The sequence below is a fragment of the Camellia sinensis genome, chromosome 9 (genome assembly GCF_055761805.1).
Source record: "Camellia sinensis isolate YWXY chromosome 9, ASM5576180v1, whole genome shotgun sequence".
Lineage (NCBI taxonomy): Eukaryota > Viridiplantae > Streptophyta > Magnoliopsida > Ericales > Theaceae > Camellia > Camellia sinensis.
In genome coordinates, this window is record NC_138969.1 from 62376207 (window position 1) to 62448295 (window position 72089).

The 72089-nt window shown below is 32.3% G+C and overlaps 1 protein-coding gene and 1 long non-coding RNA gene across 6 annotated transcripts; one reads left to right on the top strand and one right to left on the bottom strand.

Moving 5' to 3' along the window:
* Positions 1-39224: 39224 nt before the first annotated feature.
* On the top strand, positions 39225-47656 carry LOC114321359 (homeobox-leucine zipper protein PROTODERMAL FACTOR 2). 5 transcript variants are annotated; one of them, XM_082886880.1, is made up of 14 exons: positions 39227-39632; positions 39813-39955; positions 40122-40337; positions 40880-41138; positions 41253-41370; positions 41747-41935; positions 42751-43185; positions 43294-43395; positions 44326-44526; positions 45040-45214; positions 45364-45635; positions 46079-46174; positions 46288-46671; positions 47371-47656. In XM_082886880.1, exons 4-13 carry the CDS (start codon positions 40921-40923, stop codon positions 46651-46653), a joined length of 2172 nt encoding a protein of 723 aa, XP_082743006.1. In that variant the 5' UTR covers positions 39227-39632; positions 39813-39955; positions 40122-40337; positions 40880-40920; the 3' UTR covers positions 46654-46671; positions 47371-47656. The 5 variants fall into 5 exon arrangements, with proteins under 5 accessions (XP_082743008.1, XP_082743009.1, XP_028124335.1 ...); XM_082886881.1 differs by having other exon boundaries at positions 39813-39931; XM_082886882.1 differs by having other exon boundaries at positions 39225-39632; positions 39813-40337.
* On the bottom strand, positions 46725-51915 carry LOC114321361 (uncharacterized). The gene is made up of 3 exons (XR_014339771.1): positions 51514-51915; positions 47228-48075; positions 46725-46911 (listed from the first exon to the last, which is right to left on the bottom strand). It is a non-coding gene; the product is annotated as an uncharacterized LOC114321361 (long non-coding RNA).
* Positions 51916-72089: the final 20174 nt, after the last annotated feature.

Here is a 72089-nt window from a genome sequence, read left to right on the forward strand (position 1 = left end):
TGCTACAAATTTCAACAAGGATTAACATATACTTAGCTTTTTCCTCAACCTGTAAATTGCTGCAAATTTCAACAAGTGTTTAAACAACATACTTAGCTTTTTCCTCAACCTGTAAATTGCTGCAAATTTCAACAGATGGTCATATGTCGGCTTAACGTTATCTTGTAAATTGCTACAAATTTCAACAAGAGTTAAGTATCTTCTTTGGTTTAACCAACCTGTAGATTGCTACAAGTATTTAGCAATAACCTCGGCTTTGCTTCAACTCGTAAATTGCTATGAATTTAAACAAGCGAAGAGAAACAGTAATCTTGGCTTAACTTGAACTTGAAAATTGCTACAAATTTCAACAAGTGAAGATAAGGAACCATCTCAGCTTAACTTCAACTTGTAAATTGCTACAAATTTCAACAAGTGAAGATAAGGAACCATCTCGGCTTAACTTCAACTTGTAAATTGTTACAAATTTTAACAAGTGAAGATAAGGAATAATCTCAGCTTAACTTCAACTTGTAAATTGCTACAAATTTCAACAAGTGAAGATAATGAACCATCTCAGCTTAACTTCAACTTGTAAATTGCTACAAATTTCAACAAGTGAAGATGAGGAACCATCTCGGCTTAACTTCAACTTGTAAATTGTTACAAATTTCAACAAGTGAAGATAAGGAACCATCTCGGCTTAACTTCAACTTGTAAATTGCTACAAATTTCAACAAGTGAAGATAAAGAACCATCTCAGCTTAACTTCAACTTGTAAATTGCTACAAATTTCAACAAGTGAAGATAAGGAACCATCTCAGCTTAACTTCAACTTGTAAATTGCTACAAATTTCAACAAGCGGTAAACATCATATTGGTTTAACCAACTTGTAAATTGGTACAAATTTCAACAAGTGGTAAACACATGCCCCCAGTGTGAACTTAAAATCCACTTGGGTTCTTATCATACATGAAGCTTCGACCTTGTCGCCGAGGTTGAATTCAAGCTGAGGTTGTCGGCCTTGGTTTCTCTATTGATCTTACTTGGCTCCAACCTGAGTTTGATTTTCGGCCTCGCATCGGCGAGTCGTTTCTCTTTTCTTGTTCCGACGCCTTTGTTCCCGACATATCTTCCTTGGCCTTAGCATACTTCTCAATTTTGGCCAACTTTAGTCTGATCTTGTGTGTTTCCTTTTTATCTTCTGGGATCTGACATCTGCTCATTGTGCTCTTCTCTTCTCGGACTCAAGTGCCGAGATCTTATCTTCTGGAATCTTGGAGCTGTTCACTCAGGTTGAGCGTTTCTTTTCTCGGACCTACTCATCTAGGCCGAGATCATGTCTTCTGGGATCTGGGATCCGAGTTTTGCTTACTCAAGTTGAGCTCTTCTATACTTGAATGTTATCACCTTGGGAGTGCTCATGCCCCCTGTCTTTGCATCCCTTCTGGAAGGGTCTTCGTTCCTCCGCAAGTATCTATCCTTCCATACCTAGAGGTTGTCTTTGTTGCTTCGATCTGTTGTCTTTGGTGCGTCACCTTCCTGGCCGGCTTCTTTCACTCCATGACTCTGGTCACGAGTTTCTGTGTTGTGGTTGTCTCCTTCAACGTCAAGGTCAATTGGTCTGCCACTCCCAGCAGGAGTGTCACCCCCAATGTTTTCGCTCTGTCCGTTACTGGCCATCTATTCTTCTAAGTTCCCACAGATGGCGCCAAATTGTGTGGGTGATTTTTCGACCACACTGCCCGCTTAGTAACCAGCTGGAGAGCACTGACAGAATAGATGGCACCTGACTGACCTGCAATAGAAATATAAGAATCCCGCAGTGGTTTCGACCACCCGGGGGCACTCCGACGATCAAGTCAGTATATCTCTCAAAGATAAATCAAGTACTAAACTCACAAGCTTGAGTATCAAAAGCATACCTTAGACCCATGAGGGTGCCTCTCTTTTATAGCCAACATAAACCTAGTCCCAATAGAAGCCTGACTTCTATGGACTCAGGATTACTGCTAATCTTGGACTCCCAGTGGGATTATGATAACTCTGTAAGAGTCTCATCTTTACCCAAACTGAAGTCTTCTCCCATTCTAGGACTCTTGTCCCTCATCCAGGTTGAGTTTCCTTTTCATTCTAGGACTCTTGTCCCTTATCCACTTATCTCGGATTCCGATATCTTCGGAGATAACCTCAGCCTTGCCGAGATCACCTCGGCGTCACGACCAGGACACGTGGCATCTCGGCTGACACGTCGGCGTCACCTTGCCACGTGTTGGTACTTAGAAAATATATCCCCACACAAATCATTAAAAAGAGATTTACGGTGAGTCTCACATATCAACTTGAGAGAATTTGAGAGGCTTGTTGAACCCTCCACGAGTCTCAAATAACAAAGTACTTGTTTTTTTTTTTTTTGATCGGCAAAGAAAAGCTTTATTGATGAAAGAAACCAGTACACAGTAAAAACAAAAACCATCAACAAAGGAAAGGGAGGTGCAGAAGCATCACTATGAGCCAAATCGTCCCAACTAGGTTGGCGCCAAAAAACTCATTCTATCATTTGCTAGCACCCCCAGAGTTGGTGAGAAATCAACGAGATAACAAACCAAACACCAACAATAAAGACTAGCAGACTACTATCTAACAGCTGAGAAATTTCAAATGCAACCACCAATGCAAACTTGGAACTAGAGTAACTTCTAGACCTCAGAAGCACTTCAACTTGCAACTTGAATAATTTCCACCAATGCAGCAACAAGCAACAAAACATAATAACAGAGAAACAGAACTGAGCAAACACCTAATTTCATCAGAGTAACAGAGCAGACCAAACACCCAATTTCATCACAGCATCACAACACAAACCAGCATCAGTTGAGTAGACCAATTCTGTTATTGGCTGAGCAGTCCAACAGAGCTCAGCAGACCAACCACTTAGTAAGACCAACAGAGCAGACAAAAGCTAAACATATCAGTTCAACAGCATTGAACTCAACAGCACCAAGGAATACTGAGAAGTCAGCAACCCTCAGTCATTACACAGATACTGGTATAGGGGCTAACCACCCTTAGCCATTACATAGATACCAGTGAATACTGCTCCCATATGAAGAATCAGCAAATTCAGTGAACACTGCTCCCATACTGATACAGAGGCAGACCAACCCAAGACAGATACATACCATGCTCAGACTATCCTCAGCCATCTCTGCTGACAGCAAACAGATCATAGCATCAAAGCCCCTCCTCTACAAGGTAGTTACAAGCATCTTCTAGCTTGTTGAATATTGTAAACAAATTCATCCACCGCATAACCTTGCCCAAATGAATGAGATTTCATCCGTAAGGCTACTCTAGTTTTAATTAACTCACAGAGGTCTTCATAGATGGGCTGCAAATCATTGAAGAGGCAGTCATTTCTGCATTTCCAAAGGGACCACAGCCCAACAATTAAAACTGATCTCCATAATTGTTTCTCCATTTTCCTATAAGTCCAACCAAACCACCAGTGCATAAGCATGACCACAGTACTAGGGAAAGCCCATTGCAAACCCCCACCATTTGATTATGGAGGACCAAGCTTTCCAAGCAAAAGGGTAAAGCAAAAGAACATGATTGAGTGATTCAACCTCCGCATGACAAAACACACACTCATTACTAACTTCAACACTTAGGATACCAATTCTATGCAGATAATCTGAGGTCTTTAACCTCCCTTGCCATACTAACCAAATAACAAAGTACTTAAGTGCACCCTAAAGTTACAAATAACAAAGTTATGCCACTTCATGGTAAAAGTTTTACCATTTTTGTGGTGACTTTTTATTGTGAGAAAAATTACGTTATTTTGTAATAAAAGTTACGAATTTTTGTAGTGTTGTTATGAAGTGCAGGTAATTGTTAGATAATTTCGGAGTATCAGTGACATTCTCTATGTGGTGATCCCAACTAATGGCATAGCATAAAATTTTACAAATGAAACAAGGTTGGACCACCTTATTAGGTAGTTGAGAAATAAAGAATGACTTACTTACGCTGTATTTGATTAGGGGATTTGGGAAGACATTTGGAAAAGGAAAGAGAAAAATGTGTGTAAAACTATGTGAAATATAGGTATATTTTATTCACATTTCACTTACATTTTCCATTTTCCTTTCCAAGTGCATTCCCAAATATTTCAACCAAACACAACGTTAGTGTGTTACGATTTTTTATTGACAAAGAATACCACGTATGCAATACCACATGATATTTTGAAGTTATTTAATATTGTTTTATGTGACATATATCATATGCACCTTTTTAAAAGTGTCCCTAAACATGATAATGAGACATTTCCTATCAAATTTCTTAAAATTTTTAAGTTATTTGGGAGAAAAATAATTTTATTAATTATATCTTTGGTTATCTAAGTATGTTGGTTTGTTGTTCTTAAAGTCTATACTAATATGACATACACCTAGCGAATGGAGTCATGCCTTCAATTTTTTTCCTTAATCGATAGAAGAATAATTATAAGTATTAAAATTTACATATTTGGTTTAAGATATTATTAGCAATAGAAAAATTATTCACTTAAAGAAGTACCGATACCTTAAAAAGGTAATATATTGTGTTTGATACTATGTTCGATATTGACATGATACGATACTCATCAAACATTTTTCAATACTCAAACACGCCTAAAACACATTATAACTTCGAATAAAATCATTTAGATTCCAATAATAGAAAAAAAATAATGTAAATTTATACTTTTTTCTCCTTTAAACTATAAAAAAAAAATTCTTAGATATTCATATATATATAACATATAATTGGATATGACAAATGGACAAGTTTGGATGAATTTGGACTGACAAAAATGAGTTATGCATCTAAAATAATTTAATCAAAACCCACCAATTTAATAAATGAGTTTAAGTAGGTTGGATTAAATTAATGCGTGTTGAACAATTCAACCCAACCAACCCATTTACTATATTAAATTTTTTTTTTCTTTTCCAATCAATGGTGGCGGTTTAGTGATGGAGGTTGTGGTGGAGCAGTGAAAGTAGCGACGGTGGAACAGGTGGTACCAAGAAAATGAAGTGTTGCAAATTAAACAAATGAGAAATTTTAGTAAGAGTCAGAAACATGTCCACATATGACCACTAAGATAAGAGTTATTGTGAGGGGTAAATTGAAAGAAACTAGAGGGAATGAGGCAACCTTCGAAGGCCACGTAAATAGTTGATATGATAATACGTGCACATAATTCAAGTTCAAATTTAAAGAGAGAAGCAAGGCCACAAATGTAGATATAAAGAAAATATCTATTTCATTCAACATGAATTACAAAGATACAATACATCACTTTATAAGATTCAAATCTAACTATTAACTAACTATGTTTAACACTAACTATAGTGGTTACGACTCTAACTCTAACCAACTTCAGTTAGTAGCTTAGTCTTTACATTGCAATTATAACTACCTACAGTTACATGAGAGTTACAAGCTAGAGCTGCAACCTGAGTTGCGGCCTGAGTCATAGCCTTGTCTGTCTTTACTTAAGTTGTGTCTTGTCTGATTTGGCTTTGCCTTGAGCCATGACTAAATTATCTTGAGTTAAAGCTATATCTCTATCATGCCGTCTCAAGTTCACGGGAAAGGACTGAACCATGGTCTTGCTTTGAAGGAATTGGAAACGAGACACAGGCAAAGGCTTGATGAATATATCAACCAATTGATTAGAGGAGGCAATATGCTTGACAAAGACTTGTTTGGAAGCAACCCTCTCTCTAATATAGTGATAATCAACCGCAATATGTTTGGATCGAGCATGAAACACAGGGTTTGAATATAAGGAAATAGCAGAAACATTATCACACCACAAGATATGACAAGAAGTCACAACCTTGAGATCTGCTAGAATAATTTGAATCCAACTAAGCTCAGCTGCAGCTTAGGCCAATGCTCGATACTCTGCCTCAATAGATGAATGAGAGATAGTGGGTTATTTTTTAGCTGACTAGGAAATAAGATTTGGGCCAAGAAATATACAAAAACCAGTAGTAGAGTTACGAGTAGTAACAGGTCCCCATACATCATTGTGAATAAGAGTCGAGGGTTAATTAATAGCAGAAGTAGAAAGACTAAATGGAAGTCTATGACTCTTAGCAGCACAATAATGTGGACATAGTTATGAAGACTTATGTGAATGTGTATAAAGATGAAATTTATTACAAAGCATTTTGGCCCCGTTTGATTGTCCAGATTGGATATAAGAGTTTTAGGAGGATATGTAATACATAAGGATAAAGATATGATATAATATGTTGTAAGATATGCGATGAATTATATAATGTGGGATTACTTATACTATTTTTGGTTAAGATAAGATACATGATGGGACAAAAGGAGATTGATTATTTTTAACCTTTGGATGAATTATGAACTATATCTGACGGTAAAAGGTATACAATACCATGGGGGTGGTATTGTATATCACCTCTTTTACATCGTATACTATCCGAACTCTCTATATCTGGAGCAACCAAACACAGGATATAGAGAGACAAAACAATATGTGGGACCCACTTCATATTATATTCGGTCCCACATCTATATCCGGCAAACAAATAGGGCCTTTGAGTTTATAAGGAGAGGGATGGCCCAATCTAGAGTGTCAATCTGCAGATGCAGTAGTAGTGCTAACACATGCTTGATGATGAGGAAGATGAGGAATAACTACTAGAAGTTGATACAAGCCTTGAGAATTAGAGCCTTTATACAAGATAGCTTTGCTAGTCTTGTCTTGAATCACAAAATCATTAACATCAAATGTAATAGTGCAATGATTATCAAAGACAAGTTGATGTACTGAAATAAGATTAGAAAAAAAATTTAGGCACATGGAGAAGATTATGAAGAGTGAAGGTGTGTGATGGAGTTGGGAGGAGACCATTACCTTTATGTTGAATTGGAAAAGAAGAACCATCACCAACTACAACTTGTTCATGACCTTGATACGATTGATAAAGATTAAGATTCTGAAGATCACGAGTTACATGGCTTGTAGTAGCAGAGTCTAAAGCAACAAAGGCTTTGCTCTGGAAGTCAGAATTAGCAGAAAAAGGCTTAGGTTGATAAGCAGAATCCATTTGATGCCAGCAATTGAAAGTGGAGTGATTATTTTTGCTACAGATTTGGCAAATCACAGAGAAAGAGCCAGATCCACCACCTCCTCTGTTACTTTTATTAAAAAAAGATCTACCTCCTTGATGATCACCTCATGCATTCTTATAATTTTCTCTATATCCAGAGAATGATTTGTGAAATTGTGAAGATGATTTGACTTGAGATTGTGCAGTTGGCGCAGCATAAGTAATATGTAGATCATATAAGACTTTTGAAGCATTTTCAATGTGAATTGCCTCAAAACAGTGAAGAGAGAACAAAAACTCTATAGACACTGAATTAGTCTTCACACGAATTGCAGTTTTAAAGGCATTGTACTCAGTAGGTAAGCTATTAAGAGTGAGAAGAACAAGATCCTCATCATCGATTGAAGATCTAGCCAGAGCAAGTTGATCTGCAATTTCCTTGATTTGCAACAAATACTCCTCCATCGAAGATAAAGCTTTAACAATACTATGAAGTTTGTTTTAAGCTGATGAATTTGCGATATGGAGAGAGATGCAAATCTCTTTTTGTGTGTATTCCACACTTCATGAGTATTTTTGCATTGAAACATAGAAGTCAAGATAGTAGGAGAAAGAGTTGTAGTAATGCAACTTAACAGATATGCATCAATAACTTGCCATTGAGTGAATTCTAGATTAAGAACTCTGGCATTGGAAGAATCTTTGATGAACTCTGATGAAGAAACAGTTGATCCATCAACATATTCAATCAAGCGTGTTGCTCGTAGTCTACTGAACCATTGATTTTTCCAAATAATAAAGTCGTTTGCATCAAGTTTGACAGTGACAAAGGAGTTTAGATTCGAAATCAACAATGAAAGATTTGAGGGAAGTTAAAATGAAGAAGACGAAGAAGAGGAAGCCACGGAAGCCATGGCAAGGCCTTCAAGCTCGTTGGAGCAAGGGAGCTCTGATACCATAAAGAAAATATCTATTTCATTCAACTTGAGTTACAAAGATACAATACATCACTTTATAATATTGAAATCTAACTGTTAACTGACTATGGTCAACACTAACTATAGTGCTTACAACTCTAACTCTAACCAATTTCAGTTGGTAGCTTAGTCTTTACATTGCAGTTATAACTACCTATAGTTACACAAGAGTTATAAGTTAGAGTTGCAGCCTGAGATACGACCTGAACCACAGCTTTCTCTATCTTTGCTTGAGCTGCAACCTTGTTTGATCTGGCTTTGCCTTCAGCTATGACTGAATTATCTTGAGCTGAAGCTATATCTCTATCAAATTACAAAAGTGAAAATCATGGAAAGCACTTGAACGATTGACAGGTATCATGTAAAGACTATAAATAGCTGAAGCATTAAGAAAGGAGACTCATGAACAACTCAACAACTTCAACACTCTACTTATTTTACTTTCAATCATGTTTTCCTTTTCAGTAGGAGTTGTCATAGCCTTAAAGTTATTTTCATGTACTTACTTCAAGCATTTTTGGTTTCGAAGTAGCAGAAGCAATATGGTAATGTACTCAACAGTGTAATTTTATTATTCAATTAATTAGTTATATTTTTTTGTCCGTATCTCTCTCTCTAATTCTTTTTAAATCATTCACATTACATTAATAGTCTTACTTGCAAAAAAAAAAACATTAAAAATACTCTTCATTGAGGCAAAAAAATATTTAGAATAAGTGTATGGTTTATTTTAAATTTATAGGAATTATTCAATTTTTGTTAGCACACTTGCAATTAAAATTTTAACATTTTCAAACTGCAAATAAAATAAATATATATATATATATATATATATATATATATATTGTCATAAATGAAAACAGTAGTAGCGTTTCACACTTCTCTTTATATATTGTGTAAAAAGCAAAACACCCTGAAAATAAAAATAAGTGTGACAAACATTTTAGGATATGATATGTTAGAACAATCTTCTATGTAAAAAATAAATTGAAACCAAATCAAATCAAACAAAATAAAATAAATAACTGAATTTATTTTACCAAACCGAATGAAAAATAAAAAGATCAAGTCGAGTGTGAAACACTCTGTCCTTGAGACAGATTCGCCCCGATACGGTGGTTACAGTTAAGTGGCGTTTATCTCCCAAGATACAATGATCTTCACAAATTGTAGTAGCACTCCAAACAATTTGTTCGGCGAACAAAAACCTGTGTTCTTACTCTCTGAATTTTTTTCTAAAATAATATGAAGAATAGATAATGCAAATGAGCACAAAATGAAGGCAAGAAGAATGAATTTTCGAAACCAAAAAATGCTGGAAAAAAACTGGTATATATAGGCAAAAAATAGACCCGAACAGGTCTGATTTTGAACTTGAATAGGTACAAAAAACTGAATAGATTCAGTTTTGAAATTCAAACAGATAACTGCAACAGTTTAATCTGTAGTAACTGCTGGACAGATTTAAATCTGTCTGGGTAGTTCTATAACTGCTGAACAAATCTGTCTGGGCAGATTCAATCTGCCTGGGTGCAACAGATATAAGACCTGTTTGGACTGTCTGATCTGTTCGAACAGTGCACTATGCAGTTTTAATCTGTGTAACTGCAGCAGTTATGAGCAGTTAACCTGTTGGAATTTTTGGACTGAAGGAGATAAAAATGGACAGAAAATTAATTCAATTTTTGGCATAAAATTTGAATTTGATTCTATTAAAAAATTCAAATAAATTTTTGTCCAAAAAATTAATATGAAAACTGACCCGACCCACAACCCACCTCCACGTCCGGTACGGCCGAACGGACGGCCGGCGGCGGTGCGCGTGTGGTGGTTTGGGCTAAGGTTCACTTTGTCTATAACTCCTCCCTTCGACAAACTTGGGGTGCCCCTTAGGGCCCAACCCAAGTTAGTACACCAAGAGCTTATATACCCACAAAAGCTCTCTTAAAGTTTCAATATGGGACAACCCATTTCAAGGAAACTCATATTTACTTCTTTAATTGTCCATTCCACGAACTCAAAAACGACGTCAACTTTCCATTCACTCATAAATGGTTTTGACGAATCGTCTTCACAGTGTGACTTGTCATGCAGTAAGGAACACGTCACCTCTTCGGACCCATCCCAAAAGACGTTTGGGGCCCACTCAATTTTAGGCTTAAAGTTAGCCCAAAATAAGCCTTATAAAACCAAATTTTCCAACAATCCCCCACATGAATGGAATTTGACGGAAAGAAAATGCAACAACATGATCTAATTGCAGAGAGTACAGAAATTGGAAATATTCTGCAAAGGATAGGTAGCTTTTGGCTTTGAACCTTCCCTTGTGAGACATTATTGGATTTACTAGCTAACCAGTGAACATGATATCTTGAACTGTTCAGCTATTTGTGTAAATCAAGACAATAAAACTCACACAATATATCCCCAGACACAGTTTAGTTCTTACTATTGTGTTCATTTTGGCTCTGAACAACCTGGTCTTTCATGAGTGCTCTAAAGAATTGTAGCCATTCACAAATCTCATAGAACCGGCCTAGTTCACACTTACATAGGTGATTCTTATGAAGAGTATCCTGCCATACTCCACTTGGTTTACCTAGATATAAGAATCATTAAAAGTATTTGACTCTCCAGTGATCCTTCTGAGTTATCCACAACTCGGTTGTTCCTTTGAACCTAGATCTTGGGATCTCCAGTCAACTAGATTGGGTTGCCGTTGTGGTAAGTCTTATTTAATAGGCTTAAGTCTCATTCCCCTCGATGAATTTTCAACTAGCTCTCTTGCTAACCCTTTGGTTAGTGGATCCGCTATGTTGTCTTTAGACTTCACATAATCAATGGAAATAATTCCATTAGAGAGTAGTTGTCTCACGGTGTTATGTCGACGACGAATGTGTCGTGACTTACCGTTATACATATGACTCTGTGCTCTACCAATTACTGATTGACTATCGCAATGTATGCATATAGCAGACACCGGTTTTGGCCATATTAGAATATCTGCAAGGAAGTGACGAAGCCATTCTGCTTCTTTCCCAGCTTTATCTAAAGTTATGAATTCTGATTCCATAGTAAACCTAGCTATGCAAGTCTGTTTGGAAGATTTCCAAGATACAGCCGCACCATCAAGAGTAAAGACATACCTATTGGTGGATTTTGAGTCTCTAGTATCTGATATCCAGTTTACATCACAGTATTCTTCAAGTACTACTGGATATTTAGTATAAGTTAGCCCAATGTTATGAATAAATCAGAGATATCTTAGAACTTTTATAATTGTCTTCCAGTGTTCTACTTCTGGATTACTCGTATATCTACTTAATTTACTTACTGCACAAGCTATATCTGGGCGAGTGCAGTTCATCAAGTACAATAAGCTTTCAATAATTTCGGCATACTCTAATTAAGAAATACTTTCCTATACATTCTTAGAAAGAAACAAATTAGCATCCACACGTGTTCTAGCAAGATGATCATCATCTTTGCTGAATTTGTTAAGTATTTTCTCAATGTAATGAGATTGTGACAAAGCATAACCTTTTGATGTTTTGGTAATTTTCATACCAAGAATTACATTAGCAATGCCCATGTCCTTCATGTCAAAATGTTTATTCAACATTTTCTTGGTAGTTTTAATCATGTCATTATTACTACCTATGATGAACATATCATCCACATAAAGACATACTATAACATAATCTTTATCTGTGTTTTTAACATAAACACATTTGTCACACTCATTAATTTTAAATCCATTTGACATCATTGCCTTGTCAAATTTCTCATGCCATTGCTTTGGCGCTTGTTTTAAACCATATAATGATTTAACCAATTTACACACTTTCTTTTCTTTTCCTAGAACAGAAAATCCTTCTGGTTGTTCCATGTAAATTTCTTTATCTAACTCACCATTTAAGAAAGCAGTTTTCACATCCATTTGATGAATTTCTAGATTGTACAAAGATGCAATAGCAATTAGCATCCGAATGGAAGTATGTGTCAAAGTAATCAAAACCTTCTTTTTGTCTATACCCTTTGACCACAAGTCTTGCCTTGTATTTGTCAATTGATCAATCCGCTTTCATTTTCCTTTTGAAAATCCACTTGTGCTCAAGAGGTTTATAACCTGGTGGTAAGTCCACTAATTCTCAAGTGTGATTTTGCAAGATAGATTCAACTTCACTATTGACAACTTCTTTCCATAAAGGAGCCTCAGGATTGGACATAGCTTCTCTAAAAGTTAAAGGCTCATTTTCTAACAAAAAATTTAGAAAATCTGGACCAAAAGATTTGAGGTTCTAGCACGTTTACTACGCCTAGGTTCCTCTTCTTCATTTTGATCTATCTCTATCTCTTGCTCTTGATCTTGTTCTTGATCATTACTAGTAATAACATCAAAAGATCTTTTCTTATTACTAGTCTGTTGTCCAATCTTATTTGGAAACACATGTTCAAAGAAAAATGCATTTTGAGATTCAATAATAGTATTTACATGTATTTCGGAATGTTCAAATTTATAAATCAAAAATCGATATGCACTACTATTCTTGTTATAACCAATGAAAATGCAATCAAAGATTTTAGGACCTATCTTAGTCTTTTTAGGACTAAGAATAGCCACTTTAACCAAGCATCCCCATACTTTTAAGTATTTGTAGGATGGTATTCTCCCATGCCACAATTCATAAGGTGTTTGATTCACTTTCTTTCGAGGTACTTTATTTAAAATATAATTAGCAGAAAGTATTGCTTCCCCCCACAAGTTCTGAGGTAATCCAGAACTTATTAACATGACATTCATTATTTATTTTAAAGTCCTATTTTTCTTTTTCGCGATTCCATTTTGCTAAAGTAAGTAAGGAGCGGTGGTTTAATAAATTATTCCATGTTCTTTACGAAACTCACCGAAAGGTGATTCATATTCACCACATCTATCACTTCTAAGTTTCCTAATTTTCTTACCAAGTTTTTCAACTTCATTCTTATATTAAATGAAAGTTTCCAAAGCTTCATCCTTGGTTCGAATTAAATAAACATAACTATATCTAGTATAGTCATCTATAAGAGTGATAACATATTTTTTCCCACCTCTAGTTTAAATTGATTTAAAATCACAAATGTCACTACGAATTAATTCAAGTGGTTCCGTACTTCTTTCAATTGAATGAAAAGGAGTTTTGGATAATTTTGCATCAATGCAAATTTCACATTTATGATTTGAATCAATGTCAAATTTAGGTAAACATTCCATATTAATTAATCTACACAAAGATCCACAATTAACATGTTCAAGTCTACCATGTCATAAATTTGAAGACTCAAACAAGTAAAAAGAAGATATAATTTTATTAATAACAGAGGGTACAACAGTCATTACATTCATTTTGAAAAGGCCATTAAACATGTAACATTTTCCTACATACATCCCGTTTTTGGTAAGTACAAACTTGTCACTTTCAAAAACTAGCCTAAACCCATTTTTACTCAACAAAGATCTGGAAACAAGATTCTTGCGAATGTCCGGTACATGCAACACATTGTTGAGAGTGAGTTCCTTTCCAGATGTCATCTTACGTACAATCTTTCCTTGTCTTTCAACTTTGAAAGTTGAGGAGTTGCCCATAAAAAATTGTTCACCGTTGTCCACTGTAGAATAAGAAGTGAACATCTTTTTATTGGCACAGATATGGCAAGTAGCACCAGTGTCCACCCACCATTCTTTAGGATTTTCGACAAAGTTTGTCTCAGAAACAACTATAGAAATATTTATGACATCGACACCATTGGAATTTTTTTTCCATTTTGGTTATATTGGCTTGAGCAGGCTTCTTGCTTGATTGTCCTTTGTCTTTGCGTTTGCAATGGCAATCTTTGGCCCGATATTCCTTTTTGTCACAAATGTAACACTTGCCATTAAATTTGTACTTCTTAATTTCCCCTTCTTTAGATAACATTTTCTTTTTCCATCTTATAAACTCAGTTCCTAAGAACTTCTCTGATTTTTCACCATGATTGACTGGTACAGTCACAATAGGAGAAGGGTTGGTGCAATAGCAGCCACCATATCAGTACTGGTTTGAACATTAGTTTGACCAGTTTCTATAGCCATGAATTCTAAATTATAAAACAAAATTATAATTAAAATTTTATACTACAGAGAAAATTAAACCATAAACACAGAATTTTAAATTCTGTAAAAATAAAAGAAACAAGAATTGTAATTTTTATTTCTAATTAATTTGAAAATAAAATAAAATTTATTTAAACAAATTAATTCCACACAGAAAATTAAATTCTGTAAAATAAAAGAAACAAGAATTGTAACTTTTATTTTTCAATTAATTTGAAAATAAAATAAAATTTTATTTAACCAAATTAATTCCACACAGAAAATTAAATTTTTATAGCACTTCAATAATTAAAATACTAAAATAGAATTTTAATTAAATAACACTCAGAAATAATTACTGAAAACTAAAATTAATTTCTGACAAAATTTCACAAATAAATATTCTAAAATATTAATGACACTAGTATATTACTGCTAGTTGTCAAAGAAAATAGAGAGTATATTACTACTATCTGCTAAACAGTATATTACTTCTATTTGTTTTCCAACCAGAATATTATTTTGTAAAATCACAGAAAATAATTTCTATAAGAAGAAGAAAAAGAAAGGGAAACAAACGAAAAATTCTGTAAATAGAATAATTCGAGTATGTCTTAAGATTGTTGGAATAATCTTCTATGTAAAAAATAAATTGAAACCAAATCAAACAAAACAAAACAAATAACTTACTGAATTTATTTTATCGAACTGAATGAAAAATAAAAAGATCAAGTCGGTTGTGAGACACTCTGTCCTTAAGACAATTTGCCCCGCTATGGTGCTTACGATTAAGTGGCGTCTATCTCCCAGGATGCAATGATTTTTATAAATTGTAGTAGCACTCCAAACAATTCGTTCGGCGAACAAAGACCTGTGTTCTTACTTTCTGAATTTTTTCCTAAAATAATATGAAAAATAGATAATGCAAAGGAGCACAAAATGAAGGCAAGAAGAATGAATTTTTGGAACCAAAAACTGCTGGAAAAAGACTGGTATATATATAGGCAAAAAACAAACCAGAACAAGTCTGATTTTGAACTTGAATAGGTGCAAAAAACTAAACAGATTCAGTTTTGAAATTCAAACAGATAATTGCAACAGTTTAATCTGTAGTAACTGCTGGACAAATTTAAATTTGTCTGGGCAGTTTTATAACTGCTGAACAGATCTGTTTGGGCAGATTCAATCTGCCAGGGTGCAACCAATATAAGACCTGTTTGGACTACTGGATCTGTCCGAACAATGCACTGTGCAGTTTCAATCTGTGTAACTGCAGTAGTTATGAGGAGTTAACCTATTGGAATTTTTGACCTGAAGGAGATAAAAATTGGTAGAAAATTAATTCAATATTTGGCACAAAATTTGAATATGATTCCATTAGAAATTTCAAATAAATTTTTGTCTAAAAAATTAATATGAGAACCGACTTCACCCACAATCCACATCTACGGCCGGACGGACGGCGGCACGTGTGGTAGTTTGGACTAAGGTTCACTTTGTCCATAACTCCTTCTTTCTACAAACTTGGAGTGCCCCTTAGGGCCCAACCCAAGTTAGTACACCAAGAACTTCTATACCCACAAAAGCTCTTTTAAAGTTTCAATGTGAGACAATCCATTTCAAAGAAACCCACATTTACTTCTTTAATTGTCTATTACACGAACCTGAAAACGACGTCAACTTCCCATTTACTCATGAATGATTTTGACAAATCGTCTTCACCGTGTGACTTATCATGCGACAAGGAACACGTCACCTTTTTGGACCCACTCTAAAAGATGTTTAAGGCCCACTTAATTTTAGGCTCAAAGTTAACTCAAAATAAATCTTATAAAACCAAAATTTCCAACATGATATCAGCAGCATCCAATGTAAATATGTGTCTCTATGAAACAAAAATCTCAATATGGTTGATGACAACAATTGCCCCCACAAGTCCGAGAATAAAATGGTTTAAATTAAGACTGATATGCAGTCCCATTAAGCAAGCCCACAATATAACCGTACAATCTTTGCATTGCAGTGCATTAGATACATAATTGATGGTCCGTTCAAAATAAAATAAAATAATAATTGATGGTTCCACTAAAATTTTGTAGTTTCCACTTTTCCAATTTTTCTTAGTTAAAATAAATAAATAAATAAAGTGATAAATAATGCAGTATTGACACATTAACTAATAAATAAAATCATAATAATAAAATATGATCAATTATTCTAGTCTGTCTGAAATTTACTTAAAATATAAATTATTTTTTATGATTTAAAAAATTATAAATACTCCCTTATCAAAAAAAATTATTTAACAGAATTAAGTAAAAAAATAAAATTCATAACTACTCTCCTACACAATAATAGAATTACCCAAATTATTTATTAAAATATATTTGTGACATTATTAAACTATTCAGATCATCAAAACGGAATCTAAAGTGGAGCTCATGAGCCCAAACAATATCGTCTAATCCTGAGTGGACTCGAAAAGAGCTACCTCCTTCTTTTTTTTTTTCTTTTTTTTTTTTAAAGGAGAAATTACACTACAGTGAATGTTTGAAAAATTATTTTCAAATTAGTGATAAACATTATAAACAATAAAAGGTCAAATCATAAACTTTTTCATGCTTTTGTGATTAATTTTTAAAAATGTTTGTGACAAATAAATTTTTTTTAACTGTTTGCGATATTATAGGCCTTAATATATTAACCCCTACTATTAAAATTTTGCGTGAGTTCCTTATAAAAAAAAACGGAAGTGATTGAGGGCCCTAAATTTCGGGGCTCGAATGCCCCGAAATTCCACTTTAAGTAAAAAAAAAAAAAAAAAAAAAAAGGAAAAAAGAAAGAAAAAAAGAAACAGTTTCCAAAAATGAAAATTAGGGGCATTAGGGGCAAATTTTTTAGGGCCACCAATCATTTTCCAAAAAAAAATTAAAACTTCAAACAAAATCATGTAGAAGAACATTTGGAATCCACCTTGTAACCGAAACCACAAAAAATAATAATAAAATAAAATAAACAAACAAACAAAAAAAGTTATTTATTTATTTTTTTTTTTAGTTCCTACCCATTAAATTTTATTAGTTTAAGGATACTAAGGTCATATTTGTTTGGGCGGACTGGATTAGGTTAGAGTAGCATTCTCATGACTAATAATCTTAGGGCTACGAATCCCTTTGGATTGTGTATCATATATTGTATTTGGATTGAGTTAGGATTATAAAGAGGGACTAATAATCCAGACTTTGGCTTAATCCTTCAATTTATATCGCACCCCCTCTGTAGGATTGAATAGTCCATCATATGTGGAATATTATATTCAGATGAATTATTAGTCCGTACTTTAATTATTTAACCAAACATCAAATTAATAATTTTATTAAGTTATTAGTCTAATCCTAAAGCCATGTCTATCCAAACTCACATTGCCTAAGTTCTTTTTGGCCCTTAATACAGCTTCAGTATCCTACCACCTCCAATTGCAAATGACACCTTGGTCGCCGCTTCTAACCACGGTGACATTTTTTCGGTGACTACTATCAGTTGCTAATTAGCGATGACTGCTTGTCGGTGACCATGCCAACAACTTTTCGGCAAAGTGAATAGTGAAATTTCACGAGGAGTAAAATCACTGTTTCAAAACTATAAAATAAAATAAAAAATCAATTAATGGCTATATATTGAAATTTTGAAATTTAGTGAAATTTTATTAACATCTACTTTAAATCAATTAAATTTCACTGTTTTAAAAATTAAAAATAAAAATCAATTGATGGCTAAAAATTGTCAAATTAATTTTTTACTATGTTAGGACATTGGAAGTTCTTTGATTTTGGTCAATGAATCTTCACTTTTAAATTAAGTCAATGATCAAAGTCAGTGCAATTGCAGAAGGTCAATAAAATTTTATTGACTAATTTCAGGAAAGAAAAAAAACAAAGACAAAAACAATCATTCTAAGAGAGAAACAAATCAAACAACATTACCATATCTCTATTAATCAACAACATATTGATTAGAGATTTTAAAAATATGAAAAACACAATAAGAGAGAAAAACAGCGAACATTGAGCTACCATATCTCTATTTGGACCGAGGAACATTGAATGGTGGTAGAGATCTGAATCGGTGAAGCATGAACGACAATGTTGAAGACATGAACAGTTATTTGGAACTGTTAGAATGGTTGAAAGAAATATGAGAATTGTGTATTTATATTATATTGAATTGAATTGAATTGAATACAATAGGAGAGCTTGTATTTATAGGCTGAACACAAACCTAGATAAGTATAAAAGGAGATAGAGATAGAGATAAGCTATATCTACAATACAAGGAGATAAATATAAATCTAAATCTAATATATACATTAACAGCCCCCCTCAAATTCAAGGTGGGTAAGCATCAACCAACTTAAGTTTAGAAACTAGATCAAAGAAACGACTAGGAGGATGAGCCTGGGTGAAAATATCAGGAGGTTGATCAGTAGAAGAAATAGGAAGAATCATAATCAATGCCCTATTCCTGGGTGAAGCCCTTTATAAGAAGACGGGCTTTATAGCGCTCAATAGGCCATCAAAATAGGTCTTGATTTTGTATACCCATCTACAGCCAATCGCAGTCTTTTCAGGAGGAAGAAAAAATAACATCCCAGGTATAAGTTTTGTCTAAAGCCTGTAATTCATCAGTCATAGGTTATTGCCAAAGAGGATTAGTACAAGCCTCACGATAGGATATAAGTTCATAAGTAGAAAAGGCAATAGACCCAACAATATAATCACGAAGATGAACAGGTGGTTGAGTTACCCGACGTGGACAACCGGTGGGAGAAGGATTTGGTAGGGTGATAGAAGACTCAACAGGACCATTAGAGGGAGCAGTCGAGACAGGATAAGGTGTAGGCAAAGACGTCTCTAGAGAGGAAGAACCTGCATCAAAGGCATTGGAGAAGAGATCGATAGAAGGATTAGTAAACAAAATGGAAGTAGAAGATGATGATAAGTGGAACGAGGATAAGGATGAAAACATTTTATGCTCCCAGAAAACCACATGACGAGAGACACGAAGATGTTTAGAGATAGGATCCCAACAACGATAGCCTTTATGTTCAATACCATACCCAAGAAAGCAACAAAGACGAGAATGGGGTTTAAGTTTGGTGTGTTCATGAGGTTGGAGGAGAACAAAGCATGCAGACCCAAAAATCCAAAGATTTGTGTATGAAGGACTAGTGCCATGTAAACGTGCATAAGGAGTTTGGTTATAGATAGTAGGAGTGGGAACACAATTGATAGTGTAGACAGCAGTAAGAACAACTTTCCCCAAAAAATATTCAGGACACGAGGAAGAGATAAGAAGGGCTCGAGTAGTGTCGAGAATAGGCCTATATTTCTGTTCAACATGACTATTTTGTTGTGATGTGCTAGCACAGGAACGATGAGGCTGAATACTGTGACGCTGAAGGAATAAGAGAAAATCAAGATCCCTATATTCCATAGCATTATCAGATCGAAAAATTTTAATGGTTTTAGAAAATTTGGTTTGGACCTGCTTATAAAATTGTAATAAAGTTGTTTGAGTTCTGATCAACTTTTCATGAGAAACAACCAAAACATGAAAAATCATCAACAAAGACAACAAAGTAACGTGATTCCCCTAAAGTGGTAGTAGGTGATGGTTCCCAAATATCAAAATGTATAAGATCAAACGGTGCATGAGAAACAAAAGTACTTACATTAAATGATAAAACAGGTTGTTTTGCAAGTTGACAAGATAAACAACGCAAAGTATCAAGAATGACATGACCTAATTGACCAGTAGAAACTAAAGATTTTAATCGACTAACAAAAATATTTCCTAAACGACAATGCCAAATATTAAATGAGACATGCTGAAAGCAGATGTAGAAGCAGCTATCGGGGTGAAGTCTGGAACATGAAGATGAATGAGCTCATAGAGACCTCCATGCTTATGGCCGATCCCAAGAGTCTGTCCCATCTGAGGGTCCTGTACCAAACAACCATTAGTAGAAAATGTGACAGTTAGACCATGCTTACATAATTGACTAATAGAAATAAGATTTAAAGTGAGAGCTGGAATAAGATAAACATTTGATAAGGATAGATGAGAGGTGAAAACAAAACTAATATGACTTACAAACATAAGAGAACCATCAGCAATATGAACTGAGGGAATATGAGGAGAGGAAGAAATAGAAGAAAGTATGGTAGAACTAGAAGTCATATGATTGCAACATACTGAGTCAAAATACCAGGGAGATGTACCTAAAGTCACAGAAAAAACAGTAGAAGGAGGTATACCAGAGATGGTGAGAAACTGTTTAAACATAGCTTCAACATCAGTTTGGAAAAAGACAATAGTGGTTGGATCTAAAGGCTCAGAAAATTCCTCAGATGCAACAGCAACAATACGATGAGCAGGCAGAGATCTAGACTAATTCCGGGGACGTTGTGAACAACCTTGTGATAAAGTCCCACGAGTAGTAAATGAGCGGTCTGGATTGCGAAAACAATCTTGCTGCAGATGACTAAGACTAATCTTGTTGCAGTATCGATAGGATCTGACTGGGCAATGTAGCAAAAGATGAATAGAATGAAGGCCCTGATTCTGACAATAATTGCAAGTAATGGGCCGTTGAGTGGTTGGTGCAGAGGAACTCAGTGATTGGGGAGTGGCAAGAACTGTATCCACATGATGAGTCTTCAAAGGGCCAAGACTAGTCTCCTCAGATAATAACTCAGAAATAGCCTGCTCAAGAGTAGGCAATAGAGTGCAATGAAGTAGAGATGCACACACGGGTTCAAACTGGGTAATGAGAGCCATGAGAAACTGAACCAATCATTAGTGATTACGATACTGAGTGAATGAAGTAGCATCTTCAATATGAGGCCAGATAGGTTCAGAGAGAGCGAGCTAGTCCCCAACAGAATATATCTGTGAAAGGAAATCATTAACAGACTGACCAGGCTCTTGGCGCAGGCGATGAAGTTAACTTTGAAGCTGATACTGATGAGCTAGACTAATAGTCTGATAATGTTCTGTCAAAAAATCCCAAATGTCTTTGGCAGGAGTAATCTCAGAGTCAAGTTGAAAATGACCAAATTGTAAACTAATAGAGGTGACAGAAGTATTCCGAAGCCAAGTGATGATCTGGCAATTCTTACTGTCCCAGTCCTTCAAACGGTCTGCATATGTGCAGCTGTTACATGAACCTCTTTCACTGGTTGAACCACATCCCCAGTGATAATGCGCTAGAGTTTCTTCTCTTTCAGAAAACTAGACATGGCTTGGGCCTATAATACATAGTTGGAGCTGTTAAGGATAACAGAGATTGGATGTGAAGCATCATGATGATCCATAACGATGGTTTAGTGAAGTAAAATAGAGAAAAACAATGCTATAGGAGCAAAAATCAACAAAATAGAGCGTACTAGTGAGTCCGGAATGTCAAAAATAGTTGGGAAAAGGGTCTGGTGTGCAGAGATGACTGCAGCAAGGGGTGCGGTGCACGATAGTAGAGGAAGATGCGGTGTACAATAGCAACGAGGATGCGTGGCGCACTATAGCAGAAATGGCGCACACGGGTGCATGGTAGCTGGACGGCGCACACGGGTGCATGGAGGGGCGTGTGTTGGCGCGTGTAAGAGTGGAGGTGGAAGGCTGGATGCGCCGACGAGAAAATAGGCGCGTGAGGGGCAGGTGCAGAGGATTTTGGTGACCATCCTGGTGACATTGGAACCAGGGCACAATTCCAAGCATTGTGATGAAAAATTTATAAAATTTTGGTTAAAAATGATGATGAAACAGTGACGAAACAGTGTTGTGGAACAAAGAATGGTGTATTGATGAAACAGAAAAGAGATGCTATAATGCCACAGTGTACGGGCAATGAGCAGAAGCAAAGATGAGCTAGGATTCAAGACCTAAGCTCTGATACTATGTTAGAATGGTTTAAAGAAATATGAGAATTATGTATCTGTATTATATTAAATTGAATTAAATACAATAGAAGAGCTTGTATTTATAAGCTGAACACAAACCTAGATAAGTATAGAAGGGGATAAAGATAGAGCCAGATAGAGATAGAGAGAGATAGAGGTAAGCTATATTTACAATACAAGGAGTTAAATATAAATATAAATCTAATATGTACATTCTAAATCTAATATATACATTAACAGGAATGATGAATGGTGAATGGTGATCCAGATTTGTACCGGCTATGTGTGAATGACAATGAGGCACTGCCGGTGGATGGTAGTTTACAGAAAGTGACAATATAAAGAGAAAGAGTGACGGTAGAGAGAAAAAAGAAAACAATTAATGGTAGATAAAGAAAAAATTGTGGAGAAACTAATGTGGTCTAGGCTTATGTTAGGATTCTGGGGTTATTATTGACCATTTATGTCAATAAATTTCCTAATGCTGCAAAAAATTGAATTCTTACAAATCTCAACTAACAATTAAGCTTTGGGGACTTACATGTAGATCTTACTAAATGGATTTATTGTCGAATAGGTCTTATGATTATTAATGACATTTTTCATTATATTCTATTAAAAAATATCACTAATTGTTAATTTTGAGCTACAATATGAAAATTGTCAAAAAAAAATGTCACTAATTATAAGTTTTAGCGACAATTTCAAAAAATTGTCACAAAAAAAATCATTAATTTTCAACTTTCAGTTACAGTTTGAAAAATTTGTTACAGAAAAACGTCACTAAATGTAAATTTTAGTGAAAATTTATAAAAATCATGACAAAAGAAGTTACTAACTGTTTATTTTTAGTGACACATGTAAAAAATCGTCACAAAAAAATTATTTTTAGCGACGATTGTACTAGTACTTATTTTCTATAAGACTTGATGAGAATTAAATCCAACTATTAAGATCTATTGATACTTTATCCTTAAACCTTTAGTAGACTAAGACTCTAACTGAAACTTGTAGATAGATCTATCCCTAATTTTTTCAAAAAAGAAAAGGAAAAACACTTGTAACATTTGGTGGTGCTTATGGTTTTCCAGCCGGGTTAGATTGAACTTCACAAAATGTGTTAAAACCTACCAAAACCTACCACTACACCTACTCCACCCACTTCACCTACTCCACCTACTACTCCACCTACTACATACCTACCTCCTCTAATCTTCTATATATAGGACTCATTGTAAACATAACACACATCAATCAATAATACATCAATTTTAACATGGTATCAGAGCAAGGTTGAGCCTAGCATTTTCGCTTCACCGGCGGGCGGCAGCCTCGCCTTGGCCGCCCGCCAGACCTCTCATCTCTCAACTGTTTCTGCATGACTTCCATCACAGTGAAGGCACAAGCCTTGTTCAGCTCTTTCAAGTAAGCATTTACGAAGATCTTGAAATCAGTCGCCATCACCATTAGTTCCCTACTTTGATGAGGATCTAGAATTTCATCAATATTTGCTATGTGCAGATTGTCCACTACAATCGCACCTCTTTTTCTCAATGTACTGAGATGATCCTCAAAAGATGCAGCTATGGCTGAATCATGAAGCTTATCCACAAATGGACTTCTGACAACACCCACTCTCCCAGTGATCCACCATTGCTCTGCTTCTCTCGGTCTGCCTCGTCCGCTAGATCTCAAGCGTCCGGGTTCACTTCCACTACGCCGCGAAGCACCGGATTCAGCTCCTGGATTCGATTCAGGTAGAAGTCAACGAGCTGTCTTGATGTGAGCTTCTTGTCTGCAAATGCTTGCTGGATTTCTCGAATTGTTGCTTCTTCAATCGTGAACTCCCAGCTGGCTGGATTTCAGCCGCTGACTGTCCTCATCACGTCGCTCCTCCAGCGATGCTGCCTTCCCTCCTGTACCACCAACCATTACCGTCGTGATTCACCGTCGCTGGTGCATCGCCGTCACCGGCACCAACTTTTTTATCTCACCAAATTCGCCATCTCTCATTGGAGAAATGTGGAGGCGAACATAATCTGACTAATCTCTCTGGATTTTCATGATCACTGGATGGTGGCTTCAATAACTCCATACTCTCTCTCGCTCTGTGGGAGCGGCCATGGCTACAAACCAGCTCTACTCCTTTTCATGGAGGTTCTCTGTTGAACCTAGACCATCACCTCTGCACCGAGCCACCACCTCCGCATTTGTGAGAAGTAATAACAGAGAGCAGTGAGTCAAGCCTGAAGAAGTGTAAGACAGTAACCTGCACAGTTTCTATTTCAGCATAGAAAGCAAAGCATCTCTCTTTCCTGTAGCTGGGTCTCTCTCTGCAACGCACATGGGGGGCACCCACTCAATCTCTCTCTCTCTCTCGGGCATTGTCTCTCTCTCTCTTCCTTTTAATTAAGTGTTTAAATACCCTACACACCACCTCCACCCACATGGGTTGGTTCCCACTTTTCATCATCAATATGTTCACACTCTCTTCCACTTTCTTTTCTTTTCTTTTTTTTTATATCACCCACTCCCTTTTTTTCTTATCACCCACGAGACTACTCACATGAACCACCCACTATCTCTTCAAATAATTTATCATTTTTCCCCCCCAAAACCTCATCATAATATATTCTATCTATATTTTAATATGTAAACATATACATATATATAAATTGAATTCAATTTCTTTTCTTTTTTCTCTTTTCTTTTCTTTTCTATCTATACATATATATTATTATTATTATTATTATTATTCTTAAACCGAAAAAAAAAAACAAAACAAAAAAACAAACCGAACACCATTGCCGATTTTCAAATTCCATTCATACCATATAGCTTTGCACACCAAACCATATTTTATTCATCTCAGGGATCAACCCCGATCACAATTTTACACACAAAAAAAAAAAAACAAAAACACAAAAACACAAAAAAAAAAAAAAACAACAACAAATCAACACACAACACCCACAGATTTGTTTTCTTTTCCGCAGACGGCCACCCACCGACCTCACTTCTTCGCCTAGTCCGCCGGTCTTTTCTTCTTGCCTCCGTCCTGGGCGGTCCTTGACGGTGTTGCCTCTGTGTTTCCCACTCCACTGGGCACGATCACTACTCCCTGCTCCTCCACTGCAGCATATGGCGGACCTTCAAATCGGAACATAACGGTGGCCTTCCGCTTCAGCTCCTTGTTTTCCGCCTTTAGCACACTTATCTCTGCTTGCGCATCCTTATACATGCGCTGGAGCAGAGCCAGTTGGGCGTTTAACTGTTGCACCTCATTTGTCCTACTCTGCAGCCGCTGCAACAAGTTTGTGACCGTAGTCATGGTTTCCACACATGACTTCAATGTATACTGATTGGCTTCAATATCAGTTTGCACTGCCATTTTTTGCTCCACCGACCGCATCGGAAAGTTCAACGGAGCAAAACCAGAGGTGTTTGGTTGAGGTTCACGGGCCACCACACCAGTTATCTCTCTTGTTGACTCGTTGAGGTCGGGAAAAAGAGTGAGCAGACCACGGGAAGACGAGGCCATTTTCTGGGCAACAGAGTGTTACAGAGTTTCTCTCTCAGAAAACGCAGAGTTTTTCAGAGGTTTTTTTCGCAAGTTTTTTGTCTTCGCCTCAGCCTCAGCCTCAGCCTCCGTCTTGGTTAAATAGCCAAGGCAGACACGCGCATCGCGCGCCACTTGACGCCAGACGACAAAACGGGCGCGCAAGCCCATGTGGTGACGCGCCTCGCCATCATGTCTGGCACACCTTTTTATGACTTGGGCTCGCCTTTTGATGGCACGCCTTTTGAAAGATTGGGCATACCTTTTGAGGGTGCGACTTTTCCAACGGTCCGACATGACCCCCTAAACTGTCCCAACATTGATTCCGGTTAGCATCTCCCTCGGTCCCGTGTGACCTCGTCAACTGTCCAGACTTTATCTGCTACAACGGTCTGCCACAACCATCCAGTGTCCTCTACAACGTTATGACACAACCATCCCGTGTCTTCACCAACGGTCTGACACGACCATACAGTGTCTCATATCCTCTTTTATTTTATGTATTAGTCTATTTTCTTGTTTTGTTACTCTCTCTAAACTCAAGTTGGTTAGTTCCTATCCCCCTTGAGTTTGCGGGGGGCTGTTAAAACCTACCAAAACCTACCACTACACCTACTCCACCCACTTCACCTACTCCACCTACTACTCCACCTACTACATACCTACCTCCTCTAATCTTCTATATATAGGACTCATTGTAAACATAACACACATCAATCAATAATACATCAATTTTAACAAAATGTTCTTCTTCTTCTTCTTCTTTTTTCTTTATGAATTTTAGTTTTATAAACAACTTTGCACAATATTTTCATATAAGGTAAATTACAATGGCCTTCCTTGAAATTTAAAAAAATATATATACACACACAATAAGCTTGACAAGTTTGGTATAATTATATTAAGTTCTCTAAAGATTTGAATTTAAATAACACTCATTTCTCATTTCATTAATAATTTATTAGTCATAAGCATAAAAAAAATGATATGATCTCTTTTACATTAAAATGTATATTCTACCTTGTCTATCATTTTTTTTTTTCACACTATCTGTTTTATTAGTACCGGTTCCCTAGTCTTGAAGTCGATACAATTATGCTAAAACTATAAGGCTTGTAATATTTTCTCCAAACTTCAAGGGAGCATACAATTTACCCTTTCATATATGAGAAAAACCAAAGGGCAGCTTAATTAAAATAACAGTAGGTGATGAAATGGAAGAAGTGAAAAATTACCTGGAAAGAGCAATTACCCCCATTGTTTGAGGGATGAAATAATGAAAGAAGAAACACATCCAAATCTGACAGAGATGATGGCAAGCCATGAATGGAGTAAATGCCCCTCCCCCTTCCCTGCATGCAGAGGCTGTATTTGTTTCAGACAGAGAGAGAGAACATTAATTTTTTTTTACATTTTGGGATGGAAAAGAAGCAAAATGGTTGGGTGGCAAACTAAACCACTAGTACAACAAACGTAAGCATTAATTAATACTGTCTACGGAGTGTGTTGAACATTTAAAAAACAAACTACCATGAATGAAGTTTATCCTTTCTTTTATTTCTTTGGTGGATTTATACGGCAAAGTAACTTGTTGTCCATTTTTTAAATTTTTGGGTAACTTTTTTAGGTTTGTACTGCCTAGTATTTTTTTTTTATTTATTTTTTAAAATAAAAATGCTGAAAAGTTTTAAAATGTTTATTATTTTCATATCATTTACATTTTGTGCAAAAAATTAATTTTAAAATTTCAATAACATTTTATGTGTTTCTTAGAAGTGAATTGTTTTCAAAACAGAATTTTGAAGACATTTTTGAGGAAGGAAAGTGATATGCTTACAAGAATTTTATGTAGAATTTATGATTTGATTGATTTGATAATGATATTTGTGGGTGTTTAAAGAAGAATGGGTTACAAGAAGTAATATTGTTTTATATAAATATTTTGTACAAAATTTCGGTTTATATATCAATACTCTTTTGAAAATCAATTCACCAAACAACTTTTTTGTATTTTTTTTTTGCAAAGTAAAAATAAAATTTTAAAACACAACCAAATCTCAAATGCAAATGCTTACAAATTTTACTAGGCATTATTTAGATTCAGGATTTAGGTAAAAATATTTTGAAAATAAGTTAAAAGTTTAAAAAAAAAAATTAATTAGTTTAAAATGTTTTGAAAATATATAAATAGTGTCTCATATATTTTTTTTCTTGATTATCCCAAAAATATTTGTTAACAAGACTTAACATCAAATCCTTATTTAACAACATGATGTTTCTTGATTTTTAATGACACATCATTATCTAACAACCACCTAACACTCGTACAAGAATGCTCTCAACTACTTCGAAGGAGCCTTGGCATACTCAAAACACCAAAAATAAATAATAATAATAATAATAATAATAATAATAATAATAATAATAGGGAAGATTACAATAGTAAATAATTACAAAGTTATTAAAAAAACTTATGATTCTAATTATTAATATTAATAAAAAATTTCACTAATTTATAATTATTTTTACAAAAGTAAACTGATATGTAATTTCCCCATAATAATAATAGGATGAATTAACTTTTCCACCCCTATAGTTTTGCTAAAATTTTATTTTGATCCATATTGTTTCAATTTGAACAATTTGATCCCTATATTTCAAATTTATTTTTAATTTGTCCTTTTATATAAATTTCTGTTAATTTTTTCTACACCTTCACTAACAGGTGTCTCTAAATCATTAATTTTAACTTTTAATTTGAACAAAATGACCAAATTAAAACTAGATTTAAATTGTAAAGATCAAATTGTTCAATGTAAAAAAATAGAGATCAAAGTGAAATATGAGTGAAATTATAGAAGCTAAAAGTATAATTTATCCTAATAATAAATAATAAATAAATAAATCCTTGTACGATGGTTAATCAACAAAAAGGCCATGTTTATTACGACAAACTGGATTAGATAAGATTAACATGTGTAGAACTGTTAGTCTTTGGATTATTAATCTCTTTAAATTGTATAACCTAGCTTATTAGATTGACTTAGGATTATGAGAAATGATTGATAAAACCTTATCAATTTTTCTATCTAACTAATTAGTCCAAATTTCTCCTTAGTCTCCCGGTTTGGAAAAAAAAATCGAATGCAACAGTGATATTATATCATTGAAATCACCATCTAATATCATCAGTATCACTATCTAATAATTTCTTGCAATTTATCCTACCATGCATATGTGAGAAGCCATTTACCCATTGAAAATGAGATTCAATCGTCTTATATAGGTTTATCGTTGGTTGGTCATATATCACAGGAAAAAGCACATTTGACGACCAAATTTCCTGACTAAAATTTTTTTACCACGTCATCGGTATCACCATAACATTAAAATTTTACTCATTTTGTATCCCACCTCCCTCTTGAGTCCACCCACCCCTCTCTTGGGATTCATTAGTCTGTCATACAGACATATATGCAGTGGCGGAGCCAAGAAATTATATCAGAGGGGGCACTTATTAATCACAACATTAAAAAATTTTACATAAATATTTCACATAAATTTTTACGATTGACTTCAAGAAATATATATATATATATATATATATATTATTTGTAACTAGTATATTATGGACAATATAAAAAAAAAGTCATGAATATAAGTTTTAAAATAAATTATATAATGATAAAGTATTTTTTTTTACAAAATTTCAATAAAAATTCAATATAATAGTCATACTGCGTCATCATTGACTTATGATATCACCAACCAATAGTAAAGAAACACATAGATGATGAATCTCACATGTCAAATGTAACTAGCAATTCAATAAATTTCATATCTTCATTGAGTTTAATTATAATTGCATGTTAATAATGATGGACATCACCATTGTATTGAAATTTTCATAAATAATAATATAACTTATCGTAATATCTTTATTTTCAATATAAAAAAAAACAACCATAATTATTCTCATAATTTTAAAAATGTCCTTGATATTTCAATCTAAATAATATTTTATAATTTTTTTATTTAAAATTTTTTCTTTATATTGCCAAAAAAAATATATATATTCCAAAACCAGGGGACACGTGACCCCCTGGAGCAGGTGTGGCTCCGCCACTATCCGTATGGGCTATTATTTCAAAAAAAATGCTTGGGAGTACTAAAGGGAGCACTAATGATGTGGCAGTGGACCCGCCCACTTTCTATGCCTTGTTTTTATTTTTTTATTATTTTTTTTGTCATTTCCAATGTATTAGTGTTATTAATAATGTATTTTTTAATGGTCTAAATCATTATTGTTATTTCAGACCTTAATTTTTTGTGCGAACATTAAAATATGCATTTATAAAATTATTATTCCAATCCAAAAGTTATATCTTCCGAAACAAACCTGGTGTAAATATACCATCACCAAAGCCAAGGGTAGGGCTGCAATAATCATATTACAACCACCGTAACAGACACAAATTGGACACATTTACACTTATGAAATAACCAAATGTACAAATAAAATAACTTCTCTCCTACAACCCCCCATATATATATATATATATATATATAGTAGGATAACAACTAACATTTGCCGATAAAAATATATATAGAGAGAGAGTAGGGGTGTGCGCCCATTCAATAGGTGTGCTTAAAATATAAATTTTAATTTTGAATTGAAAACATATCTTATATGTTGTGCAGCGAAATAGGCCTATTTCGTTGCCTATATTGATAATCCGAACCATTTACATTTTAGAATATATCAAGTAGAACATGCTTGTAAAATATCAAGTTAATTGGATATCGTTTACCCATTCATCCACTCACATTTGTATTCATTTTAATACTTTAAATCGCAATTATTATTTATTTTTATAGATACAAATGTGAGTGGATGAATGGATAAACGATATCCGATTAACTTGATATTTTACAGACATGTTTTACTTGATGTATTCTAAAATGTGAACGGTTCGAATTATCAAAATAGGTCCCGAAATGGGCCGATTTTGCCACACAACAATTGCTACTGTGTAGGCTGCGCAGCAGCATCCCCAATTCTGTTGTTTAGGTAGTGAAAGTGTTCTTTATTATGTCAATAATGATCATACGTTTAAATCTTGAACCCCTCTTGTAACTGTTTTTTTTTTTTTTTTCCTTTTGAATGGAGAAATCGACACTTGGCACCAGAAGAGACTATCACTTGGCAAAATGAGAGAATGAGATTTATGGAAAGCAAGTGAATTGTTCATTTTTAATAATAGTATAGATGATAGTATACGTATATAGTAATATTATACAAACGAACAAACAACTTATACATAATTTTCATACATAATAATTTGGCACAATGTGAACCTTTCACTTCAACACAAAACACCACCATTAAAGATGATTTTATTTACAAAAATGATATTATCACATCATTCTTGTCAATTTTTTGTATGAATTTTATGTAAGAATAGAATTTTCTACACACACACACACACACATATATATATATATACTAGAAGCGATGACACACAAGATACTTGCATATATGATTATTTTATTTCAAAAAATAAGATTGTAAATTGTATAATTGAATTCAAAATCTAAAAATCGAAATAAATTTAGAAAAATTAAAAGCTTAGTGCTTTGAAAAAAATAAATAAACTAAATTTAGGATATAACTACACATATAACTAATATAGATATATTTTGAAAAAAAATAAATAAATAAATAAACTCAAAATATGAGACATAAACACTACTAGAAGGAGAAAAAAAATTCAATATAACGGTGATACCAATAACATTGTATCACCATCCAATAGTCATTTGTTATTTTTTCTCCTACATATATGTAGCAAGGTGGTTAGTAGGGTTCATCTCTCCTATACAGGTTTATTACTGGTTGGTAGGGATGGTTACGGGTTAAGTTTGGGTCTGGTAGTAATCCAACCCTGTTTTGTATCATATCAGGGTGGGACAAATTGGGTGGTAACGGGACAGGAAATAGATTGTAAGTTAAAGAATGATCAGATTAGGGGTGCTCGCGGATCGATTTTTGACGATTCATTTGCTACTTGGACCTGCCCCCATGTCTGCGGTTTGGGAAAAATTGAACTCGCAACCACCCGTAATACGGGTTGCGGTTTGTACGGATAGGTTTTACAGATATGCGAACGGTCAGGGACGGTTTGTGAATTAAGCTTTTTCTTTAAAAATTTATTTTTTGGCTTATTTTTTCCCATTGTTTAAATATTTTTGATTGTGGGAGATTCAACACTATACTCCATTAAAATTGGATTATAAAAAATTAGAATGAAAATTAAATGAAAACTAACATAGAAAAAAAAACATCATATAAATAGATTTGCAAAAAATTAAAAAAAAAATCAATTGAATAATAAGTATTTCAAACAAGGTAGTGTGCGATATTATTATGTGTTATAATGTTAGAGTCTACATGTTTGATAATCAAATTAAGGTGAGTGAGAGAAGAGAAGAATAGGGTTACACACTTACAAAACTTACAAGAAAATCTGATGGTCCAGCTAAATAAAAACAAAAACTGTATATAGATACGGGCAGGTGAGTAGGGGTGTGGGTAAAACCTGCAACCCGCCCATAATTCGTAAAACGGGAAAATCTTAAACTGCATCTGGCCCTAACAATTTTGCGAAACTGCCCAAATAGGTGCGAGCAATTCAAATTGAGCAGTTTTCGCGGGTCGGATAACCCTATGCCCAACCCTAAATAAGATTAATAAAAATTATATATAATATGGTATATTGCCGATAATGATTTATACTTAATGAGAATTATAAGATGTAAGTTAAAAAAATTAATGAGTAAATATTAAAATATTAAGTATAATATTTTACTACTTTAATTTTATTATAATGAAACACATTAAATTATATATATATATATATATATAATATAATCAGGAGGTGGTTGGGTTGAACGTTGCGGGAGAAGCAAAACCCATTTCCGCCTCACTTTCTCATTGGGATGGAAAAATGTTGGAAAATTTGTAAAGGCAGTAGTGAATTGAAATAGACTCCATTTCAATAAAAGGGTGCAACCTTTCATGGTGTCTCTTTATTTTAAAGGAATGGTCATGTCTTTTGTTCATGCATTTTCTATTCAAATTGAATAAATGTCAACAAATTCTATATGAAGACAGCCCATTTCAATTTTATTCATTCCAAAATTCCTCAAATTCAAGCAATCTTTTTATATTCTTCATACTATAGTTTATAGAGACTTCAGAGAGTTGAAGAACATAAGTTTGATTCGCTTGGCAAATTATTTGTAGTGCTACTATAATCTGCGTTTTTTTATCATTGTATGCTGGGAGATAAACGCCGATAACCCGTAAACGCCTATGCAATGGCGAATCTGTCTCAAGGACAAAGTGTTATACACTTGACTTGATCAAATTTTTCGACGATTTTACTGTTCTCAATTTCCAAAACCAGAACTTCCTGTAAGTAATTTATTTATTTTATTTCAATATTTATTTCTCTACACGGAAGATGGATCCAATAATAAATTCATACAAAGCAGGGTAGGGGATGTGGGAATAGCGCAGAACAAGAAAAATGATCATTCCTAGGTTGGTGATACCACGTGTCACTGATGACGTAGTATCACCATTGTATTGAATTTTTACTCATAATATGAAGGTATTTTGAAAAAACTCAAAATGTGAGACACAAATACCAAGACATGCAAGACTTTTCTTTATAATAGTATAAATAGTGTGGAATGTGAAATTATCTTCATAGGAAAAGTGAGATGACATGTCATACCTTTTTACTTTGTTAAGAGAAATTAAATATTAGTGATTACTCCCAACCAGGTTTGGTCGGAAGAACTCTTAAACAATCAAGTTAGTATGCTGATTGGTCATAATGAAATATATAATTTGTATTTAAAAGAGAATTCTTGAATTACCTCTTGCCCATCTCTAGTGTTTTACTTGTTGATCCTTTTATAGTTATTTGGCTTAAATCTTGTTCGTCCGTTTATCTTTTGATCGGAGGGTTCTGACTTTGTCTGGCAATGACTAGACCAGTTGCCAAGTTACTTATATCCTTGATCGTTAGATCCTTATCATATATATGGCTAAGATCAATTTAGCAGCTAGTGGACAACTTGTTGGGCATCACAACCATGAGATGATTTTGATTAGACATCTTTACCTTCTACTAGGCCTAGCCTACACCTTTGAATTTTCTGATATGTATTCTCATTCGTCGAATTGAAGCTCAATCCGACGATTCACCTTTCCTTGCAAATATTCCTTTAAGAAAGATATCTTTATGTTCAATTGCCTTTCATGTGCTCGAGTTTGGACCAGCCCATTACCAGCTATCTTTTGTGGGCTTACGGAATTACTTTGGGCTAATATCAATGAAATTGGGCATGGGCTCATATTTTATTTCCCTCCACAAATGGATAAAAGGTTAATTATACTTTATCCCTTTTATATTTGTCCACTTTCTCACTTTAGCCCTTGAAGTTTATTTGTTTCCACTTTGGCTCTTCATGTTGTAAGTTTTTCCTAGTTTACTCTGAAAACTAACTTTTATTAAAATTAGACAAAAAATGACATACTGATAGTCATGTGACATAAAAATATTTTGTTATATATTAATCACACATTAGACACAAACTCAAATTCTAATATAATAATATATTTTTTATTTTGTGTGACAGTTATCATGGCATTTTCTGTCAAATTTTGAACAACTGTTAATTTTAGGAGCCAATTGAGAAAAAGGTAAAATTTTAAGGACTAAAGTGAGAAAATGACCAAATATTACGGGGACAAAGTGTAATTTACCCTATAAATAAATGGATAGATATGTATTAGGGTTTGACTTTTCTCAAATTATCAACTCAACTTGAAAGAGTATTTAGGTTTGGTAGGTCCATTTTTGAACTAATTTCGTAATCTGAACTGTTCACTTTTTTTGGCTCGTTTAATAGATTATTCATGCAATAAATCAAGATAATTGAGTATCAGTAGTTATATGTTTAAATCATTTTTGTTTTTAAAAAATGGACAACAAGTATAATTTTAAGAATAACTATCTATTTTTTTTTTATAAAAATTTAATTCAAACATATAGTTATCGATATCCGCTCATCTTGATTTTTTGTTTAAATATTGGCGTTGGCTTCTGTCCAGTCCTTAATCGGATTAGACCGTGTTGTTGGGCCCGTGGGGAGCCACCACGGGTTCCGTTTTGATAATCTGAACCGTTAATGTGTAGAACTCGTCGAGTACTATAAGCCTGTAAAAAATCACGTTACTCGGATATCAATAGTTATGTGATCAAATCAGATTTTTGTCAACCGTTAATTTATTCACCGTTCATTTTTTTATACAAAACTGATTTGATCACATAGCTACCGATATCCGATTAACGTGATTTTTTATAAATGTATAGTACTCGACGAGTTCTACACATTAAACGGTTCAGATTATCAAAACGGGACCCGTGGTGGGCCTCCACGGGCCCAAGAAGCCAAGCCCTTAAATATTATATTTAACGAATCCTAAAAAATAAACGATTTAAATTATCAAAACGAAAACTATAATAAACTCTATGAACCTCTCACATTATCTCATACTAAGACATAAATATGAGAGAAATCTAATTATATTTTTTTACAGCAGTGCTAGGGGCCACGAATATTGATGCTCGAATGTGCCTCGAATTCCCTTTTTTGTTTTTGTTTTTTATTCTTTTTTTTTTTTGGGCCACGAATATTGATGCTCGAATGTGCCTCGAATTCCCTTTTTTGTTTTTGTTTTTTATTCTTTTTTTTTTTTGGGCCGTGTTGGTTTGGTTTTTTTTTTTTTTTTTTTGAAGGGTGGTTATGTGTAGGGGTATATCAAAAAATTAGACATTCCACACAAATTTATTAGCCTAACTGATTATATGGACTTAATAAATTTTAACCAGCGACTTAACTGATCAGTCAGTTTTATCACCCAACCAGTCTAACGCAACTCACCCACCTTATCAAATCATACAAGTTGAGCTAGTGCGAGATGTCTAATTTTTTAACACACTCCTACACATAACCACCTTCAAAAAAAAAAAAAAAAAGGACCCAAAAATAGAAAAGAAAAACAAAGAGTTATGCTAGGGATCCTAAATAAATTATCAAATATTTTACCAAACCTCTCACATGAATGTAGAACACACATATATGTGATTTGTGTGGATCCCAAATCCATTTGAGAAATTTGATAAAAAAATTTAATAAATTATTTAAAATCTATAACATTTTCCAAAACAAAAAACAAAAAAACCAACACAGTCCAAACACAACCAAAAAAAAAAAAAAAAATGGGAAAGTCGAGGCACATTCGAGCCTCACAATTCGAGGCCCCAAACATTTCTCATTTTTTTAACCATTCTCTCTCCATCGACTGTGTAGGATGTACATACATACACATACATTGCGTGCGCTGTTTGTGAACACACACGTATGTGTGTGTACATACCATGCGTGTGTTGTACGTGTTAAACTCATGTGCCTAAGTAAGTATGTGTGAATGAATTTAGAATTTTAATAGTAATTTTCTTTTCAAAAATATATTAGGAAAGACATCGAAATATAATTGGGATAATAATAAATTCGTTTGTCCAAAACTTTATAGTAATTGTTTTTCCTTAGACAGAATTAATATTTTCAAAGAATACTTCTTTTGAATTTGATGAGCCATGTAATTAGTGCAATAAAAGATACTATTCCATCGCAAAAGAATAATATTATATGTACCAATTGGTATACTAATTAGTGTACTAACAGATGATATGTCATAATTTTAGAGGTTTTGAGTATTTGTAATTTGTATAATGAATGAGGTCAATAATAATGTCATAATATATGTTGGTACACTGATTGGTATACCAATTGGTACATGTAGCACCACCAGTCTCAAAATATTAGTCCCTTTTAAGAAATTTAACTTTTTTTGGTAGTATAATTATTACACTTCAAAAATAATTTTTCAAAACTACTTTTTTGGGGAATTTCAATTGGCATAATTAATGAATTTAAAAGAAGGGAAAAATAAGAAATTCATGTTATTTTAGTCTTTCATTTTTTAAAAGAAACTAATATTTTGAGACAATAAAAAATAAAACAAGAGACTAATATTTTGAAATTGATGGAGTAATTGTATTACCAATAATCTTACATTTACTATATTTTCTTACAGTGTTTGCCTTCTCTCAAATTGTCATCTCAATTTGAGAGAGCATTGGGCTTCATAGGCCCATTTGGAACCAATTTTAGTGGTCCAAACACTTCACTTTTTAGGACTTGTTAAATATTCATGCAAAAAATTAAGATGATTGAATATCGATAACTATATGTTTGAATCATATTTATTTTAGAAAAACATATAATAAATATAATTTAAAGAATAATCATCTATTTTTTGTAATATAAATTTAATTCAAACATATAGCTATTAATATATGATATCTTGATTTTTTATATGAATATTCTACTTAATGAGTTTTTAAAATTGAACAATGAAGATCACCGAAATGATCTTAAAATGAATCTACCAAACCTAAGTGTTCTCTTAAATTAAGATTGCAAACATGAAAGAAACTCAACCCTTTTGTAATATAATATGTTTATTGTCTTATTTGTCCAACACAATATTAGTGTAAGAGTCTCGCTGTTTATATATATCTTTAATGCAGAAGTGACAACTAAATTGATAAATCAAATAGTAAGATAAGACGATAAATTAAATGGCTGTTGAGTTTGTATATATACTTCTCATCATTTTGTTAAGGCATGGTCATGGATTTCGTTATATATGTGTGTGTTAAAACCATGAATTCCAACAATGATTGTATGCCTTTGCTCAAGTAACATCTTCCATGCGCTAAATGTATCTTAGGCACAACATATCCAACGTAGCATCATTCTTTGAATTATCCAAGCGAACTTTTGTAATAGAAATTAATGTAAAACTATTAATTATTTAATTTAACTAAGGATATAGTTCTTGACAGAAGTAAAATTGAGAAGAAGAAAAAAATCGTACACCAGACTTGATTAGGGCAAAAGGGTTATTTAAATTTTATTTATTGATTTAAGAATCACTTTGTCACTAATGAACTTATTTATTTATTTTGAATGTGCTTGTTTTCATCTTCTTAACAATACCTAAAAAATATTGAAAAAGGCTATATGATATATCATCTTTTTTGTATGTGAATTCGTGTAACTAGTTCCTTGTGTGAAAAAACTAATTAAGGAGATAATGAAGGCATATGTTTTTATTAAGGTGAAAAAAATCAATAATATATCTAGCATTGTTCAAATATTTTACAACTCTTGCAAGGCTTCTTTAAAAGATAAGTTGAATTCATTAGAATTGACAATGCATCATTGAATCATCTCTATACACTACAATATATAAGAGTTTTAGAGACTCATACTTTGATCTTTAAAATTGAAAATTTTGTTACAAAAGATATTTAGGGACCAATTTCTATCATTGTGAGAATAGTCGTTAAAAAGTCGTCTCAAAAAGTTAAAAACAAGAATTTTAACGACAAAATTTTAAAAATGTCACTAATAAATGGACTTTTTGGGACAAAATAATTTAGTCTCAAAATGGTTTATTTTTTGAGACAAAAAAATTAATCCCAACTAGATAATAATTCATCACTAATGTCCAATTTTTGTTGCTAGAAATATAATGACATTTTTCACAACAAAAATATTTGGTCTCTAAAAAATAACTTTGTCCCTAAATTTTGATCCCCAAAACCTTAATTTTTTGTAGTGATACTAGAACACAATTTTTTCACTTCATCAAATATATTATTTATTTAACCTGAGGTGAAGAAAAAATTTAAATAATTTTCAAATTATTAGATTCCCTAAACATATTTTTCATTATTTTCTATAATGGTCTAATAAAATTATTATATATGTTTCTTATACATAATGGCTCTAATGGTAGTTTGTGTTACTACAAAGCAATTTGACCTAGTGTTTAAACCTTGAATATTTGATAAAATTCAAGTTCTCAAGTTTTTTTTTATTTTCTACTTCATGATCTCGAGTTTTAATGCATCCAGATATTATTAGAGATTTGTCTTAATTTTAAGATTCCGGATTAGTCAAGTTAGGTATAAACTGATTCAGATACTTAATTATAAAAAAATATAATAAAAGAATAAACAAATTGTACGCAGTGTTTAAATCTTGAATATTTGATATATAAGCATATGAAAAAAATCTAAACACACATAAATTGATCGGCAAGAAATACCAGCTGGAGAGGACATGAAATGACGAAGTTTTGGAGAAAAATGAATCAGTGAAAGTTGAGCAGTTAAGAAGCCATAAGTCGTTTCACCATACTCCTATAGAAGGAATTTAAACATCACAACACAACTCTCTCTCTCTCTCTCTCTCTCTCTCTTCATTACACCTCTACCCTCCTTAAATGCAATTGCATCCTCTCTATACGCTCTGCAATAACTCCACGCTGCCACATCTTCTCCACCTGTTCCCTTTCCTTCTTCCCTTTCTCACCCTCTTCAAAGCTCTCTCTCTCTCTCTCTCTCTCTCTCTCTCTCTCTTTTGATATCTCCTCTTTTTTCTCGTCCGTTTCCTCTCTCTCTCATACCCATCCCAAGTATTCTTCTTAAATTCTTCTCACAAGAAAGGTCTCAATCAAAACCGCCTGTAAATCACTCCTCCACCCACCAAAACCGCTCGTCATCATCCAAAAAGCGGTTTTCAGTTGACCCACCAGCTTGAAAACCAGATCTCCTTTCTCTCGGTGGTTTTACCCTATAACTTGAAAAGGGTTACTCTTACTTCTCACAAAGATCCAAACCCAAGTAAGTCACTATACATATACAAGCTCTTCATGTTGTTGAATAGTTTTTCTATTAAAAAAACCATCATTAATTCTTATCCTCACTTGTGTTAAATTATAATATGTACAACTATATCAGCTTCCTCTTCATATGTGGTACAAACTTTTAATTTTAATTGATTTCCGTTATGCTTTTTTGCAGAGAGAGAGAGAGAGAGAGAGAGAGAGAGAGGTGGGGTTGTAGTCAGCCGAGATCTGCGTGGGGGTTACAAAAAAACAACTGATTTGAAATTGGTAGTGTCAAAGGCCAGTTCACACTCTGTGCGTCAACTCTTTTTGCTTTTGGTAATTTTTTTTCTCAAATTGGTCTTTCGGGCACGTAAAGACAGATTGGATAATTTTTTTTTTTTTTTTTTTAAAAAAAAAGACTTTGTTTCATTTCAAAGCCCCAAAAGAAAAGGCCAACTTTGGTATATGTAAAAACATGTAACCCTCTCATTATCTTGCTCAGACACTGCCAGAGAATCTATTAAAGAGTCCTCCAAAACCACCCCTAGACACCTCCAAGAGAGAGAGAGAGAGAAGTTTCTAGGGTTTGTTTTGTTGGTAAGAGATGAACATCTAGCGTTTGTTTGTGTGTGACTGAGATGTGTACATCACCGACGTTGAAAAGGAAGAGAAAGAAGCCAGTGGATTTGGGTTGTCGTCAGAGCTAATTTTCAGTCAGGTTAGGACTCTAGATTCAAGACTATCTTTATTGAATTTTAGATCCTTGGTTTCTCATCTTTGCTCTCTCTCTCTCTATGTTCTTGTTCTTGTTTTTTTTTTTTTAATTTATTTCCATGGACTGTTTGAAGACTACTGTGGTTATTTAATTAGTGCATGTCCTTTTGATTCCATCTTTTTATATATACATATATATATTGTATTTTTTCTTTCTAATTTTTTAATTGACTAAAAAAAACTTTGACTTCTGTAAGACCATAAGTTAAAAGTAAAATCTTTTTCGATAAAACCGCTAAAAGTTTATTTTTGGATATATAGAAAGAGGGGAATAACAATTTTTCTTACACAAATGTGATAATCCTAATATTACTAATATATATATGATTAGCATTCTTATGTTTTAGAACTTCGGCTAAAAAATTATCTACTTCTATATGTGCATATTGTCACCTAGGGTTTACTGCATTTGTTGAATCAATTACTTTGTATGTTCAGACAGTGATCTAACTTTGCAAGTGCCTTTAACTTTCATTTTGTTGATAGATTGAAAAACCTTGGCTTGGGAACCTTAAAGATCTGTGAAGATGTTTCAGCCAAACATGTTTGATAGTCATCATTTACTTGATATGACTCACAAAATGCCCGAAACTGAGTTAGATATGATCAGAGATGAAGAGTTTGAGAGCAAATCAGGCACTGATATCATGGAAGCCCCCTCTGGTGATGATCAAGATCCCAATCAACGGCCCAAAAAGAAGCGCTACCATCGGCACACACAGCATCAAATCCAGGAAATGGAATCGTAAGAACTCCTTGTGTTTTGAGCGTGTTATGGTGTCTCAGAGAGAGGGAAAGAGAGCTTTTCTATTTCTTGATGGAGGATTTGATTTTAATTGGTTTTTGAATTTTGTAATAGATTCTTCAAGGAGTGTCCTCATCCAGATGATAAGCAAAGGAAGGATCTAGGCCGTCGATTAGGGTTGGAACCCTTGCAAATTAAATTTTGGTTCCAAAACAAACGCACACAGATGAAGGTAACTCTTTTACACATATATAGTGCACTTTATACAATGTATTTTTTTGTTTTTTTTAATCTTTCAAAAAGTACACATTGTTTTGGAAAAGCTGTTTTCGAAAAAAAAATTCCAATACCAATCCAAGTGGGAAACATCAAACACTTGTGTTTTCCAATCTTTCATTATTATTGTTTTCAAAAATACAGAAAATGGAAACAAAGAAAACGGAAGCATAACAAGTGAGATATATAAGCTTCAATTTATTTCCCATCTTAAACCTACCAAAACTCTCTACTTTGATGTGTATACTAAGTTTATTTTCAGTAGCACTGTGCAGCCATCTATGCTCTACCAAGCTTAATTGATGGAAATGATTGTGCTTTAATTATGACAGGCCCAACATGAGCGCCATGAGAACTCACAACTGAGAGCTGAGAATGAAAAGCTTCGTGGAGATAACATTAGGTACAAAGAAGCCCTTAGCAATGCTACTTGTCCCAACTGTGGAGGCCCTGCTGCCATTGGCGAAATGTCCTTTGACGAGCAGCATTTGAGGATCGAGAATGCTCGTCTACGAGAAGAGGTGATTGCTGAGATATTACGCACATATAAAATAATTTTCAGTTACTATAAAGCTCTTTTACACGACTGAGATTTTAGAAATTCACGAGTCCTCATAGAAGGGGTGGAATATTAGATTGTGATGTCAATCAACCTTTCAAAAATTTTATAAAAAAAAAAATTAATATTATGCTTTGTTATAAAGTATTTGTTAAAATGTTTTGCACCCATTGTTTAACACATTGTCTCCAAAAATTCAATGAAAAAACAAAGAGCCCACAGGTTTAAGCATTACTCGTGTAGTTTTATATTCATGTGTATTTTCTTGAATTTAATTGAAAATTTAAATTTTTGTGATACATTTTGTACTATGGGACTGTGCTAAGCTAACTGAGTTGAATATTTTAGCTTTTTAATGCACTTGAACATACAAACAACACTATTCTTTCTTTTTTTTCTTTTTGTGATCGCAGCACATGCCCTTTAGATTTTTGCTGACATCTATAAGTATCCATATTTTTTTTTTTTTTTTGTTAGTGTAACCAATAATGTACTTGATAGTATCCAGATATTAGGCAACAATTTCAAAATATAAAACCTTGTTCAGAGCAATTGTAAAATTACTTATAGCTACATTTATATTAGTTATTAAGATTTTATTCATTTATTATTTGAGAATTAGTGTACAAGATTTTGTATGATCCTATCAACAGAAAGTTTTGTAGTTGTCACTACCTCATACTGTTACACTATAACTAGTACTGATTCGTCTCCTAATACTACTATTCAAAACCCTTGGATGAAATTAAGATGTTTCTGTGTATACATTGTTTACAGATTGATAGGATATCTGGGATTGCTGCAAAATATGTTGGCAAACCTATGCTCTCCTATCCTCATGGACCGCCTCGCTCATTTGATCTTGGAGTTGGTAATTTTTCAGCACATTCTTCTGGCTTAGTCGGAGACCTATTCGGAGCTGGTGATCTTCTAAGGTCAGTCTCAGGACCTACTGAAGCAGACAAGCCTGTGATCATCGAGCTTGCTGTTGCAGCAATGGAAGAGCTCATCCGAATGGCTCAGGCTGGTGAACCCTTGTGGATACCAAACCCTGACTTTAATTCTACCGAGGTTTTGAGTGAAGAAGATTACTTAAGAACCTTTCCTCGAGGAATCGGGCCTAAACCATTGGGGCTAAAGTCGGAAGCTTCTCGTGAATCTGCAGTGGTTATTATGAATCATATCAACCTTGTGGAGATTCTTATGGATGTGGTATACCTAGCTTAGCTTGTTAAATAATTTTTTGTATCATGATTTCGAGTAGTAGCTGTAGTTGATTAATATCAATCTTTTTTAAGCTGAATGAAATTGTGTTGGCAGAATCAATGGACAAGTGTGTTTTCTGGGATTGTTTCAAGAGCAATTACCTTGGAGATCTTATCAACTGGAGTGGCAGGGAACTACAATGGAGCTCTTCAAGTGGTATGCAATAAGTTCTTCAAATGTTTCTATTTAAAATGTTTCATTTCAACATGTCATGAGGCAGGTTTTGAGAAAAGCTTTGAACACAGAAATGTACAACGGAAAATTCACATACAATGAAGTGTATGGTCTAGCTATAAATTTGGAAAAATTACATTAATAGCATGGTTCTAAATATCGGCCGATACGCTACGTATCGGAAAAATGGAGTGCCGCGACGGATACAGGCCGGTATATCACTGAGATTGAAAATCGCAGAAGTATCGGCCGAGTCCCGGTACGTATCGGCCTGTAACTGTTACACAAGCCGCAACGGGCCGATACTCACTGGTTCGGACCGGTACAGGGAAGAAAAAGTTGAAAAACCTGTAAAATGATTTTTAAAATTTCACCGCCGCGACACCCGATTCCCGATACGTACCGATCGATACTGATACTCTGCGATCGATATCTTTACATTACCCGATACCGCGATTTAGAACCTTGATTAATAGTCTTTTTAGTTTACCGTTTGTGTCAATTCCATCCTTATAATTCTTAATTATATCAGTTTTACACATGCATAATGTTATGTGAATTTAGTTCAATTAATAATGCCTCTTTAGAAGTTTGATTGAAATCAATAGTCAAAAAAGTTAGTTCACTCTATTGAGAGGTTAGCATTTAGTTTGAAATGGTCAATTTGATTTCTAATCATTCATTTTGTCTTTAATTTCTGTCCAATTTTTAACAAATGTTTATCAATTGAACTAAAATAACAAAAAATTAAAAATTAAAGAGAGAAATTTTTACAATGGGAACCACATGGAAAATACTCACTTTAATTTTGTGCTTTTTCTATTTGTATTTTGTAAGAAACTATAAGCATATTTGATTCAATTAGCTGAGATTAATGTAGTAATTAGTAATGTATTAATTATTATGTTTCAGATGGCAGCTGAGTTCCAAGTACCTTCACCATTGGTTCCAACAAGAGAGAACTACTTTGTAAGGTATTGTAAACAGCATGCAGATGGGACATGGGCAGTGGTGGATGTTTCCTTGGACAATTTGCAGACTAGTGCAATTTCAAGATGTAGAAGACGACCATCTGGTTGTTTAATTCAAGAAGTTCCCAATGGTTACTCTAAGGTATGACAAGAACTCTATTGTTTTAAAACCATACTAGTATGGTTTTAAATATCGGTTGATACGGTTTGCTTTTTTGATTTTTCAATTCCAATTTACTCCAGTATAGTATACTGTCGAAATAAAAATTTGCAACTTCGTAGTCTATATAGCCAGTTCAACTAATATAAAGAGCTTTTGCTTCACTTACGATTTTTAAAAGCAGAAATGCATTTGTAATTCTTGTAGTTTTTCTATTGTGTCAATTTAGTTCTGGTAGTTCTAATTGCATTTTATTATTGAATTTTTTTCACTCTTCTCCAAGTGATGGTAATATATATAATTTAAAAAAGCAACGTCCAATTATTACACATTAATGTGTGTTTGGAAAGGAAATGATTGGATACACACTTAACTTTTGACATAGTACACAAAGTGATTGGCCTGTGACTTGAACCCATAAACCTAATTTCCCACTCTGTTTAAAACATTGGTAGTTATGTCACTAAATACTGTCATTGATTTACAATTTGGTAGGTTATATGGGTTGAACATGTTGAAGTGGATGATAGAGCTGTTCACAACATATACAGACCACTGGTTAATTCCAGTCTTGCGTTCGGTGCAAAACGTTGGGTGGCTACATTGGATCGACAGTGTGAACGCCTTGCAAGTGCAATGGCCAACAACATACCAGCAGGAGATATTGGAGGTAATCAAACCATTTCACTATTGACACATGTCATGCTAATCAACTCTACAATAATTCTGTAGACATAAAAATGACAACAAAAAAAAAAAATTCAGTTGACAGAAACAATGTTCCCATTTCTAGTATTTTTGTTGTCAATTTTGTTACAGTTATAACAAGTCCAGAGGGGAGGAAGAGTATGCTGAAACTGGCTGAGAGGATGGTTATGAGCTTTTGCACTGGTGTTGGTGCTTCGACAGCGCACACGTGGACAACATTATCAGGAAGTGGAGCTGATGATGTAAGGGTTATGACCAGAAAGAGCATGGATGATCCTGGTAGGCCTCCTGGGATCGTGTTAAGTGCTGCAACCTCGTTTTGGATCCCAGTTCCTCCAAAGAGAGTTTTTGATTTTCTTCGCGATGAGCACTCTAGAAGTGAGGTATGAAATCAAACCATTTTTTGCCATTCATTCTCGTCTTGATAATCCCTGCAATTTCCATTGCTAAAAGTAAGAAAATGGACAATTTTTATTGGTACTTTCCATCAATAACTCAAAAACATGGAGTAGAATGTGATGTCATTATAATATTGACATGTACTGCAACTGATGCAAACACTGGAATGCATTTGAACTATCGGAAATGAGACAAAGATTGGACAAGTACTTGAAACTATTTCATTGTACATCTCTTGCTTTTTCTTTCATTTATTGTCGTCATGCGAACAGGGCATCAGAATTTCAATCTTAAACCTACTTGAATGAAACACATTTGTAATGTTGTAACAATAAGCTTCGTTCTATTAGATCAAAGATAATTATTTCTTGACCTCAATGCCATTTTATATCTAAGTACTTTTCTCATTTTTATCTTATAAATACAGTGGGATATTCTCTCTAATGGTGGCCTAGTTCAAGAAATGGCGCACATTGCTAATGGTCGCGATCCTGGCAACTCCGTATCCCTTCTACGTGTCAATGTAAGCCTATACTTGACATATATATAACTGGCTATAATCTTATTGTATTCATTTAGAAACTGCTGTTATCAATTGAACTAACACATCGAAAAATGTCAAAACATACCTTAAAGAGTGCAAACTCAAGCCAGAGCAACATGCTGATTCTTCAAGAGAGTTGCACCGACTCCACAGGCTCTTATGTTATTTATGCTCCAGTTGATATTGTTGCCATGAACGTGGTTTTAAGTGGCGGAGACCCAGATTACGTAGCCCTCTTGCCTTCGGGTTTCGCTATACTTCCTGATGGTGCCACACATCATGGAGGAGGAATTTCAGAAGTTGGAACAGGTGGATCACTACTCACTGTTGCATTTCAGATCTTAGTTGATTCAGTCCCAACAGCAAAGCTCTCTCTTGGATCTGTGGCAACTGTTAACAATCTTATCAAGTGCACAGTTGAAAGGATTAAAAGTTCTGTAGGCGGAGTGAATGCGTGACCAAAATGGCTTGCCAGGGTAAGCCACTCTTCAAACTTGTTTCAGTTTAACCTGAATTGTCATGGCTTTCATTAATACTATCTGGGTTTTAAAAAATTTAAGGGTTTAGAACTGGAGGTTGTGGGAAAAGTGTTTACATAAGCAAAATTAATTGTCTTTTACAAACTGTTTCTACCACATTTTGGGTACATTAAATAACATTATTAAGCAGTTTGTGAAAGACATTTTCATTCATTCTCGTTATACTCAAAACAGAACCTGTCAGTTTTTCAAATATATGTAAGTACTGTTAACTAGTTTTTGATAATTTTCGAAGGACAATTAGGATTGTGAAGTTTGGATTAAACCTATTGGATATCAATTACAGACTTTTTCTATAGAGCATTAGTTTATTGTACAATGTGTTTGAATTCTCCAACCAATTTTTGTTCTTGAACGCAAGTCTCAACCTGTTTTCTCAACCAAAATGGGGGAGGATAAGTTAAAAAGTAATCTCCCCGACCTTTTTGATAAGTGAACATCATCCTTGTGGGACAAAACTCTTTATGTATGGATGCTATTGAACACAGAGAACTAAGTGAATAGAGTTACAAGCACATTAAGGATTTAAATGATATATATTTGTGTCTGCTCCATGAATCTATTCACTCTATTTTATCTTCTTAAATTGCTAAGTTTGATGAGGGTCTCACTTTTTTCCCATTTTCAATTTCTTAGTTGCAGGGAATATCAAGGGAAGATTACTGAGAAAACAAGGATGTGTTTACCGTGATTTGCAAAACAAAGGGAAGAAGTCAAGAACGCACCTTGACAATCCTTGCCTAAGGGTGTTTGCTTCAGCAGAGAAGCAACAAGAACGCATTTAAGCACCCTGCAAGAGTAAATAGGTTCGGGTATTGACTTTGCCAATGATAAAATGTAACCCAAGACCTTCTCACATAACTTTAGAACTCCATTTACCTTTGCATTCTGACTAATGAACAATGCTGGTTTCTTTTTCAAATTCGGTTAGCTTTTTAAATATGCAACTTATGTTGTCTGTTAGTTATCGGTTTAAACCAGTTTGTGCTGAAGTGAACCCAAGAGTCCTTGATTGTTGTCTCATTCTAAACAACAAAACAAATTAACTTTCAGATAGAATGCAAGAAGGGTCTTCTGTTTTTTCCATACCAAATGTGGCTTGACTGGAAAAAATAAAAATAAAAATAAAGATAAAAATTTAGCTGAATTAAGCTTTGAGTGGATGATACATAGGTGTGATGGTGTGATGATAATTCTTGAAGCTAATTAGTAGAAACAACACAAACGAGCAGATTGAGTTCAATTACCTTAGCTTCTTTATGCCACATTCAAGTTCAAGGTCGGGTTTTAATTTTGATTTGTTTCACATACCAACTCTCGGCTAAACTTGGCACTATGTTACTGCCAAGTAAAAAACAGAAAAAATCTCAGTTATAGCAGATAATATTGCATAAACTTGTGTAGAGTGCTAGGAATCAAACATCCAGTGTAAGGGTTGTTAGCTAAGAAGTATGGACACTTCCAAGAAGGTGACGTATCTGTGTCGTGTCCGTATCGGACACCGACCCTCTTTGGGCACATGTCCGACACTCTTCAAACGTATCTTATTTTTTAAATTTTTTTAAAGATCCGGACTTTTAAATTTTTTTAAAGACCCGGACACTCTTTGGACACTTGAAGGACACACATGTCATTAGCTTAAACACACGTGTCTATCAATTAGACATATGTGAAACTAATTGTACATTTAAACAAAACAACTTAGATACAATAATAAAACAAAAACTATATAAATTTATAGGAATTAATGTTATATTGCATTTTTTATTATATTTGAATGATATATTCATATATATAACATATAATACATATTTAAATTTATATATTTCATGCATATCTCCCATGTGTCGTGTCCTGTATTTTTTGAAAATTAACGTGTCGGCGTGTCCGTGTCGTGTCACGTGTTCGTGTCCATGCTTCTTAGGTTGTTAGCTTGTCAAACTGGAGCTCAAATCGAACTCGATGCAAGATGAATTGTGCCAACCTAGTCTGGTGAATTGGCCTTGCTCACTTTGTGCACTAAGATGTGTGTAGGGCTTTATTTGTCAAATATGTTTTTGGCATGTAATAATCCATATTAGTTTACTTCAGATGATATCTGTGGTCCTTTTTTTTCTTTATTTTATAGAACTCGGGAGGATATATAGCATTAAATAATAATAATAATATTGTTTGCATTAGTAGCCAGCAAATCTGTGGTCTTAACTGTTAACTATACACCTTGTTTTATAGGCCTCCACAATTTCTATCATTGTGCTCATTTAATATATATCATATGTACCAATGGTTGTTTCATGGTTGGAGTAACTTGTTTTTTAATAATCAAAAGCCAACACTCAAGTAGACACTAGACACATTTTCCTCAAGTAGTATGTAGTTGCTGCAAAATAGCACTAGACAATAGACACGTTTTCAAAGAGCACAAGGCCAGTTGCGGTGACAACTGATTGAGTACAGCGAATAGCTAACAAGCACGGACTCAGACTCAGGTATGTCCCCAATAAACAAATTAATTAAATAAAGAGACAAGTCATGTGCCATGTTATGTCCCTACCATGTCCCCATGTACGATACTGGTATGACACCTGTTTTGAAGTGTTGATGCTCCGTAAGTGAATGGAGGCTATTTGATAGTTGGAGCAAGCCTCACCAACATCAAACATGGCAGAGGATGGGCACTCTTTTGATGGTGGTGAAGCCTGTAGTATTATTGTTAAGCTGAAGTCAGTACAATGAGAAGGGAGCTAGCAGAGGGTGAAACTATCTTATGCTTGAAGACGGTCACAAACTGTGTAAAATGGAGGGTAATGAGAATATTTGGGAGTCAATTTTGTGAATATGGCTTCGGATCATATGTGACCTTTCTTTGTCTGAACTCTACCTCCAACCCTTCTAATTTGAATTCAAAATTAACTCTGCCACTTAGCCTTTGTTAAAACTTAGGAGTCTCAAAATAATTTTTGAAAAAATTAAATTTCATTGGACTTAAATGTGACGATGGGACAAAACAAAAGTGGTAAGCCTGTTAATATAACTAGTGGTGCCAGTGCCGCTGATGGTGCCATCCCCACACATTTTTAAAGTACAGATGCTTCAATTCTTAACCTTCAATATGCACTGAGACCGAGTTAACCAACAAACTCTCCACCTTCCCCAACCCAAGATAAATAAATGAGAGAAAAGGAAAGATAAAACATGAATCTTCTCATATTATATGTACGGAGAACGTAATTGTAGCGAAGATATGTACTACTACAACTCATACAAGGTGATATTTGGCAATGTATAGTAAATGTATTGAACATCAGAGTGGTTGAGACCAATAAATGTGTAGAAACATTTGATGAGAGCCCCAGAAGTAGGGGAGATTATTGCAACCCCAGGACTATCTCCAGAAGAGTCCTTTTCACAAACACAACCTTAAAGGGTGACATTAGACTACTCAAAACTAATTTCATATCAGCCAACATACTACAGAAAAAAAATCAAAAAAAGAGTGAACTTTCAAGTGATCATTAAAATGGCCACATGAGCTTAAAATGCTAACCAATTAAAGCAATCTCAGTTCAGCTGCTCACTTGGATTTCCTCAACTCTGTCACTAGTTCAGTTTTTTCCAATCATCATTTGACCTTTGCTGAAAAGAAGAATCCAGCTAAATCTGAGATCCTTGATAGAATTGATCAACATCAATCAACTAGATTATGGACTATAATGATATAAATCAACGTTTTAAAAGGCTTTTACTGAGTTACAAAATAAGGAACGATTTCAAGGTGGATGTGTTTGCCCCATGTTTATTCTCATCCTAGACATAAATGAAGCAACTTATCTAAGAATTTATCAGAAATTAGGTGAACTAAATTAGTTTTATTTTTATTTATTATTATTATTATTATTATTATTATTATTATTATTTATCAAGGAAGTTCCATTGTGATGAGATGAGTAATTGATCCCAAACATAATGCCCAACAAGAACCTTCACCCACTGGTCAATCCCTCGGCCTCTAAGTTAAGTTAAAGATTAGTAAAAGGTTAATTAGTTTTCTACCATATTTAACCAAAACAAAATGGATTAGATTCACTTTCTTCCTCTAAACTATTGTCATCTTTTTTGATAATTGGATGGTCAAGCCAGTTTGCACTTATCTTGACTAAATTCATAGCCCTGAAGTTAACGACGGGGCCAAACCTCCAGTGACCTTGAAGTGACTTAAACTCGAGACCTTAAATACTATTTTCAAATCTTTACCGCTAAACTATTGTCATTTTTCCTGTTTCATACATGAACTATCAATTTCATCTATTTAATCCCTCGAGGTTTTTTTTTTTATTTTTTTTTTAGTTCAAATAGTCCAATTAGAGACAGTCATCCAATCATTTTCTGTTTGGTTAAAACATAATCTTAAACCCCCAAAACCATATCCACTTAAAATTTTACTCAATTCTTTTACTCAAATCAAGGGTGACTCAAAATTTTCAAGGCAATTTTTACTCAGATTGTTACTCAAGTTTTAGTAGAGGCTAGAGATAGGTCTAATCACTGGAATATTAGATGGAGATGCTAAATGCATATATATATATATATATATATATAGGCGTAGACTGTCATGAACTGAAATGGGTGTGAAAGCAACGAGTTAAATCATCAAGGTAAGGGCTTTTCGTAGCTAAATTGTCATTCAAAAAATAATTGAGGCATTAATTTTGTCCAAGAACAGTCTACCAGTATCTCATGTATTTGTCAGAGCAAAATTAAAAAAGGAAAACAGTGTACCTGTATTCACACAATGGAAGGAGGGCAGATTGCTGGAAAATCAGAACAAGAACTCAGAGACAGAATGCATTAATGTTTGTGGCAGACACAAAATCAGAAAGTTAGAAGAGACCCCCAAAAAAAGAAAAAAAAAATTGTGTCACTGCTTTTTCTTTTGTTTCTTCTTCTTCTTCTACTTTCTTGATTTTCTTTCATCTTCTTCTGCTATTCTTTTCTAATTCTGTAGATGGGAGAGACAATGTGAGAGATATTGGGTTTAATGGTGGAAAAGGGTGGTTGCAGTAACCAATTGTGCTTTTATGGAGGGTTCATGAGGTGATAGAAAATTAGTACGTTAGTTAGGTTTTAATGATAGATTTTTGCAGTGGCCGTATCTGGGTGGTTAGGGTTCTTAAATTCTATAAATGGGTCATATGGACTTGCATCCAAGCCCAACAAACCTATGTACACATTCAGTAGGATTAAATGGAATCAAAGTGAGGATAGAATAGAAGTTAAATAGAATAAAATGTATGTTCTTATTCTATTACTTGTGTGTTCATATTGGATGAGTAGAAATAGAATGACAATCCCCATTCTTATGTTTTATTATACTTATTAAAACAATGGAATGTAATAATATTTTTTATTTATTTGTCAAACTAGTAACAACTAATTTAAAATTGTTTAGATCATGATAGTTTTGATAATTGTATAAGTGGTGATGAATGGTAAGTAGTGATTGTGGTGGTGATGGTGGCGAAAACATCGGTCGTGGTTGTAATTTGGTATGGTGTGGTGGTGGTATGATAGTTATTGCACTAATAGTATGATGGCAGGGGTAGTGGTGGTGGTAGTAGTATCGTAGTTGAGGCAATGATAAAGTGATGGTAGTAGTAATAAAATAGTGATGACTGTTGAAGGGGTGAAATGTAATTTCCAGAATTGTAAGGAGTGATTCGTATTTTAATCAATTCTCAAAGAGTGTATTTGTAATTTATCCTTAATAATTTGAAAGTTACTAAGTTAAGTTTATGCATAGAGTGGTGAGTTAAGAGGCTTTGGTAATATTTGGAAAGAAGCTCACCTCCATTCGAATTGTCAATTTTAAGTTGACAATTTTGATAATAAAATTTGACATCTAATTATGCTCTAACCAAATTTTTAAAAGTGAATTGTCAATTTCACATATGTTAGCAATGTCAAATTTGACATACCAAAAAATGTCAAATGCTTTTGTTTTTATTATTTTAATAGTAAGAGCCAATAAAAGCGTTGCAAAAATATTACAACAAAAAACTATTAAAGTAAATGCAATAAAATAATAAGTTTTGCATATAGGTGGAGTGTTTCCTTTTAGATATGTACTTGTATATGTCAAGTAACTTGACATCCAAACATCTCCACCCAAATTTTTAAAATTTGATATGTCAAATTTTTTTTAAAGACTTGAGTGATAAATTAACATATATCAATTTGACATTTCTTACAAGAAAACTTTTCACCCTATATATCAAATTTATTATTCTATTATTTTTTGCTTCCAATTTTGAATTCTTTACGATTGGACTGAATACTGTTAAGCTTGTCAAAGTTGATTTGAAGTATTGAGTAGAGATGTTCTCAGATCTTTTTGACCCCAAAAAAAAAAAAAAAAAAAATTGACATAGAAATTTTTTTAAATTTGAATGGAGATGTTTTTGTAGTTACATAATCTAGCGGATAAAACTAGTCTAATGAATACTTAGAATAATTTTGTTATTTAAAATATGACAGTAGTAATATGAATAAAATTTTTATATTTAATTTTTTTAAAAATTATTTGTGTATTGAATTTCATTGTATATCGTTTTTTATTATTTGAGTGGTTGTACAGTCATTTTAATTTCTGAACAACTAAATCATTTGGGACTCGATCATTCTTGAAGGGCACCCTCATCTTATTATCAACTCATACATGGCATGGAAAGTTTCTCAATATTGATCCTCTTATATTTTACTTGTTTCACTTAATTGAGGGGAGTAATATGATCATTTCTTAGACTCCTAATAAAATGTTAATTGTATTTGCAAAATATTTATTATCATTATTATTATTTTAACCAAATATAAAAATAAATAGTTTGATGCAATCATCGTTATATTAACTCATTCCAATAAATCACATGACATCAAGGCACTATTTGGCATCTCTTATATTAGCACATTTTTCTGTCATTTTATTTTTTTTTTAGTCATATTACATCTCTACTTTTTTTACACATTTTTTTAATATAAAAATCAAAATATATATATGTATATGGATTATCTCAAACTACTGTGCCTAGGAGTCTTTTCTTTACTCCAAGTCAAGAAAACCAAGCAGCCCATGAATTGGCCTTCCGCAGCCCAAGAAAAGGAAACCGAGTGGCCCATTAATTATCAGCCAGCCGGACTATGAGGCTTAAGTTTTCTGGTTCTCCCAATTTTGAGGAGCTCCCTATTTTGGTTTGTGTCACGGTTTATAATTGCAAATGAACTAAGGCGAGTTTCGCTGAGCTTAAATTTAACTTATTTATTTATCAAATTTAAAAATTCAACTTGAATTCAACTTATACAAGATAATGAAAACTTGTATGTTATTGTTTTATATTATTTAAATTTATAAATAATAAATTAGCCAAGCTTTAAGAATCGTAATTCTTCAAACTCGAGCTCGGGTCGTTCATTCAATAAGCTTAAATTCTGTCTCAAACTCATTTATTTTACAGAACAAACGAAACAAAATTGAATTCTTATTGAGCCAAGCCAAGCACACAAACAGTGAATTCATTTGTAACTTAACTATAGTGGAGGACTTAGCTAGCATTTCTCAGCTTTGCTTGTTTCTATTATTCGTTTTTTTCTTCCTGTCTATCCCTTTTATTCTGATTTTGTTTTTCTCTCTTTTTTTCTTTTTCCCTGTTTTTAATGAGTCACCCAAAAAAAAAAAAAAGTAAAATAAAATAAAATGGAGGCACAATATGTATCTTATCAATATGTTTGGGTCTTTTATAATGATTTTTCTTAACGATTTTTTGTATGATTGTTGTACCTTTAATTTTTTATTATTTTACTTTTAATTTTTATAAAATTAATTTTCAATCATTTAAAAAATTACTTAAAATCACTGTAGAATCTAGAAAAATTTACCTATAAATCTTATCTTGAGAAATGGCGATCCATTTAGTGCCAAGGATTTTCTTATAAATCAATTAGCCTTATTAATTTTAAAAATGTAGATTTAATATATTATTTAGATATTGAATTTACGGTTATACCCCTGATTTCTATTATATTTCCTTCTTTTTTTTCTTCTTTTGTGCTAGAAATGTAGGAATCAAATTTTGGATGAATTTTTATATGAGAATCATTTTTATTAGAAAACATTTCAAAATGAGTACAAAAATGACTTGAAATATGGGATTCTTCAAACATTTCAAAAAGGTGTGGGATTCTTCAAACATTTCAAAATTAGTATAAAAACTCCTTAATAAGTTTTGGGCAAATGTATAATTTAAAACTGTAACACTCCAATATAACATTCAAACGTAACATTCTAAAAAAAACTTCTTAGTGTACTTTTCATAAATGTAATACTCTCATATAACACCCTAAAAATCACCAATAAAAAAATTCTTAGTGTACTTTTTCAAGCGTAACACTCTAAAAAAATGATGTGGGATTCTTGAAACCATTCCAAAAGGAGTACAAAAATTTATTAATAAGTTTTGGGCAAATGTATAATTTCAAATTATTAGTGTTACGTTTGGGAAAAATATACTAAGAAGTTTTTTTGTGTGTTACATTGGAGTGTTACATTTGGAGAAAAAAATACTAAAGAGTTTTTTTAGAGTGTTATGTCGTTACGTTCGGAAAAAGTACACTAAGGAATTTTTTAGTATATTACATTGGAGAGTTACGTTTTGGAGTGTTACATTGGAATATTACATTTTTGTTTTTAATATGAGATTTGTTCCAAAATGAGAGAAAATCAAAACCCTCTATAGTGTGGATTGTCTAAATGTGTAATTTCACATTTGGAGAAACTCACTTTTATCTTTGAAAAAAAGTAAAGACAAACGTGTAAGTGACTAACTTTTTATATAATTTCCACTTTAATAAAACTTTTGGATTTATAAAAATTAAAAAATTAAAAAATTAAAAATTTTAAAAATTAAATAATTCACAATATCAGATTTTAAAATTTATTAATATTTCACCCTAAACTCTAAATCCATTATTCATAGCCAATGTCCTTAACCATGCAACAATTTTAGGCACAATGGTTGGCTCATAGCCAGGAGGCTAGAATTAACTGGCGTAGTCTTAGCCCGTCTGGGAATAGGTTAATTTAGTAATTTTTTAACTAATTGACTAAAAATGTAGGTAAAAAAAACTTGTGTGTTTGGAATGACTTTTTAACTAATTACGAAAAGCTGTGCAAAAAGTAGAGAGAAGCCGTAATTGTTGACTTTTTGATATGACTAATTGGCTAATTGACTAATTTAATAATTTTTTGACTAATTGACTAAAAAGGTAACATCCCAAACGAGGTCTTACTGCAGAAGGTGGGTTTGATACTGCCCGACTAAGTCACTGACATATGATTTATTATGGGTTAATATTATTATGCTTTATTTAGTTTATTAGAATGAGATAAAGGTGCTTTTGGGAAGTTGGCTTTTGATAATTTTTTTTGGTTTGTAACAAAAGTTAAAAGTTGATTTTTTTAAATTTTTTTTTATTTGAGAAGTTGGTTTTTAGCCAATAGTGAAATTATAATTTTACCCCTCATGAGTCAAAATGTGCTGCATGGATGAAGTTGTAAATATTTTAAACTAAATGGGAGTAATTTGGCCATTTTATTATGATTTGACATCATAAACAAATATTAATCAAAAAAGTCAAAAGTAACTTTTTACCAACTTCCCAAATCATTTGTCTAAAAAAGCCAAAAGCTTGGTTAAAAGCCAAAAAATCACTTTTTACCATCTTTCCAAAATAGGCCAAAATAAAATTGAAGGCTCCGTTTGATTAGCTTCTCAAATTATAGTTTTACCCATTGATTTGAGTGTGATGTTTGTTTTGAGTTTTCAAATCATAATTCTACACTCATTTTTCAAAACTCAATTTAAAACATAATCATTACTTTTCAAAACGCATAACCAAACACATAATTCAAAACTCTTTTCAAAATTCAATTCAAATCAATATTTTAATTTTTTAAATATTTTAAATATTTAAATATTTTTTAAATATTTTAAATATTTAAATATTTTTAAAATATTTTAATTTTGTTAAGATTTTAAATATTTTAATATTTAAATATGTTACGATTTTTTTAATTTTTTAATTTTTTGAATATTTTTAAATATTTTAATTTTAAAATGTTACGATTTTAATTTTTAAAATTTTAAAATATTTTATAAAAATAAATTCAAACTCTATTTTATAAATTTTTTTTAAATATTTTAATTTTTTTGTTATGTATTTGGTTACGATTTGAGTGTAGAGATGTGAAAGTAGTATAGAGTTTCGAATTATGTGTTTGGTTATAAGTTTTAAAAATAATTTCTTAATTGAGTTTTGTTTTATGTGTTTGGTTACGATTTAAGTGTAGAGTTGTTTTTAAATTTAAAATATTAAAATTTTAAATTATTTAATTTTTTTGAATATTTAAATTATTTAAATTTTTACAATTTAAATTTTTTGAATATTTATTTTAATTTTCTACTTATTAAATTTTTTAGATTATTTAAATTATTTAAATATTTATGATTTAAATTTTTTGAATATCTATTTTGGAAAGAAATTATTTCCTTTGTAGTATTTTCAATTAAAAAATTGATTAATGTTATTTTCTGTTAATAATAAATTTTTTTAATTGAATTTTAAAAAGAGTTTGGTTATAAGTGTTGATTAGAATTTTCAGTAGTGTGTTTTGTTTTGAGTTATAACAATTTGAATTAAGTTTTACAAACTCTTTCCAAAACTCATAACCAAACAAATTTTTTTATTTCATATGTCAAATCAAACTTTCAAAACTCAATTCCACATACAATTCAAAACTCAATTCAACACTTTATTAAAAAATCATAACCAAACAAATTTTCTGCACTCAAATCATAATTTCACAACTCACAAACTCAAAATACAACTCATACTCTCAAATCATATTTACAAAACTCTACCAAACGCAACCAAAATCATTCTTTAAACTCCTTCATAAAATGATTATTTTTTTGTCAACCAAACAAGAAAATTGACATTTTGATAGAAATATCTTTTCATTAGTGTAATAATGATATAGGCCTATTTTGGAAAGATAGTAAAAAGTAATTTTTTGACTTTTAACTAAACTTTTAATTTTTTTAGACAAATGATTTGAAAAGTTGATAAAAAATAACTTTTGACTTTTTTTATTAATATTTGTTTATGAGGTCAAATCACAATAAAATGACCAAATTATTCCTATTTAATTTAAAATATTTACAACTTCACCCATATAGCACATTTTGACCCATGAGAGGTAGAATTGTAATTTCACCATTTGCTAAAAATTAACTTTCCAAACCAAAAAAAAACCAAAAAAGTCAACTTTTGACTTTTGCTACAAATCAAAAAAAAGTGACTAAACACTTTGTTCTCAAAAAAGGCCATAGACACTATGACTTATTATGAAAAATTAGTTAAAAGTTGATTTTTTTAATTTTTTTTTTAGTTTTTTTTTTAAAATGTGTTAAAAAAAAGATAATGTAATTCAAAATAAATTAAAATTAAAAATTAGTTTTAGTCAAATTTCCAAATTAGGCGTATAGCATTGTCCCGCAATGGTACTAAACAAAACAAAGTTTCAAATGAGGTAAGTGGAGATCACTTGGTCGATTAAGTGGGAGATAGGATCGATTCTACTCTCACTTCATTTGACACTTTCTATTATAATGGGGTGTTTGGCAAGAAAAAAAAATAGTTTAATTTAGGTTAAAATTCACAAAAAGATAAAATAGGTTAAAATAGCTAATAAGACAAAATATCATATCAAACCTATAATCATTTCACTTTTTCTCTCACAAACATCACATCCAACCACAAAAAAATCTAATCATCTTCCCAAACACAAAAATTTTAGTCTACTAAAATAGCCAAAAACTAAAATAACCTACTAAAATAGCAACTTCCCAAACGAAGCCAATATCAAGCCAAATGATCTCACTAGTGTTCTTAATATATATTAGCAAATAAAAATAAAATAAAATAACATAAAGTATAAAAAAATAAATTTGCAGACACGTAAATGACAAAAATGGCATTGGTAATGTTGTTGGGGACAATGTGACCGATATCGTGTGATATGGGCAGCATGTGAAGACTCGTTGTGTGAGGGTTCTCTGCACACACGAATTTAGTCCTTCATAATTTGAATTCAACTCATGTATTTAAGTTTGATTTGTTTGTTAAATAACAAAGTTTTAAATTAAAATTTTAAATTCGTTTAATAATGAAGTTGAATTCAAATAGCCCAAGTTGAACTCCAATAGTCTTTGATATATATATATATATATATATATAATATTTTTCTAATTTATTTTATTTCTCTATTTATGTTTGATCTTTGTATAAATTTACATATTTGTTTAAAGAAATTTATTAATGAAAAAAGATTGGGAGCTCTAAATTAAGAGCTTTAATAATTTTAATTGGTGTGTGGGTCTCATATGATGTGATGTTTTAGCCTTATTTTTTTTTTTCACATCATTAATGCTCTTTTAGAGCTTTCAAATTAGAGGGATATATCATTTCTGTTTATTAATAAGATGAGTTTTTTTTTTTTTTTTTCATAATCTGTTCTTTTTCTTTTAATGTGTTTGATTTAGCTTTTATGTTTTCTTTCAAACTCAAATTTGAGTTTGAGTTTAGTTCATTTATGTAATCAATTTGATTCAAATCTTTAAACTCAAATTTTTAAGGTGGACTTAAAAACTTAAATTCAATTAATTTTGAGCGAACCAAATTATGATTGACTCCGTTTCCTTGCAACTGACATTTTTACCTCATCTAGCTTCATTTTGTCAATTACAAGGCCAAAGTAAAACACCAATGAGTAGTTGATTCATTGGTAAAATATTTTTAAAAATAAAAAACAGCATTTTGTCCCTTAAACTTTCATGTATTTTTTAATTTGACCTTTAAACTTCGATTCATATCAATTTTATATCCAAACTTTTCAAATTTTAATTAATTTGGCCCATGTCATCACATTTCCTCTATAATTGGAAGGAATGAGCTGACATGGAGGGCAAATTGATTTTTAAAGTACAGTTTGGGGGTAAATTGATTTTTAATTTGGGGGGGCAAATTAGTTTTTAAGGTATAGTTTGAGAGATAAAATAAAATTTTAAACGAACTTTGATGTCACATTAGTACATTCCGTCTAATCGTAGATAGAATGTGACGGCAATGACCAAATTAATCAAAATTTTAAAAGTTTGAGTGTAAAATTGATATTAATCAAAATCTGAGGGTCAAATTTTTCTTTTCAAAAAAATTTGAAAAGAAATTGTCTGATGCATAGAAGGGGACACAAATGGAAATTATCAAAATCTAAGGGCCAAATTCCATCAAACCCTAATTGATGAAATTAGGGTTTGATGGAATTTGATTTGATTCATTCTGCAAAAATGGCTTAGATCTAGATTTGGATTCCTAGAAATGTCCAGATCTAGATTTGGCTAAGATATGTTGAAAAGCAGATAGAAAATACTGAAAATATAGGTGGTGTTTGTTTTGAGGGATTAAAGGGTGGAATAGTTTGTTTTGGTTTAAAATTTTTGCACCAAACTATTAGTCTCTCCGAACTATTAGTTCCAAATCCATTGGACTATTTTGTCTCATGGAGGGTGGGACACAAATGGATAGATAAGGGGATATGGAATTAGATAGTGAAATGATCATTTTGACCCTTTACTATTTAAGTATGTATTAGTTTTAGTAAAATTTAATAAAATTTAAATGTCTTAATTTAAAAATAAAATAATTTTATTTAATTTTTATTGATGTTTTATTTATTTAATTTTTTAAAATAATTTTTATAGATATTTTATTGATGTTTATTTTAAAATTTTGTTTATATTTTATTTAATTTCATTGTTTATATTTTATTTAATTTCATTATTTACATTTTAGGGAAATTGACCAATAAGTCCCATATTTTACACTTGTAATCCATATAGTCCCATATTTTTTCTTGTAATCAATTTAGTTCTTTTGGATGTGTTACTCATTTGCCCGCCACATTGGAGTGTCATATTTGGAAAAAATACACTAAAGAGTTTTTAGTGTCATATCATACCCGCCATGTTACAGTGTCACATTTGAAAAAAGTACACTAGTAAAGAGTTTTTAATTTTTTTAGAGTGTCACATTATACCCCTCATATTGGAGTGCCACATGTCACGTTTAGGAAAAGTACACTAAGGAGTTTTAATTTTTTTTAGAATGTCACATTATACTCGCCACGTTGTCACGTTTGAGAAAAGTACACTAAGGAATTTTTATTTTTTTTAGAGTATTAGATCATACCTGCCACGTTTTCATATTAGAAAAAGCACATTAAGGAGTTTTTATTTTTTTTAGAGTGTTAGATCATACCCGCCACATTGTCACGTTTAAAAAAAGTACACTAAAAAGTTTTTAATTTTTTTTAGAGTGTCATATCATACCCGCCACACGTTCCACGTTGTCACGTTTAAAAAAAGTACACTAAGGAGTTTTTGTTTGTTTTGAAGTATCACATCATACCCGCCACGTTGTCACGTTTGAAAAAAGTACACTAAGAAATTTTTATTTTTTTAGAGTGTCACATCATACCCGTCACGTTGTCACATTTGAGAAAAGTACAATAATTTTTTTTTATTTTTTTTGAAGTGTCACATCGTACCTGTCACGTTGTCACATTTGAAAAAAGTATACTGAAGAGTTTTTTTTTTTTTTTGGAGTAAAAGTTTTAAAGTGTCATATCATATCCGTTACGTTATCACATTTAAGAAAAATATACTAAGAGGTTTTTAATTTTTTTGGACCATCACATCATTAGAGTATCATATTCATACTTGTCATATTAGAGTATCACATCATACCTATCACATTAATAAAAGGGTATAGTTGTCCATCAAAACACTACCAAAATAAAAAATAAGACCATACGGAAAGAAACTCTCCACTAATAAGACTTAACAGATCAATAGAAAAAACTTGAGACTAATTAAAGTACTTGTTTGTGATATGAGATTTATTAGTAAATGTCCCTAAAATAAAAGTATAGAAAGTATTTGGGAATGATCTTTTAATTTTATTTAAAAAAAAAAAAACAAAATGCAAAAGTAGAGAAAAGAGAAGGAATTTTTTATTTTTTTATAAGCTGTTTTGGTTTTTTAATTTTTTGACCAAAATATATTATTGCCAAACAACCTCTACTGTGGAAGTCGTCACTTTTTCTTTAATAATACTGGCATGTCACCCGTGTTATGTATGAGATTAAATTTAAAAAAATCATTTATGTGAATCTAATAAATACAATCTAATTTTTTTTTTCTTCAAAAAACATACATTAAAAATACAATCACCGTGTGATTGTATTAAAAAAACATGAATACAATCTTTTTTTTTTCAAAAACACATATTAAATGGAGTTCAGAAAATGCAATCATTAAAAAAAATAAAATCACCATGTGATCAAAATAGAGTATGAAAAAAACACAATCACAAATTAAGCTAATTAAAAAAACAGCAATGAAGTGAATTGATAATTAAAAAATGCAATTATTTTTTTTTCAAAAAGCATAGTGAGTTAAAAACCTAATTAGAAATTAAGCTAATTAATAGTTAAAAAGCACAACCTTTTTTTAAAAAAAATATAGTGAGTAAAAAAATCTAATTACAAAATATAATCTAATCATCATCATCAATAGTGCGCAATTTATGTGAGTCTAATGAATACAATCTATTTTGTTGTTCAAAAAACATAGAAAACTAAATTAAGTCTAATCACAATCACAAAATACTATCCAATCATCATCATCAATCAAACAAAGTGTAAAAATACGATTCGTATTGAAAAACAATGAAGTCAATTGGCAATTAAAAAATAATAATTTTTTTTTAAAAAATACGAATTAAGTTAATTGATAGTTAAAAAGCACAACCTTTTCTTTAAAAAAAAAATACAATGACTACTTTATGTAAATCTAATAAATACAATCTTTTTTTTTTTTTCAAAAAACAGACTAAAAATACAAGGGTGAATCACCAATAAATCTCAAAATGTTATCTTATAAACGATTTAGTTCTCTCTTTTTTCTTATAAACCCAAAGGTCCCATTAAAGTGAAAATTACATAAAAGGGTAGTCACTTACATGTTTGAGTTTAATTTTTTAGGGATAAAAGTGATTTTCTCAAAATGTAAAATTACACATTTGGACAATTTGAACTATAGAAGTTTTAGATTTTCCCTCATTCTAGGACAAATCTCACATTACGAACAAAAACCTAACACTCTAACGTAATACTCCAATAAATTAACACTTCCATGTAATATACTAAACTCATTGGTGTACTTTTCTCAAACGTAACAACGTAACACTCAAAATTTTTTTTGATGTATCCCAAACGTAACGCTCCAATGTAAAAAAAAAAAATTTAAAAAATTCTTAGTGCACTTTTCCCAAACGTAACACTTCAATCAGCGTAATCCCAAACATAACACTCCAATGTAACACACAAAAATACTAAAAAAATTCCTTTGTGTACTTTTTTTTTCAAACGTAACACTCACAGTTTGAAATTATAAATTTGTTCAAAACTTATTAAGGAATATTTGTACTCTTTTTAGAATGATTTGAAGAATCTCACATTTTTTTTTTTAGTGTTACATTGGAGTGTTATGTTTAGGAAAAGTACACTAAGAAGTTTTTTTTTTTTTTTAATGTTACATTGGAGCGTTACGTTTGAAAAAAGTACACCAAATAATTTTTTTGTATGTTACATTAAAGTGTTACACTAAGGAATTTTTTTTCAAGTATTATATTAAAGTGTTACGTTTAGAAAAAGTACACTAAATTTTTTTTTTTGTGTTACATTAAAATGTTACACTAAGGAATTTTTGTGTGTTACATTAGAGTATTACACTAAGGATTATTTTAGAGTATTATATTAGAGTGTTATATTTGAAAAAAGTACATTAATAAATTTTTTTGTATGTTACATTAGAGTGTTACACTAAAGAGTTTTTATGTGTGTTTTATTAGAGTGTTATATTAAGGAGTTTTGTTGTGTGTTATATTAGAGTGCTATGTTTGAGAAAAATACACTAAGGAGTTTTTTTGTGTGTTACATTAGAATATTACAATAAGAAATTTTTTGTGTGTTACTTTAGAGTGTTACACTAAAGAATTTTTTTTGAGGGTTATATTGGAGTGTTACGTTTAGAAAACTATAATAAGAAGTTTTTTACGTGTTACGTTAGTGTTATGTTTGGATGTTAATTAATGTCAATGTTACAATAAGGACGAACACCATATAAAGGAACGAACACCACACCAATAACATCACAAATGAGGTAACATCATCCACCTACAAATCACTCCACTAAATCCTTACAAAAAAAATAAATAAATAGAAACGTAAAAACCTACCTTACCTACGCACACCCAACATTAGGAAAAAATTCAAATAAAATCACATACAAGGGCAAACAAGTAAACTTTCAAACCCCAAATCAAGGAAATACAACATACCAAAAATAAAAAGGATTAATTGGTTTGAAAGAAAACTTCTAGGACTAATGATGTGTTTGGTTGGAGGATTTGGAGAGGGATTTGGAAAGAGAAAGAGAAAAGTTGTGTGAAACTAGGTGAAATATAGGTATATTTTATTCACATTTCACCTTCCATTTCCATTTCCCTTTCCAAATCTCTCCTCAATCCTCCAACCAAACACAGCATCAATGAAATAACTTTTCTCTAAATAGGATTTATGAGTAATTGTTTCTTTATGGTATCTCATATTTTAATAAATAAATAAGATTTAAAAAATCCACTTCATAATGAATCCTAAATAGAAACACCAAGGGTTATCTTAGATGGTTGATTAGGATCACGGTAGGTGAGAATTGTATGTTACTGTATGGTAGAAGAAGAACTATTGGCACGTGACTTTCACACACCTATATGCCAAGCGGTTAGTTGTCCTGGAGGTATCTGGTTGGGTTGGTAGCCTCCGGTCATTATCATTGCAAACCAAACGTCAAAAGAGAAATTACAGTCGAGTTGTGGTCTCTTGGGGATTCTCCTATTTTTTTGGATCTATTTATTTTAGTCCAAGGATAATGAAATTTTTTAGTCCAAGGATAATGAAATTAGATTAATAATTCGTTGAGTTTCACATAAATTATTTTTATTTTGAAGCAATGCTAGTTTCATAGGACTACGTATTACCTTTAAGAGGTATTAGCGGTAATCTGTGTTATTCATGGACAAATTATAAAAAAATGATAAATAATATTCAACATGTTAAAAATTAACAATTAAATATTATGATATTAATTTAGATGAGTATTTAAATAATAAATTTGAGTGATCTAATTCAAGTTTTTTGAAAAACACTCAATCGGATAAACTCAAGTGAAAGGGAAATGCAAGAGTGAAATTTTATAAATATAAGATAAAGATAAAACAAAATTACGTTTAAATTTGAAGATATAAATTATAAGAATATAGAAAAAAAATTAGATAAATCCTAGAAAATGATAAACTCAATTGAAAATCAAGAGAAAGAGTAGAATTATGTAAATATAAGATAAAGATTAAAAAAAATCAAGTTTAAAATTGAAGATACTCTATAAGAATATAGAAATAGAAAATTAGATAAATTCTAGGAAAAGGAGGTAGAGAGAAATTCAATAAATATCAAATGAAGATTGAAAAAGAAGAATCAAGTTGAAATTTAAAAATTCAAAAATAAGATAGGTAAACCTGAAAAAGAAAGTCTAATATAACTCTAATAATAGAATAACTGGAGAGGATAGTAGTTTAAAAATTAGATTAGGGTGAAATACTACTTATAATTTTTTAAAGTTTTAAAATTTGTGAAAAAAAAAAGTCAAAAACAAGAAGAACCACGTATGTTAAAAATTAGATAAGAGTGAATGCCGCCTTTAATTTTTTTTTTAAATTTAAATTGTGTAGTTAAAAAATAAGTATTTATTATATCTTATTATACAAATTTTAACTCTATTTTGTGTGTACTATCTATAATTTTAATAGTTTTGTATTATAAAGTTACTTAATTAAAAAGAAAAAAAATTCAAGGAATCACTTTTTTCATTTTTTAATTGTATTTTGTGGCCATAAACTATAAATTTTAATCTTAATTAGTTTTATTTTATTTTTGTGTTATGTGATAATATAATCATTCATTTTAAATAATAAGGTCTTAAGTATAGAACGCATATGACTTAAATGTTTCTCTGACATTGACACATGTTATACATGTGAATATAAAATTTAACAATCATAAAAAAAATAAAAAAAAATTCTTACCTATGCTTTTTGTCTAAATACATAAAATATATTTATTTAAATTAAGTTCTAAAATTTTGATTATAAATATGTAATGTATTTATAATTTCAACACAACATAGTTGAATAAAAATTTTATTTATAAGAAACTAACCAAACTTTCATTTAAGTATTCACATAAAAATAAATACACCAAATAACCTAAAATTAAAACAAACAAACAAAAAAATTGCACAAGAAAAAAGAGAGCAAAAAACATAATGAGATTTTAAATTTGTTCTCCAATCTTTTTACCCAATTTAATATTGTCATGGAAGTTGGATTTGGAATTGATAAGTTAATTTTATTTTAATTTTTTTGAAATATCTATAGGTAGGATGTAAATTTGATAAAAAAAATTTGAATTAGAGTCAAACTGATCTTTTATTTCTTAAATATTTTGAAAAGGAGTGTTGTTGTTAGCACCCCTATTTCTTTGGACCTCCATTTATAAATTGTAAAACCCTTAAAATTTCTTTTCTCTCCCCAAATAATACAAAAATTATCCTTATAAAAACATTTTACCCATTCAAATACACACCATATACCCCAAAAAGCCTCTCTTTCAAAACTCTAAAAAAACCCATGACGGTGGAACCTTCCAAAGCCAGTAGAAAAAATTTATGTGATTAATAAGTTTTTTTTTCTACTTTATTACAAGGTTTGCCAATCTATTTGATTTTTTTTTATTACCTCTTTTCACACACACAACACAATGCACTTTCATGTTTCTCTGTTTGATTTTTTATCATTCATCCATGGCCTCACTGTACTTGTATGCTCTTTGTGTGAGCAAAACTAGGTAGGATTTCACCCCCGGTTGACCACCCAAGGGTGGTCTGACCTCCTTTGTTTGCCTGCTTTTGCCATTGCTTCGGTTATTTGTTTCCGAACAAATAAGAAATGTTCAATTACTTGTTCCTGAACAAATAAACAATATTCAGCCTCGTGTTCCCAAATTTCGGTCATATTTTCGGGAGTTCAGTCCCAAAAAAATGACAGACAATTTCTATTATTTTTGCCATTTTTTTCAAGAAACTTACTCATTGTAACACCCCGAAAAAATAACAATATAGACTCAATAACTCCCATTACATTATCTTGTTTCCAAAATAATAACTTCCATTGTTTAATGTATACGGAAGATAAAGCCTCAACATTTATATCATCACCAAATCTCCCACATTTGTATTCATTAAACTCAAGAGATTTATAAAAAATATAAAAAAAAATTCCCACATGCGGTTATACATTCAGCATCCCTAGAATATGAATTTATAGCATGTGGCACAATATGTCAAGTACAAAAAAATGCCAATGGTTTTCAAACCCATACATGTAAAGCCTTTGGCTTATCAAAATAATTACAACAAAAGGAAAAGTGCCTTGTGCTCACAAAATCCTATAGGGTGAGCACAAAGCCCAATAGGAAAAATCTTAACAAAGTATATACATTTTATATAGTCTCCTGAGATGAATGCATATGTCATGTCATGCTCAAAAACATATATCTCTATCTTTTGAAATTTTTGTGCACAATGCAATTTGAAGATATAACAATTCAATAACTTCAATATAGTTCAAGGGGTGGTAAATACGACTTAGGTAATCCCTAGGTTGGTGTCTACAAGTAGGCATAACAAGCACTATCAATCCCCAGTTTACCCGTTACTAACCGATAGGCACATGGTACTTCCTCTACGCGTGTTTTCGGTCTTTCACCATAGACATTCAGGCCAACTTAATCAATACCAACTACACTCCCTATTCGGACTTACCAACGTATTTATCCCAAAACAAATCAAAATGATCTTGTTTCACAAAACAATTTCTTTCTCAAGGCAATAACTTTCCAATGCAAGGTTCAAAATCAATTATGACAATGATTAAATGGAATGACAATGCAAAATATAACAATGCATCAATATAGTTCCATTTTTCAATCACACCACACAATCCTCCATTGTGATCAAATTCTCACATCTCTTATCAATATAACATTATAATATAATTCTAAGAGATAATATAGCAATATCAATATTCATATATTCTCCACATGTTAAACATAATTTTCTAAACTTGGTTTTCCAAAACAAACCAATAATAGGTTTTAAAATCAATAATTCTCATTTCCCCAATGAAATTCCTTATTTGATACAATTATAGAACAATTCACCAAATATAAATTTCACAATACCACAACTTTTTCCCAAAATCTCCAAATTCTTGGATTTTCATCAAAATTAGGTTTTGTTCTATTTTTGAAAGGATTTTTCCACAATAACACCCACACTATAGAACATAACCCATATTCTCAAAAGCTTTAAAAAGAAATAGTGCAAATCTATTTCTAATATCATCTAGGGTTCATCAACCCAAAATCATGATCCAAACATGAAGAAATACTCCAAACAAGTTTAGACTTGCAAAAACATATATATAACTCAACGATCATCCCTACCTCAAGCTTGGAAGAGGAAGGAGATGAAAACCCTAAAGTTCAACGTTGATGAAAACTCGATTCAATCGGTATAAACTTAGCCCTCGTTACCCTCTTCGATTTGGTGTAAAAAGCCCTCTCAAATTCTTGAAATTTTTTGCTAAATCTTAGAGAGAAGCTTGGATTTGGGTGTGTTTGTAGAGGGAAAGGAGAGACAAGATGAGTATAGAGAGAGAGAGAGAGAGAGAGAGAGAGAGAGAGAGAGAGTGACAAAGTGTGTCTAACACATTTTTGGCATCAATTTTGAGGAAAATAGCATGAAATTCGAGACAGGCGCACCGAAATCCGCACGAGCAGATTCTGATGTCTCTACGGGCGGTTTGCTCTAGAGAAGAACTCAAAAAATTTCTCAAAATCCCCTCGAGCGAAATACAGAATCCGCACAAGTGGCTTTCTGCCTAGAAAATCTAGAAACCCCTGTGAGAATTTGCTCGAGCGATTGCCAAATCTACACGAGCGATTTTGCCCAAAAACTCATAATTTGATTTTTGTACTCCGAATCCAGTTCCAATGCCCAAAATCCAAAATTTTTTACTCGGAAAAATTAAGAGAGGTTAAGTTAGAGTAGAAAAGAAATCTCAATGACCCAATAAGATAAACAAAACACCGAAAGTAATACACACTAACTTACTACTCTATACTAGTCAAGCCCAACACCCAGGACATCACACTCATACAAGTCCAACACCCGGGACGTCACACTCATACAAGTCCAATCTCTTCTAAGCTAAGAATATCATCAAAGTTATGAACCTCTTCTAAGCTTTTATTGTTGACCTCCTCTGTCTCATGGAGTTGTGATTGCCGGAAAAACTTTCACTCATTGTATATAATCAAATGGTTGCCACCGTTGCCACCAGAATATTGCTACTAAAGGGTTTTCAATGTTTTGAGGGTGGGTAGGTTTTGAACGTGAGATTTGGGAAAGATGGATGGGTGGTGATGGGGGTGAGTGCTCTCATAAATCCTAACTCATGATGTAGTAGGTATGTGGGCTTAATTGTGAGATGGGGTGTCCCAAAATTATTGAGGTCCCTTTCAATAATTTCACTTGAGGTTATTGTTGTAATAAAATAAATAAAAAAAAGCTAAAAAATGGAAAGTTTAAAATAATTGATGGAATGCTAATAGCAACACTGTTTGAAAATCTATTATGTATATGGTATTATATATATATATATATATATATCCATGCCTTAAGTAATTAAAAAGTGAAATAAAAAATATAAAAACAAAAAAAAATAGAAAAATAGAATGAGAGAAGAATGAGTGTGCCACGTAGGAAAGAGTTTCATGAGATGTTAGGATTGAGAGTTTGGAATTTTTTAAGAGACTATTACATTTGCTTATATGGGAAGTGTTTGGGTGTGCAAGATATATATCATATGTATTTGTGTAGTTTTTTACACACACACACACACACACACACACATATATATATATATATATATATAAGTTACCTCACAAAATCCTTTAAATTCTCACAAATATACGTAAGTTGTGATTTCTTAAATTTTATGGATTAACTTACGTATGTTTGTGAAAATTTACACAATTTTGTGAGATAATTTATGTATATTTGTGATAATTTATACAAGTACATATGATATGTACTTATACACTTAAGAATTGCCCATAGCAATCCCAATCTAATTGACAGTTATTATTATCGCCAACTTATTTTCTTTAGACTCCTCAAAACACAAGGGGGGACATTTACCCACTCCCTAATCTAAATGATGGAATTATACTTTTATTTTATAAAAATTAGTATATTACACCCGCTATACACGGGTACAAATAAATAATCAAAATTTATTTTTTAAAATTAAATAATAATATAAAATTAATTTAAGAAAGTTTATCTATAAATCTTTTTTTTTTTTTGAAAAGTTATATTTATTTGATTTAGTACCATTAAATGAATGTCTTTTTGTGATTCATTTTTCTAATTTTCTTATTCATTTTTTGGGATGGAAATGGAAATGTGAGGCATGAAAGATTCTTTTTGGGGGGATTGGTGGCTGAAGTGTTGGTTGTCGAGCATGAAATATTTCTGTTAATGTGGTTTTATGTTGTAATATTGGAGTGTTACATTAGAGTGTTATATTTAGAAAAAGTACACCAAGGAGTTTTTGTGTTATATTGATTGGAGTATTAGGTTTGGAAAAAATACACTAAAGAATTTTTTTGGAATGTTACATTATTACGTTTGAGAAAAGTACAATAAGTAGTTTTTTAGTGTGTTACATTAGAGTGTTGTATTTGGAAAAATTACACTAAGAAATTTTTGAGTATTGCATTGATTAAAGTGTTACGTTTAGAAAAAGTATACTAAAGAGTTTTTGTGGAATGTTACGTTGTTACGTTTTAGAAAAATATACTAAAGGGCTTTTTAATATTACATTGATTAAAGTGTTACGTTTGGAAAAAAAATACACTAAAGAGTTTTTGTGAAATGTTATGTTGTTACGTTTTAGAAAAGTACACTAAAGAGTTTTTTAGTATATTACAATGGAGTATTACGTTTGGTAAAAGTACATTAAAAAGTTTTTTTGAAATGCTACGTTTAGTAATTTCATCTGTGTGGGTGAAAATCTGACCACACTGCCCGCTTAGTGATCAACTGGAGAGCACAGGCAGAATAGATGGCTTTAGCAACCTGTAACAGAAAGAAAAAGGCTCCGGCGGTGGTTCTTCCACCCGGGGGCACTTCGACGATCAAGTCAGTATACTTCTCAAAGATAATCAAGTGTTAAACTCAATGCTCAAACATAAATTGCATACCTTAGACCCATGGGGGTGCCTCTCTTTTATAATATGCTCAATCCAAGTCCCACTAGAAGTATGACTTCTATGAACTTCATATCAATGTTTACTTTGGACTCTTTAAGAGATAAAGATAAACTCCCTAAGAGCTTTATCCTTATCTTGGTTAAGTCCCCTCTTCGTCTTAGGACTCTTGTCCCTTATCTCGGATTCCGATATCTTCGGAGATAACCTCGGCTTCTCCGAGATTATCTCGGCTTAACTACCAGGACACGTGGCACCTCGGCTGACACGTCGGCGTCACCATGCCACGTGTTGGTATTCAGAAAATACATCCCCACAACTGCCCCCTAGGTTCTATTACCTCGGCATTCTGAGGTGATGGAACCTATTCCGATATTTCGTCACTTCTTTTCTGAGTAATGGCTCAAAAACTGTTTAGCCAAGATTATCCACTTTCAGCCGATGTGTTCTCTTCGGAGAACAAGGTTTCGATCGTACTCTCCCACGCGCATGAGCTGTCATGCATATCTAACCGTTCCTTTCACGTGTTTTGTCTTCATTGGAGCGTGTCGGTGACGCGCCTGAAAGCTGTCTGTCGTTCGTCTGCGCCGTCTGACGCGTGCGTTGCTCTAGGCGTAATAATTGCCCTATTTTTGCCGCCGTTTCAAATTTTGACAAAACTCTTCTTTGC

Excerpts from the sequence above, each read along its gene's own strand:
- LOC114321359 (XM_082886882.1), top strand. The coding sequence starts at position 40,921 with ATGTTTCAGCCAAACATGTTTGATAGTCATCATTTACTTGATATGACT. Across the intron at positions 43,396-44,325 it reads ACAATGGAGCTCTTCAAGTG|ATGGCAGCTGAGTTCCAAGT; the intron begins GTATGCAATAAG and ends ATTATGTTTCAG. Across the intron at positions 45,215-45,363 it reads ACCAGCAGGAGATATTGGAG|TTATAACAAGTCCAGAGGGG; the intron begins GTAATCAAACCA and ends ATTTTGTTACAG.